The 72,089-nt window shown below is 38.5% G+C and overlaps 1 long non-coding RNA gene across 3 annotated transcripts; it reads right to left on the bottom strand.

Moving 5' to 3' along the window:
* Window positions 1–14,023: 14,023 nt before the first annotated feature.
* On the bottom strand, window positions 14,024–67,573 carry LOC109498582. 3 transcript variants are annotated; one of them, XR_006594928.1, is made up of 7 exons: window positions 67,502–67,573; window positions 60,278–60,393; window positions 29,969–30,030; window positions 24,639–24,728; window positions 18,238–18,331; window positions 17,920–18,069; window positions 14,024–14,242 (listed from the first exon to the last, which is right to left on the bottom strand). It is a non-coding gene; the product is annotated as an uncharacterized LOC109498582 (long non-coding RNA). The 3 variants fall into 3 exon arrangements; XR_002740823.2 differs by lacking the exon at window positions 17,920–18,069; XR_006594929.1 differs by lacking the exons at window positions 17,920–18,069; window positions 29,969–30,030.
* Between the last annotated feature and the right edge of the window lie 4,516 nt (window positions 67,574–72,089).

The raw sequence follows: 72,089 nt of genomic DNA, 5'->3' as shown, positions 1-72,089 counted from the left end.
AAGTAACCATTATAGTGTCAAAATTATTATTATTATTTTAAGTAGGCTCTACACCCAGCATAGAGCCCAATGCAAGGCTTCAATTCATGACCCTGAAATCAAGACCTGAGGTGAGATCAAGTCAGACGCTTAATTGGCTGAGACTCCCAGGCACCCCTCAAAGTTATTTTTTAAATACACGTGTTTTATCATCAATTTCCAGGCTCCATTTGATTGTTTTCTTGTACCTTTTTTACTTGGCTTACACCCTCTCTGCTGGAAAAATGTTCATTTGAACGTGTGTGTGTGTGTATGTGTGTGTGTGTGTGTGTGTGTACGTGTGCGTGCATGTGTGTGTAATCATCAGCACTTCCTACATAATTTGTCCTAGTACAGATGGGTCAGATTTCACAGAATAATTAAAAATGTGACATGGAAGTTAATACTCATGTCTCTCATTATAGAAGAAGTAAAAGAAGGAGAGGGAGAAGGAGCAGGGAGAGAAGAATGAGAGCAAGAAGATGGAGGAGAAAAAAGAGGAGGAGGAGGAGGAAGAAGTGGAGCAGCAAGAGGAAGGGAAGGGGAAAGGAGGAAAAGAAAGACAGAAGTCTCCTCTGATCCCACATATAACTGCATTAAGTGCTAACATTTATTAAGCCCTTGTAAGCCAGGCACTGTTTTAAGTACTTACCATGTACTCTCTTATGCAATCCTTACACTCTGTATGGCAAGTCCTACATTGTCCTATTACTACTCATGAGATAATGGAGTCATTAATAAATGGTAGTGTCAGAATTTAAACTTGGGCTCTTGGCTCCAGTGTCTATGTCACCCCTACTCTTTTGAAAGAGTCCTCCATACTTGCTCTCTCAATGTCCTCACTCCTATGCACCATTCACCAATTCCACACTCCCTCTGACCCTATTATTAAAATGAAACAACCCTTGGGATCAGTGGTAACCTCGAAGTCACAGGGGGTACTGCTCAGGCCTCATCAGAACCAATTTGTTGACCAAACTCAACACTGCTGACTTCTTTGTCCTGCTTCTATTTACTCTGGGTCATAGTTCTTTCTTGTTTTCCTCCTACTTCTCGGCCAGCTCTTTCTCTGCCTCCTTGCATACTCTTCTCAAAGCAGCCATTTAGGTGGTATAGTCCCAGGGGCTCCTTTTCCTCTTCTTACTCAATGTTATCACCCTAGAACCCAAGACTCAGACCATCTCATTTTCATCCAGTTTTAATTATCATGTACATGCACATAATGCACAAATGTATAGTCCCAACAGAGATGCCAGACCTACATCCTGAGCTCCCTATAATATATGTCCAAATGACTACCTGATATGTCCAAGAGGATGTCATGAAGATACTGAGAACTTGCTCATCAAATTATGTATTGCTGAATCTCTAGGGCCAGCAACAATGACTGATACATTGCACACAAGCAGCACATTTTGGCTGAATGAGTTAGTAAGTAAATGGATGAAACTCCACATGTCTAAAACTAAACTTGTAATCTCCTATCTCCCTGAATGGTACCACTTTGAAAATTCTGTTTTCTGTTATCATAACACTGACTTCTCTCAATTTTATTTCCTACAAATGTTTAAAATCAATCAATCCACTTTTGAGTTACCTGGGTGGCTCAGTCAGTTGGGGGCATCCAACTCAATTTTAGCTCAGGTCATGATCTCCAGGTTCATGGGATTGAGCCCCATGTTCTGCGTTGACAGAAGGGAGCCTGCTTGGGATTATCTCTCTCTCTCCCTCTCTGTCCCTTGCTCACTTGCACAATCTCACTCTGTCTCAAAATAAATAAATAAACTTAAAAAAATAAAATAAAACCAGTCCTTTCTCTACCTACACAACCATCTGTACATGCTATCTCCACTAAACCCACATCCACTCACACCCTTTCCAATCATCTTACCACAATGCTGTCAGAGTGGTCTCCTTAAAAGATAAATTTGATCATTTGCCAACATGTTTAGAACTCTTCAGAAGTTTTTGATTGCTCTTATAACCAGGATTAAAAATCATTAACATGAGCAACAGAACCCTGAGCTACCTGACTCTCCTGCCCAAGTCTCCAGATGCTTTTGTTACAAAAAAGTTTGTGATTCTCTATAGAAGCCAATGTTCCTTGTGCTTAAGGGTCTTTACACACAGAACTGCTGTAGCCTAACACCCTGAGCATCCCCCACTACCCTACTTCAATGAGTTGATTCCCACTCATTTTTCTTTGTTTTTCCAGACTGGTACCATCCCCCTATTAAAGCTGTAAGTGATCATATTACATTTATTTGTGTGATTATTTGATGAATATCTGTCTTTCCCACTTGACTGTAAACTCCGTGAAGGTAAGGAATGTCTTTATTCTGCTTAATTTTATCCTCATTTCCTATTACAGTGTTAGTTCAATAAATAATTATTGTACTATTGAAGGAATATGTTGATGAGTAAAACCAAAACATGAGTTGAAAAGTTACTGGAGCTTGAGAGATGTGGAGAGAATACAACGATCAAACAGAAGAGATCATATGTAAAGGGAAAAGCTTCCAGATTTGGCTCGTTAATGTATGGAAACAGTTTACACTAGAAGATATTATAATATTTTAAGCTTTGAGGAAAAAAAATTCACCCAAAGAGATACGGTGAAGATTCCACTACATTATTAAAATATAAAAACAATAGAAAGCCTTTCTTAAATATATGAAACAGAATCATGTTTATTATTGTTCACTTTTCATGATTTATTTTGTGCCTATAGTACCTAAGAGTTGGAAAAAAAAAGCAGAATGGCCAAGAAAACAGAAATATACAAAAAATAAAGTAACAAATAAAATTCAGCGTGTCTTTTATGATGGTAAGTTAAAAAATAAATTGATTTAGGCAAACAATTATTCTCAAGTTGAACACAGAAACAAACCCTATTTTTCAGTGCACAGATCAGTAGCATGAAGTACATGCCACTAAATGATTAGAAAAATTTGCAAGCAAAATAAAAGAAAAAAAAAGATGAAAGATCCAAATGTGAAAACTAAAGCCATAAAGCTCTTAGAAGAAAACACAGGAGAACAATTTCATAAAATTGTATTTAGCATTGGTTTCTTATATATGATACCAAAAGAACAGGCAACAAAAGAAAAAAAAACAGAAGTCAGACTACATCAAAATTGTACATCAAAGAACACAAAGAACAGATTGAAAAGGCAACCTATGGAATGGGAAAAATATATACAAATAATATGTATGGTAAGGGATTCATATACAGAATATATAAAGAATTCCTACAACTCAACAACAGAAAACAAACAATATCATTAAAAAGTGGGCAAAGGACTTGAATTGACACTTCTCCAAAGAAGATGTACAAGTGGCCAATAAAGCACAAGAGAAGATGCTCAGCATCACTAATTATTAAGGAAATACAATTATAAACCACAAGATACCATCTCAAACCCATTAAGATGTCTAGTATCAAATAAACAGAAAAGAGGAAGTATTCATAAGGATATGGGGAATTTGGAATCCTTGTGTATTATTGGTGAGAATGTATGGTGGTACAGAGACTATGGAAAATAGTATAATAGTTCTTCAAATAATTAAAAATAGAATTACTGTGTGATCCAGTATTTCCATTTCTGGGTATAAAACCAAAAGAATTGAAAGCAGAAACTCACAGGAGTTATTTTGTACACACATGTTCATAGCAGTATTGTTCAAAATAGTCAAAAGGTAGAAGCAACCCAAGTGTCTATTGAATGAGTAAACAAAATGTGGTATATACACACAAGGGAATATTATTTAGCTGTACAAAGAAAGGAAATCCTGACACCTACTACAATGGGGATGAACCTTGAGGACATTATGCTAAGTGAAATAAGTCAGTCACAAAAGGAAAAATACTGATTCCACTAATATGAAGTAACTAGAGTAGTCAAGTTCATAGAGACAGAAAGTAGAATAGTGGATGGATGGTGGTGATTCACAGAACAATGTGAATGTACTTTATTGCCTCATTTTAAAAAAAGTAAAAAGATATAACATGTAAATTGGAAGTAAAGAGAAAGTAAAGGTCATGAAATGAATATCAGATAAACCCAAGGAAAACTGATTTAAATTGGAGAGAAAGGCCTGTTTTGTAATCATGATAGTAGCAGTCCTCTGCAGTGAAGAGAGAACTTGGAAATTTCTATGCACCAAGTAACCTGACTTCAAAATATATATGTAAAAGCTGCAGGAATCACAAGGAGAAAAGAAAAGAAACAGAACTTTAAACCAACAATGGGAATCTTTTTTTTTTATTGTTCATTTGTTTCTGAGAGAGAGAGATACCATGAGCAGGGGAGGGGCAGAGAGAAAGGGAGACACAGGCTCCAGGCTCCAAGCTGTCAGCACAGAGCCCAATGCGGGGCTCGAACTCACAAACTGTGAGATCAAGATCTGAACCAAAATCGGACACTCAACTGACTGAGCCACCCAGGTGCCCCATAAACCAATAATGGGAATCTTAAACCTTTTCTTGTTCTTGGAAGACCAAGTAGATAGAATATAAGAAAGGATAGAGAACTTGAGATTTTTTTTAAGACAGACAGAGAAAGAGAGAGAGCAGGAGAAGGGCAGGGAGAGAGAAGAGAGAGACAGAAGCCCAAGCAGTCTCTGCACTATCAGCACAGAGCGCAACATGGACGCAAACTCATGAACCATGAGAACTTGACCTGAACCAAAACCAAGAGTTGGACACTTAACTGACTGACCCACTGAGGAGCCCCAGAGGACTTGTATTGTTTTGTTTTTAATTAAATTGAAGTATAGTTTGTGTACAGCAAGATACACAATAAATCATTACTGATTATATACATTTATGTAAACTCTACTCAGGTAGAGGTTACATGGAGACATTTTCACTTCCCATAATGTTTCCCTGTGTTCCTTACCAGTTTCCAAGGTAATTATATTGCGACCTTTATCACCAGAGAATAGTTTTGACTGCTATTCACTTTCATATAAATAGAATTATACAGTGTGTAGTCTTGTGTGTATTGCTTCTTCTAGTCAACATTGTTATGTATATAAACTATTCATTTTTATTGTTGTATAGTATCAGCTGTATGAAATATAAGATTGTTTTGTGCAAGGCTTTTGTGAATGTACGGTTTTTTTTTTTTTCATTTCTCTTTGTGTATACCTAAGAGCCAAATGGTTGGGTGTTCAGGTAAGTGTTTATTTGTCCTTATTAGAAATTGCCAAATAGTTTTTCAACATGTTTGTTCCATTTTAAACTCCCAAACATCAAGCTACGAGAATTCCATCTGCTTCACATTTTTGCAAACACGTGGTATTATCTGTCTTTTCCAGTAGATGCATATACTATTTCAGTGTGTTTTACTTTGCATTTCACTGATGAATATGACATTTGAACATCTTTTCATGAGTAAACTAACTATTTGGATGTTATAGTCCTTTATCCTTTTCTTAAAAATTGGGTTATTTGTCTTTTCCTTGGTTTATATTTCTCTATTCTAGAAAAAAAATTCTTTGGTAAATATATGTATTGAGAATACTTCTTTTGGTCTGTGGCTTGCCTTTCACTTTCTTAAAGGTGTCTTTTGATGGCCAAGTATTTTCAGTTTTGATAAAATCAAATTTACCAATTTGTGGGTTTTTTAATGGTTAATGCATTTGCTTCTGTTCCAAGTAATCTCTGCATATCCCAAGGTCTTAAAGATAATCTCCAGTATTTTCCTCCAGAAGCTTTATGGTTTAACCTTATATTTAGAACTATGATTCACTAATATTTTATTTATTATAAGCAAGTGAGCCAGGAGGTAAACATATAAAATTCTCTGCTTGAAAAAAGGGGAAATAAAGGTTTTTGTACATCAACAAAAATTTACAAAATGACCATAATTTAAACCACTAAAAATCCCTCAATGCTGAAACATGAATAACAAAACCACATTCTGCATCTTCAATGCAATAAAATAAGAAATAAGTTTTAAAATGTTTAAATCTACTTATAAATCTAAAACATGATCTCTTATTTACATTGGGTGAAAGAGAACATCAGTATTCCAAAAAGAAATATCTAAAACATAATGACTCAAATTTTTAAAAAATCCCTGGAACAAAGTCAATTTTGTACTCAGATGAAAGTTTGTCTGAACTAAAAAAAAAAAAAAAAAAAAAAAGGAAGGAAGGAAAGAAGGAAAGAAGGAAGGGAGAGAGAAAGGAAAGAAAAAGTGAAGGAATTACTAACAGTAACAAAAAAAAAAACCTGTGATTTTGAAACTAGAACAGCCCTCTCTAAACTTTTCTCTCACACTATGTATGAAATGTAGAGAGCTACCATAAAATACAGAGAGTTATCTGAGCATCCCTTGAAATTAGAGAGAGCCAGGAGACCCTACTTTGATTCATATGATGGGGTCAGAGCCTGCTAATGATGACCCTGCCCTCTTTCTTCCAGTTTCTTTTTTTTTTTTTTTTTTAATTTTTTTTTTCAACGTTTATTTATTTTTGGGACAGAGAAAGACAGAGCATGAACGGGGGAGGGGCAGAGAGAGAGGGAGACACAGAATCGGAAACAGGCTCCAGGCTCTGAGCCATCAGCCCAGAGCCCGACGCGGGGCTCGAACTCACGGACCGCGAGATCGTGACCTGGCTGAAGTCGGACGCTTAACCGACTGCGCCACCCAGGCGCCCCCAGTTTCTTGCCTTGAACAGGACACAATGGCTATCCTGTCACCATGTTGAAAAAGCGAAAAGATTCAAGGTAAAAAAAAAAAATGAACTAAAGAGAGGGCATGAAAAACCACCTTCTTCTTGACTCTGTACCTCTATAGTTGGCCAGAAAGCATTCTTAACTGACAAGAGTAAGCCATGAGATGAGAACTGGGGCCATATCCATGGGACAGAATGGGGTTAACAAATAGAGGCAAGTACAAATGGGGGTTTCTTTTATGATAAAGCAGTTGTTTCAAATCAATGGTGTTAAACTGGGACAACTTCCTAGCCAGGTGGTGTGAAGAAAATGCTAATAATGTCATATTTTGCTTCTTACCACAGAATATAATCTAATGGCTCTGCCTGGAATTTTGTCATGCAAACATTAGTAAATGTTATTTTCTCCTAAAACACATCTCTCACAACATTTAGAAGAAAATCCCTGGTTTAATGTCCATTGTTTAAACAATTGTAACTGCTTTCCAAGTATAGAAGAGGTCAATGGAGAGTATTATATTGGCTTATTATGCACTTAAAATCAGATGATTTTACTTAAACTCTATTAACCACAAAGATGACTCAGTAGTACTCTGAAGTGAAATCAGCAAGGAAATGTGTTGTTTTCTTTATATTTATAGTTTTGAAACAAAGGCATGCATACTTGTGTTTCTCTTTTCCAATTTTCATAAGAGCATACTTCAACCTTACAAAATGACTTCTGTGGCTTCAATTTTTTCTTTCAGAAACAGTTAAGATATAAGGAGAAATACATTTCTTGAATTTTTGCTAAAACGTTGCTAGAAAAACCATCATAGCCTGATGTTTTTGAGATGAGATATCATGCACCACCATTTTGATAAGTATTATTATTTACTGATCATGAGCCTTCTTTGTTGTCTCCAAGACCAATCTTGTTGGGGCGCCTGGGTGGCTCAGTCGGTTAAGCGTCCAACTTCAGCTCAGGCCATGATCTTGCAGTCCGTGGGTTCGAGCCCAGTCCATGGGTTTGAGCCCTGCGTTGGGCTCTGTGCTGACAGCTCAGAGCCTGGAGCCTGTTTCAGATTCTGTGTCTCCCTCTTTCTCTGACCCTCCCCTGTTCATGCTCTATCTCTGTCTCAAAAATAAATAAATGTTAAAAAAAATAAGACCAATTTTGAAATTTATACTTTCTTAGAAAATTGTTCATTTCATGAATTTTTAATTTATTAGTATAAAGTTGCTCATATTGACCCTGCGTTTAACAAAATACACGTCAGGCTCTGGGCTGATGGCTCAGAGCCTGGAGCCTGTTTCCGATTCTGTGTCTCCCTCTCTCTCTCTGCCCCTCCCCCGTTCATGCTCTGTCTCTCTCTGACCCAAAAATAAATAAACGTTGAAAAAAAATTTAAAAAAATACTTCTGCATATGTTTGTATCCATTTTTTATTACTAATATTATTTATTTGCTTACTCTCCCTTTCTCCTTCTTTTTTTCTTCCCTCTTTCTTTCTTTCTCTCTCTCTCTCTCTCTCTCTCTCTGTGTGTGTGTGTGTGTGTGTGTGTGTGTGTGTGTGTGTGTTTCATCTCTCTTTTAAATTAATATTTGGTCTTGGGCACCTGGGTAGCTCAGTCAGTTAAGTGTCTGACCCTTTGTCATGATCTTGTGGTTCATGAGTTCAAGTCCCACATCAGGCTCTGAGCAGACAGTGCTGAGCCTGCTTAGGATTCTCTGTCTCTCCCCCTCTCTGTCTCTCTCTGTCTCTCTCTCTCTCTCTCTCTCTCTCTCTCCCCATCACTCTCTCTCAGAATAAATACATAAACTTAAAAAATAAATAAAACATTATATGGTCTTATCAATCAACTGTACTTTTTGTTTATTTGCTATTTAATTAACTTCTGCTTTTATTCCCTTCTTGCTATTTGATTTAAATTTTTGTGTTTTTCCTTTTTCCACCTTTTGAGTTTGAGATCCTAGTTCAGTCATTGTAAATTTTTCCTCTAAGTCCAGCTTGGTGCATATCACTTGTTTTTATATAGGGTGCTTTTGTTTTAGATATTTTATAATGTTTCTTTACATTTACTCTAATGAAAGATTTTTTTTAGAAATACACCTTATAATTTCTCAAGGATATTTTTGCTATTCTTTGTTATATTCTAATTTTGTGTATTTTGTGGTCAATGTTCCCTCTCCAAAACCCCAGTCTAACCATGAGAAATGACCCCAGTCCCATCATGAGAAAACATCAGGCAAACCCAAATTGAAGGATATTATACAAAATTTTGACTCGTATGCCTTAGAACTGCCAAGGTCATCCAAAACAAGAAAAGCCTGAGAAACTGTTACAGTCCAAAGGAGGTTAAATTAAGGACACGTGACAACTATATATAATGCAGTCCTTAGATGGAATCCCAGAAAAAGGACATTAGGAGAAAACAACTGAAATTCAAAGTAAGGGTGGAGTTTGTTAGTATGACTACACTAGTGCTAGTTGCTTAGTTGTGACAAGCATACCATGGCCAGTGTAAGATGTCAACAATAAGGAAAACCAGATGAATGTTATATGGAGCTCTCTGTACTATCTTTATCACACTTGAATAGATTTAAAACTATTCTAAAATTTAAAATTTATTTTAAGAAAGCTAGACAAAACAAAACAAAACAAAAATCCTCTTGTAGTTTGCTTCCTCCATCAGTCTATAATACCCTTACATCATTAACATGGCTTAGGACCCCAAATGTCTTGTCCTTCTGTCTTTGACTGTATTGTCCTCCTCATACATTACCCATCCTTCAACTCATCCTACATCACCCCACCCACATGGTGGGTACCCCTTCTGCTTGTTCCTCCAGCATGCCGACTATGATCACTCTCCAGGGTGTTCACACATCCTGTCTCTTACTCCCTTGTCCACTTATAATTTTATAAAAATGTTGTCCTTGAAATGATGGCTTTCTGACCACTTTATTTAAAAATATAATTCCTTCAGGCTTCCCCCTCCTTATCTCTTTTCCCTTGTTTTTTCTCCATAATACTAATCACCTCCATCTAACACACACAAACACACACACACACACACACACACACACACACACACACACAAATTTCTTTATTGTCTGTCTCCACTCATTAGAATGCAGAGATCTTTTTGTGTTTTATCCACTGATGTATCCCCAATACTTATCACACATCTGGCACACAGTAAGAACTCAGAGTATTGACTGAATACAATTAATTAGGCAGGACCCTTTGGCAGTCGCCCAGTGAGAAATGGTGGTGGATTGCACTTGGTTTATAACCGTGGAGATGAAGGGGAGCGGTCTGCTTTAGCATGTATTTTGGATGTGGAGCAAACAGGACTTCTGGATGAGTTAGACACAGGTGTTTTGGAACTGAGAAGACTAAAAGATGACGGTTGAGTGTGATAAAGGTGGCACCATTTAATGAGAGAGAAGAAATTTCCAAGAAGTATTCAGAAGTACAGAATCCAGAGCCAAGTTTGAGACATGTTGGATTTAAGATGTATCTTATACATCCAAATGGGGATATTCAGGATGAGTTTGGGGTTTGAGGAGACTGGAGATAGAAATACTTCCATGGGAGTCATTAACATGTAGATTATGGTCTTTAAAGCCATGATTCCAGGTAATATAACATAGGGATAGAACATAAAAGAGTAGAGGACCAAAGTCAATGCCCCAGGCACAGCCCACCAATTTAATTATGAGATTAGAGGAAGAGTTAACTGCAAAAATACCAGGAGGTAAGACAATGAGAGTGGGGAAAAAAAAAAAACTAGATAGAAGTAGCACCATGAAGATTTTCAGATTTTTGAAGAATAAAGCAGTCAACCAGTCAAATGCAGCTAACAAGTCACTGGTATGAGGACTGGAACACTTCTCTTGGCTTGACAAGATGCAGATCACTGATGTGAATTATGAGGTTTGTTTCACTGATTGGATAAGAAACCTAACTGGCACAGATCAGAAAGAAAATGAGAAAGATGCAGAAGTGCTGGCAGGGATTATATCCAGGGAGGACAGAGAAACACAGCACACCTAGAGCTTCTATGTTCTCCTATTGAAGAGGCTGGCAGATGGTATGTTTTGTGACAATGCAGTGGTCAAGTAGAGAATAGAGTCTAGGGACACAGAAGCATAAAACTTGGGAGATGTTATGGCGGAAAGTTAAAAAGCTATATTCTTAGGGTGCCTGGGTGGCTCAGTCAGTTGAGAGGCCAACTTCGGCTCCGGTCATGATCTCACGGTCTGTGAGTTCGAGCCCCGCGATGGGCTCTGTGCTGACAGCTCAGAACCTGGAGCCTGCTTCTGATTCTGTGTCTCCCTCTCTCTCTGCCCCTCCCCTGCTCATGCTCTGTCTTTCTCTCTCTCTGTCAAAAATAAATAAATATTTTTAAAAAGCTATATTCTTTGTAGTAAGAGAAGAAACAGAGAGAAAGAAAACAAATGATTCATCAAAGAAACATTACAAAGAGATTTCAGATTAAATGAGAGACAAAATTAGTAATTTATATATAGGCCAAAGTGAGTTAAATACTTCCACTAATACAAAAGTTTCTTGGTTTGGATTTAAAAACGGCTCTACTCAATTTTGCTGTCTATAAAGGCAGTACTTTATACAAAATAATGAAGCTGTTATAAACAAAATGGTGGATAAACGATAGTCAATACAAAAGCAAAGTAACAGGAAGCTGGAATGTCAACAGTGTCCTCCCCAAAATTTTACTTCTTGGTTGGAGTTTGAGACAAAGGATAACTGAAAGAAAAGTACTAACCTTGTTGACTCCACCCCCTCAGATACAATGGAATCCACGTGGGTGGGGCATGCTAAGGCAGTGGGGTGGAAGGACATACCCAACTTAGCTCTTGCCAATGTCAGCCCCAGCCCTTTTTGATTTGAGGTGCTATAGAACCCAAAATCAAGGCACAAAGAACACTCCCTGGGGCTCTGGGGTTATAAAATATACACGGTAAGAAATAGAGTTGGGATGTGTTTGGGAGATAGAATTTGCAAGAAATATGGATATATTGGATATATATTTGTAATATCAAACCCAGGACAAACTTTTATTTCAGTGTCCATGAAACATTACTGAAAATTGAAAATTACAAAATTCCCAGGAAGAATGTTTATGGATTCCTAAAAATATCAACTTATAAGCACTTGTTTATAAATGCAACCGACTCAGAAATTGATACAATCAGTAATGACAACAAAATCTAACCCCTTGGAAATTGGAAAATCAAATATCCAAATTAAAGCAAGGGTCAAAAAAGAAGTTAAAAATTCAATTATAATCCCCTTAGAAATAATAATGTTTGGAAAACAATAAATCTCAAACCATGCCATGTGGTAAAATAGTACTCAAAATAAAATTTATAGCCTTAAGTATTTTTATTAATAAAAAATAAGAAGAAAGATAAATGACATGAAAATGTACCTTAAGAAACTAGAGATCAACAGCCAAATGGAAGTTAAATGAAGGAATCAATGAAGACAGATGCTGAACTTAGTGAATTTAAAGGACAATCAAGTTCATAAATGAGTTCAAATGTTTTGGGGAATTAGAAGAACCTGACACCAATTTAATGGGTACATGAAGATGTACGTGACTGTGGGAACCAGGGCACCCCAATGAGGGAGCTGGTGAGGTGAGCTGTATCTCATCATGGCTCCGAGACTGGCCCAGACCCCATGTGCCTCCCTACCCCTACCACAGTCCTGAGTCCATAATGGACCTCACCTCCAAGAATCTCAGGTACCATCCCAAGAAGAAAGAGGAAAGTGTAGAACTTGAGTAGAGAGAATTTCAAACAAGAATGGACCATGTTTACATTAGTGAATTGAAGGGAGAAATTCCTGGATTGGGCTGATTTTTAAGCCTGAAAATAAACAGAATCCTTCCATTGGGCAATAGGAACTAGGGAATTAAATTAAGCCCAGATATATATATATATATATATATATATATATATATATATATATATATATACTTGTTTTTCATAGCTGGGTTAAAAGATACATGAGCATCATACCCGCCACAGTTATGAGACTAAACGTTGAACTTCTATAGTAATGAAGGAAATCCAACTTACGGTTTATGAAAGTCACAATTGTCTTCCCCACTTGCCTGTGAGCTCCATCAGGGCAGGAGCCATATAACTGTTTTGTTCAACATGGTAGGTGAGGTGTGTGGAAGATAGTGGTGCTCAGTAAGCATATGTTGAAAGAAGCAAAGAAATCAGGTAATAAAGAGGGAGAGACAGAGAGGAGGAGGCAGGGAGGGGAAGCAGAAGGAAGAAAGGAAGAGAAGGAGGAAGGAAGAAATGGAGGAAGGAAAGGAGAAGAGAGGGAGGCAAGTGAGTTGGTTGGTTCTGTGGAATACCATTTGGAAAACATGGATTGTGTTTTCTGAAGTCCTTTGCCCTATAAATATTTATGTTGGAACTCTCGCATGTGTGTAACACCCAAGGGAATTTGGGGTGGGATACAGAACTGGAGTTCAGAGTACTGGAATTCTTACTTAAGCATCTGGGGTAATGGCAGGAGTTAAAGCTTTAAACCTTGACAACCGCAAATTATGGGTTGCACCCAGATGACATTTACAGTGGTGAGGCCGTCACAAGGCGTATGTATCTGCTTCTCCTAACTTCCATATTCTCAGCCCCTTTCACAAATTTTCTTCTCTCCTTTTAAGCTTATTCATCTCCACTTCTGAAAAAAAGATTCTCTAAATCATAACCACATGTCATCACTTTATGTGCTTTCCTCATTCCTTCCCTCTCTCCCGACCTCCTTTCTCCTCTAGTCATTCTGCTTCTCCCCCTTCTTTTCTTGAACAAATATTTATAGCAAATCAACTCTGTGTCCATTCCTGTTCTGTTCCCCCTCATCTGCACATTCTTTTACTTTGTCTCCAACCATCCTAAATATGGGACTTACGGAAGTACTACTCCAGACGTGGTCAACCAGCCCATACAGTGGGGTGGTCAGATTTCTGAATTTGACTGTTAGGTCTTTATTAATTCAGGCAAAAGCACACTTGCATTGGGGCAGACCATCACATTTTTGGCTCAAGACGTGCTCACAACCAACAGAACCCTCTTGGATGTTTCCGGGACACCAGTGTTTCCATTCTGGACTCACAGGACCAACTCACTATCGCCATTATGTTCTGACAGCCTATTGATCCCTGTTACAGTTCACCTTGTAGTTTTCTGTCTTTCTGAAGTCAATGAAACCCTTTGTAATATTACAAAGTTTATTATAGTTTATAATATTACAGTTTATTTTCCAGATGACAGAATGGTGTGAGAATTGAGTTTTGTAGCCTGATAAAACCAGAGCGTAGAGGGTTGGAATATTTTATTCATATCATTCCATCATGGATGCCATTAGTTTTCTAATGCATTTGTGGTAACTCCAGGCTTTCGAAGGGGAAGCATGGGCCACTTCAAGGCAGGAGAGGCTAAAGATGCATCTTCTACTCACCTTAACAGAAACAACCTGGATCCCATTTTTGTGTACTTCAGCATTCTGCAGGAGATATGATATAGAAAAAAACAAGGACTGCACCAAGTGAATTTTACAATGCACTCCCTTATTTACACTTAAAAGTCCAAATCCCTGCTCTCTTTTCTTGCAGGGCTGGGACGAGGGCATGTCTTTTCTTTTTGATTGTCCCCTGCTCCATGCCCTCCAGCCTCTTTTGCATCTGTGATTTCTTTCTCTAAGCATCTTCTTCTTAACTACTCTGTGTCTTCACCCAAGTGCACCATATCTATTTCCCAACACTTATTTTCCTAATCCCTCTGTAGGACCTCTTAAAATATGTAAGTAATGAATCACTAAATTCATCTCCTGAAACCAACATTACACTATATGTTAATTAATTCGAATTTAAATAAAAACTTGGGAAAAAATCCAGCCACCAGCCCTGCTGCCTGCTACTAGATCTTTCTTGAAACCTCTCCTCTCCCACAACCTACATGCACATGTATTACTACAGGAGTGGCCCATGTTTCAATGTCGTCACAGGTACCTGAATGCTTTACAAATTTAGGATATATCCACATAGCCTAAGCCAGGCAAACTTGTGATTTGGGGCATCTATCTATAATGTACTACATTGGACCATGTAAAAATTACCATTATGTAGATAAAAAATGCACTATAGTTTTGTAAGATGTACAGATAAAGGGTAAAGGTATGATTAAAGTATACATATAATCTTTATTAATTCTCACAATGGCATGTTTTATAAAAATGTATATTTTTTCAATAAACATTTTAATTAAAAATCATCAAATAATTTCACATGATCCAACCTAATAGCATCTTAAAATGTTCAAAACAAATGAATTTTTTTTCTCCTTGTGGATTGTTCCATGTGCTATAAAGTCCCAATTCAGACAGCCTGACTTTACGAACTCTAAATAATTTATAAAGATAGAGAATTTTTTAGGAATAAGTAAACTTGATCATACAGTAATTAAGTTTAAACATTTAGTAGAAGTATGGAATTTACTCAGTGCCAAATTCTTTTTACAAAGAGCTTCCCTTAAAGGATTTTCATTTTGTTTACAGATATGTTTTTCTCATGTGTTACATAATTTGTAGGACACAGGAATCAAATGTCAATTGCATGACCCTAGCTTGGTTTTGGATAAAAGAATCTAACCAATTTGTTTTTATTGACTTATTGTTTGTAAATTTAAAGATTAAAAAATTGACTGTGGATTGGGTCAAGCCATGGATCAAATGTTCAAGGCAATTACAGGTTCTCAGTGTAAATGGAACATTAAGGTCGTATAATCTGACCACACATACCTTTCCTACAACACCTCCAGAGCATCTCAAACCATCCTTGGACACTTTCAACTGCTAGAAGTGTGCTTTATTCCTCATAATAAGGGTAGTACCTATCACCATAAAACTTTAATTCGCTATTAACTACTCCTTGAGTCAAAGAAAGTTAAGTTCAGAACTCTCTCCCTATCAGGCTTGTGAATAATCCTGCACAGCCATCCTGTTCCCTTTATTTTAACTCTTGGCCAAGTCCAGGGCTTCCTAAGTTCCTAATCATTTCTAATATGGCAGGACATTCAGTTTCTTCTTGTTTTGCTCATTCTTCTGGGATCGGTTCCTGTCTGCGTTTGTTCAGTTAAATGCACAGCCTGGAGTCCCAGCTGTGGTCTAAGCAGTGCACTGGCCCCTCCATTTGCCTAGACACTATTTATAATTAATCAAGACTGAGATGATCATACCTGATATTCTTGGCTTTAGCACTCAAATTGCAAATTAACTCTTCCAAATATAACTTTAAAACCAAGATCACCTCCCCTTTTCCCTCCTCTCTTCCATTTTCAGGCCTGCTGTGAGCTCTTGATAGTTAAAAATGATCAATAACAAGAGGAAACAACTTGGTCCAAATTTGAATGTCACCAGTACATCTCATGCCCTTATACACTTCTAGGAATATTGCACACATAGGCAGTTACACAGAACATATCAGACCTGGACCCTCCCGTTTATCTTCTATGATTTTCAGGTTCAGATTTCTGATTAGTATAGAGGAGATCAAAAAACTCTTTGAAGAAAACAGTTTAGTCAGTGACCAGCATGATTGCAAGATGATAGAGATCATTCCTGAGCGTTTTCCATGGTGGGAGGGGAATGCCAGCCTTTCTCTCGAATTATATAGCGAGACAAACAGTTCTTATTATTTCCAGACAAACAATGAGGCAAACACTGGAACAAGTTAAGGTTCCTAAATAACTACGTTATAGAGATGAAAGGACACTAAGCAGCAAGATGACGGGCCAGGCAGTTCTGGTAGGGCCAGTGGGTGCCCGGTGCCCTGGGGCACTGCCCACCCTGACCTGCCCAGTGGGATGCTGGATGTTATGGTGGAGCCTGATCACAGCTCTGGTGCTTTCCATCCCTGAATTAGGAGTTCCAATCTCAGGTGTTCTTAGGGGTTGAACTCCTCGGACCCATGCAGCCCTGCTCTTCTTCAGGTGCTCCCTAAAGTCCTCACCCCAAGCTTCACTATCTAACCAACCCCATCTCTGGAAAGCTCAGATTTAACTTTCTGTTAAGTAACATTTGGAAGGCATCAACATACAAACCGTGTCTGGGGACTTGAATTCTAAGGAAAGCATTCCCTCTTTTTCAGCAGGTGGCACTGTTGCAGTAAGGCTGTTTTCCTTCTGGTTTCCTGAGAAACCAGGGGAAGCAGCAAGTCTTAACCATATAGCATATTTAATTCAAAGATCTGATTTAAAATAAAAGTAACTGCCTTAACCAAATGATGAAATTATTTGCACCCAAAATGGGACAAACCAACTTCACGTGCCTCTGGGTAGGATGTGCTGGGGCAAGCTACCTCATGTGGTATTGTCAAAAATGCATAACTTGAACCTAATCTTAAGGAAACAGACAAACCTAAAGTAAGGAACTTTCTACTCAATAACTGGCTAGAACTCTGTAGGACGATGAAGAATCGTTAAGGTATTGTTCCAGATAAATGGAACTAAAACACGTAATAACTAAATGTCATGAATGATCCCTGATTGGATCCTGGACAAAGAAAATAAAACCGCTGTGCAGGGCACTGCCAATTATTGGAACAAATGGCAAAATCTAAATGTGGGTTATTCTGATCATAGGACTGTGAGCAGTAAGAGAAAACCCCTGGTTCTTAAGAAATGCACACGGAAGTAAATGGAAGAATAAGTGTCATAAAATCATGTCCTCAACTTATTCTCAAATGTGTGGGAAAAAATATATGGTTTTGTATATTTTGTATGTATTAAGATTTTATCAAAATTTAAATTACAGGGGTGCCTGGTGATTCAGTCGGTTGGGCATCCAACTTTGGCTCAGGTCATGGCCTCAGAGTTCATGGGTTTGAGCCTTGCATCAGGCTCTGTGCTGTCAGCGTGGAACCTGGAGCCTGCTCAGATCATCTGTCCCCCTCTCTCTCCGCTCCCCCTCATTCATGTGTGCCCTCTCTCTCTCTTTCTCTCTCTCCCTCTCTCTCTAACATAAATAAACATTAAAAAATTTTAAATGACAAAAAAGTCACATTTTCCCACCTCCTTACTCACCTTCTCCAACCTACTGAAACATGCATCCCCAAAATCAGTCACACTGAGAATAACTGTCATGTCAGTCTTTCAGCAAGTGTGTGAATTGTTTTCCTTACTTACTGTTCCCCTTTGGTTCTCCAGGTTGTCAGTATCTTCAGAACCGGCCCCTGGGATGTGGTTTGCTCAATGATGTCATCCACTGCTAAATCTTTTACTCTCTTAAATACTTTTTGTCAATTCATTTCCAGTAATAGTTGTATGCTCAGTTTACTTAAACGTGAGAACATATTTGTAAAACATAAGCAGAGTATATCAAATCATACAAGTTATGATTAGAATGATTAGAAATTATCACTCAAATATTGTCCCATCCCACCCCACCCCCACCTTTTGGCTGATGAAGAAAAGGAATAAAATAGAATCACAATGAATACTTACTCAAATTCCCAAGGTTCCAAATGTGCAGACCAGGTAAAATGCCCCCAATTCGTGTCCTGGGTCCTCTACATTGTCCCTTACTTTGTTTCTCACACTTGGGAAATAAAATGATACAAGGTCAGTTGCCAAGGACATGAAGCCATAGAACAATATGATGTAAATCCTATTTAATGACATTTGAAATATTGTATTATACTAAAATTAACATACACAAAATTTACCTAAGTTTTCAAACATAAAAAGAACCGGCTTGAAAGACAGTTCAAACTTGTCAGGGTAACCTGAAATTGTATGTACCCTCAGTGCCCCAGGAGTAAAAGCTCATTGTCCTTCTCTGCCCTAAAAGTTCTCAGTTAGAAACACTAAAAGGCCCTGGGACCATATAACCAACAGAATGGGACTTCAACCGATGATTCAATCTGCAGAGCTCCTCTTTGGAGGGCAGCATGCTAAGCCCTCCTGAGTCTCCAGTGCACCAGCAAGAGCCCCCCATGCTACTAACAAAACCAGATTTTCAGTACTTAGAGGCACTGCCTGAGTGGCATTTTCAGGAGTTTGTGTGACCAGGAATGGAAGGAAGGGCCTTTTCCACGACAACTAGCTTTGTGTGTAAAATGCCTGCCATCACCACACACACACACACACACACACACACACACACCTGCGCTATATTTTCCCCTCTCTGGTCTGAGGTATTTGAAAACCTGGAGCTTGTCAGGCCCGGCATGTTGGAAATCCAGAGGGGCTTCCCCTGCTAATCTTTAGGCAAATATTTTCTCTGCTCCGCTGACTTCATGGTGAGTTACCAACCTTGTGCCTCCGTGACGAATTGAAGCAAGCCAACTTGGGCGGCAAGGGCACCAGTGCTTTCCATTAGCAGGGAGCCTTTCCATGGACTGTGGTGGGGTCTGCCCTGGTCTCCGTCTCCCTGCCCCAGCTTCCCAGATGGGAAAGGACAAAGAGCTCCTGCCACCTTCAGGGTAAACTAGGCAAAGACCATGGGAGAAGGGCAGTCCTGTAGAATGGATGATCTCCACTCATGCATCAGAGAAGGCTGGTGCTCGAGGCATGCTGTTCTTACTTGTTCCCTGCCTGCCTCTTAAATTTTGAATATAAGAAACAGGAAACTGCTGGCCCCTCATGGTTTCTGCAGTTACTCTTGGTCTTTATGGCTGGCCTACTCACTGAGTTAGACCAGCCAGGCTTCTGAACTGGAGAACCTCACACTTCGGCTTCTTGGGTGTTTTGACTTAGCTCTCTATTTGAAATGGTCTCTTATATTTCCACTATGAAGTGCTTCTATACACACAGACACACACACACACACACACACACACACACACCTGTCCTGCCTCCGCTCTCCCACCCCTGCCTGGGTTACTAACTGACAGAGACTCTCACTGCCTCCTCCACCCCCAAAATCATCCTACTTTCCAGCCATTAGGAAGCATATCTTACAATGCCAAACAAATTCTTTCAGGCGTTCTGGTAAGCAATTTTGTTGCCACCGTTACCAACACTTTGCTAAATCAAAGGCATGGTTTAATCTGACATTGGCAACCTCTGTTTCTACCATACCACTCCCACAGGTACCAGCCTGAATTCACGTTGTAATACCACAAATAGGGGTGGGGAGGGGGGTGTTGGTGGCATGTGTTTGTAAGACCCCAAAGTGGAAGAGACTGTGTCTCAAATTGGGTAATCCCCAAAGCAGTCCTAAAGCAGGGCTTGGGGGCAGGTATTGATTTGAGAAGTGATCCCAGTTACCTGGAGTGGAAGACTTGGGAAACATGACAAGGAAGGAGACAATGCCAGTAAAGAGGGTATTAATCATAGTGCTGCTGCTGTGAGCAGTTGGGGCTCAAGGCCCTCAGGATAGCACATACCTCAGAATAAGTAGAACACAATTCAGTTGTCCCACCAGGAGGCTTCAAGGAAGCTAGGGGTGTTATCCTCAACTACCATCTGTTAGTGCCTTAGTGTTGTTCCAGGGCTGAGGTGGGCCCTGCCTACAAACCAGTGGAGAACTTGCCGGTTGGCAGGGAAGAGAGATCAAGAAAGACAGAAGAGACAGAGGTCAAGAAAACAGAACAGCCTTGTCTTGGGGGCCTGAATAGGTGGCAAGACCCAGAGTTCTTCTGATTCTTTGGCATGATATGAAATTAGCAAAATTTAAAAAGGCTTCCAATGGTATTTAGATAGATGAGCTAGTGAGACCGCCCCCACCCCCCCGCCACAGAGCCTCGAAGCACCCCAGTGGTCCTGGTAAAGGCCAGTCACCACTTCTCCAGGCAGCTGAGGACATGTGGAAGTAACTGATAGAAATGAACTTTAAGAGTCCTTAAAGGCATGAAGACTAGAACAGAGCCAAACCTATGTGGCAGGAGGCTTGAAGTCATCATGAGGCCATAGGCATATTGTTGGATGCTGCTAGAAGGGATGCTGACAGTGAGGATACAAACAGGCACTGTTGCTCAGCAACTGCAGTGGACAGGCGCTTGCCATTGGCCAGGTCCTCACATCCCGCCCCTGGGAATTGGTGCCTTGTAAGTTTCCTGGAATTTAAACACTGCCCCAGAGAGACAAGCAGAGGTGGGAGAGGAGAGGACCAAATCAATGGAGATTACCTAAAATGGGTTGAGATTAAGCGCTTGTTACTTGATAAAATGAGGTGTCAAATCAAAGTTAAACTTAGTACTAGAAAAATAAAGTTCCCTTTTTTTCAGACCTGGATTTGGGGCCTGAAAAACTCATTCCTGGGGCACCTGAGTAGCTTAGTTGGTTGAGTGTCTGGTTCCTGATATCAGCTCAGGTTATGATGTCACAGTTTGTGGGATTGAGACCAGGGTCGGGCTCCGTACTGACTGTGCTGAGCCTGCTTGGGATTTTCCCCCTTTCTCTCTCTCAGTCTCTCATAATAAATAAATTAACATTTAAAAAGTTACAAAAAATTCATCCTTACTATACCTGAAATGGTACTACTTTCTCTCTTTGGTCGTGAATTTTACCAGCTCAACTACATTTGAGTTTTTTTGTTTGAATTTGGTTGGCAGTTAGGTTAGATTCCCCTACCTTGAGACAAGGTGGCAGTACTTAACTTGGGAGTGATCCCTGTAACCACTCATAAAGTAGTATGAAAATGAAACAGAAGGGAAGATAACAAATAAAGGGTGTAAATCAAACCTGTTTCTACATTAATCCTGCTGAAGACCTCTGAGAGACTGTGTCAAACATGCCTCAGCACTGCCATATCCACCAATCACATTGGCAAATCCACTTATTCCCAGAAGTTATTGTCTGAGGGCTGCTCCTGGCAGACAAACGTGAACTCCACAGCCTTTCTGGCCTGCCCCAAGCATGGGCTAAGAAGCTCTGGTGCAGTTCCAGCACTTGAGGTAAGAAGCCAGCAATGATGCAGAAGGAGCATGTGTCAAGGGGGTGTGGATGGAGCACTGGCAGTATCAACACTAGTAAGGCAAAGCATATCCTATTAAAATGGCAGAGCACATAGAGGTCATCCCCTGGATGTCATAGCATCAGTTTACTCTAGGTGTGTTTTCTCCCCACCTTCAGATTCAATGTGGAAAAATGAGAAAAAAAAAAAAAAAGAAATCACCAGGGTAACAAATCCCAATCCACTCTGCATAGTCTTATATGACATTTTATTCCACCAATGAACCGTGTGGCCACAGTGAGAAATGGTACTTGGAGCCTGATTCAGGGAACATGAGGAGGCCACTTTTGCATTCTAAGGGGTAATTCACTAGAGTTACAGAGCAAAACATTTGGAAATACACAAGGTTAATAATCCCCCACTTAAGGCTTCCCTTGACCTAGGGCACCTTCATGGCTCAGTCGGGTAAGCGTCAACTCTTGACATCAGCTCAGATCATGATCTCACAGTTCGTGAGTTTGAGCCTCACTTTAGGCTCTGCACTGACAGTACCTGCTCTCTTTTCCTCTCTGCTCCTCTCCTCTTCTCTTCTCTCTCTCTCTCTCTCTCTCTCTCTCTCTCTCTCTCTCTCAAAATAAATGAATAAATAAGCTTAAAAAAAAAAAGACTTCCCTTGGCTGGCAGGACACAATCCACTAGAGGTATCCCTCCAATGTAAATGGAAGATTCAAGAAGTCACACTCACTGAACTTGCCCAGCTTGAAGTCTCAGGAGAGACTTTATCTGATAATTTATCTTTTGTGCTTATGACACTAAACATAGCCTCCATAAGGTCTATGTAATGCAGGGCTGTTTATCATTGAGTCTCAAACCCAGCCCCTTTGAGGACTCCTTGTCTTGCTTGGCCAATCTGCAGAATATAAAACTGGCCCCATGTGTCTTAGAGCTTTCTCTGCTCTTGCATTTGGGACTTTATTCTCTGCTGGCTTTCCTCTCTATGTGCCACCCTCTGATGGCTTTCTGAGTTTCTCCACCACCTCAGCCTGATCTTAGTACTAAGACTTTGTCCCCAAGCCTTGTTTCTTTTCACTTGACTTTTTCTCTTTGGTCTGTTTCCGTCATCTATACTCCAGATTATAACCATTGCCCATAGACTAATGACCCCCCCCCACTTTATCCTCAGCTCAGAATTATGTTCCAAAGTGTCTGCCAACCTTCCTAGCATAGGCACACATCTCATTTTATTACCTTGCCCTCCACAGCTTCCCTTCCCTCTATCCTTGTCTGATCAGCAAGAATGGGGCATTGTCCCCCGTGCCTCCATCTCTCCACCCAACCACTCGGGCCCTGAGCCCCATGATTCTATTGCCATGAAGTTTTTCAGTGCATCTGCCCCAACTCACTTCTCACTGTGATTACTGTGATGACCTCCAAAGCCATCTCCCTCATCTGGCTTCATCTTTGCTCCACTCCATTGTCCACACATCTCCAGGTTCTTTCTAAAATGTAAGGATAGTATGCACCTCTTCTGCTTAAAACTGTTGGTGGCTTTGGCTTTCTGGCCCCAGTCTGTCTGCCTCCTCCCCATTTACTATATAAGATTGGGAACTACCTCTCTGCCATCTCTGTCTGTCTCTGCCTGTCTCTCTCACTCTCTCTCTTTTCCTGTGTCTGTCTCCTTCTCTCTCTCTCTGTCACACACACACACACACACATACACACACACACACACCTCCACACCATTGTCCCTGAGGTTTTCAGTCTAATGCGCTGGTCCTTCTCTTTGCCCTTATTCTATATCCAAACCTCAAGGCTGATCTCACTTGTTGCCTCCTGGGGAAAGCATTCCCAGACAAACTCTCTAACTCTTCCAGAGTTAATGAGATGCCTCTTTTTAGTGCTTCCATAAGATCCTTTACATATTTTAAGGAATCTCTATGACATGCTACTGCAATTGGCTGTTTAATTGTGGTCATGTTGTGATTCCATCTCAATTTTCCCAGCCTATAGCATAGCACTGGGCACAGGGTTGGAGCCTCAAAATGTTTGATGAATAAATGAAAAAAAATCAATGAATGAATGCCACCCGATAGTTCCATGCATGGACATGCAGAGACTGACAAGGGGCTACATGCATGTTCCTCACCCCTTTTCATTCCTGCTAGAACCTGCTCAAAACATCTAAGACTCAGGACTGACCCAGGCCTCTGGAGCGCCTCCCAAGCCTGCTCTGAGTAAGAATCAGCAGGAATGCTGTCTGCCTCGACTATGGAAGACTTCACAAGTTCCAGAAAATTGATTTTTCCAGGCCTGCATGGCTTGGCATAAAATCCAGACAGATTTTTATTGAATCTGGCCCTAGATGGCTAGATTTTTGACCTTAGCAATGTGGCCCATAGATTCAACCATGAATACTTTGTCTTTTCTCATTTTCACCACACGGGCTGGCTTTCACAGATTGGCCAGTAGGTTCAGCCATCATTGTTTTCTTCCCCGGGCATCTGTTTCCCTGTTCCTGTGGCATCTATAATTGTGAGTAAGCTGTGGGTGCATTTTTGAGGAATGGCACGGTGGCATGTGCTGCAGGAAACGAGTGCCCGCTGGTGCTGAGTTGCTGTTTATGTTTGCCAGTGGTCCCTGTAATTGGAAGGCTGCATTGCCTTGCAATTATGCAAAGGGTAATAAAAAGAAAATTAGGGAAAACATGTGAGTATAACATCAGATCTAGACCACTGATACTTTGTAATTTTACACAAATACAATACAGATTTCCACCCCCCCCCCCCCAAATCCACTCAACTGTAGTGAATACCAAACAGAGAGAGCTCAGAAAGCTTAAAACCAGGCACAAATGAATATCGAATCTTTCGGTCTTTGAACATGATACAGTCCACCATAAGCACCAATTCAATTAAAACAGAAACCATAGGTCATCATTTCTTTTGATGAAAAGCATTAATTAAGAGGACTCAGAAGGCAGCATGCTTTCTACAAGGAAAGCAGATACCTTTTAGTGCTGTAGGGATTCCACCACATCTTATGATTGTCTCTGCAGTATACCTCATGCGTTCAGCCTCCACTGCTCAGACACTACCTACTGTAGAAAGGAAAGAAAAGAAACTCTCTCATTCTGAGAAGATGCAAGGCTCAACTTTTTAAAAAGGAGAGAACAATCTGAACATCCATCTTATCAAAATAAAAACTGAAAATTAAGGTTTTAGCTGACAGTCTGTCCCCTGTGGATTCAGCAAAATAATATCATTGAAAGAGGTTATTTCTTGGCAAGGGCCTGAATCTTATTAGCAAATAAGATGAATTATAAATTACCTAGCATTTCTTACAGTAGGTATTTTGTGAAAATTTATTTGTTTAATTTAACTTAGCTCTCTTTTATATTATACTTTATGATATGAAATCCCATTGGAGGAAAAAGATATACCTATAAGTGTTCTATTAAAAAAAGTTGTTTGTTAGACAGCATCTCACTGCCTGCTTGTATGCTTACATACATTTCCAACATTCCTACAGAATTTTTTTTTCTCTTGCTGTACAATTGTATGATTTTCAGGATAGTTCCATAGCTAAGCATAAAAAACAAAAGCTATTCATTACGGTCCTTTTCAGTGATACTGGTCAAGGTTTTAATGTTCTCATTTATTATGCTGATGGGGCAAGAAGTGCCTCTGTCATTATCTATGCATTTGTTTATACTTAAAATATTTATTTTTACAAAAATAGCAAATATTTATTTGTACTGATTTATTGCTCTGGTGGCTTTCTCTCCTCAACACTGTCTTCAAGAGTAACACATGGAACTCTGAAGAATGGCTCTGTCCTGAGATGGTGGGCTGCTTCCTCTGGCTGTGATGCTCTCCTTTCTGGAGGAGGCATTCTTGACCTCTTTAACTCCCACCCACATCTTTTCCAGAATTTTCCTTCTATGAACCAGAATAAGGAGAAGAGGCCAGCCTCACTGGGCTCAAGCCTAGTTCTTGAACTCTACAAGCAAGTTAGTTGCCTGCCCCTAGAACCAACTGGAAACTAACCTAGATGAAGTGCGACCCTAACATTTTCTTGGCAGTCTGTAGGGCTTCTGAACTCCTTTAGACTTAACGTTCTTAGCATCTGGACTGGTTTAACTTTCCCTCAGCAATGTTTGGATACTTTAATGGATAGGAAGTGCCTTCTCATTTTCTCTCCTTTGGGGAACCAAGACTCACACACAGATTTTCCTCTCAGGTTTGAGTGAGAGGCCTCAAGTCAAAGCCAGGGTTTCTCTTCCTCTGAAGCATGCACGTTGCCCAAAGTCCAGGAATGTGTCTCTGGTGAAGGTGGAGGGCAGCACTCAGCTCTGATGTATGTACAGCATTTAGGGAAATGGGCGCCCACCTTCCACTCACAAGGCCCCTGATACAGGTGTCAAGGGGAGAGGGGAGCATGAGATTAGACTTCCTGCTTCATTATAATTATTTTTAAATTTATGATTCTTGTCCCTTTCAGTTTTGAAGGGGTGTTCTTAAAAGTATTTTTCTTGGCTACCAGCTAAGGTTTGTTGAAAACCAAAGCCAAAGTTAGGGAAAAATTTAGAGGATAGGGAAGTATATGTCCTCTTGGGGCCAGTAATACTCATTTCCCGCTCTTGTGTAGAGGCTAAAGACAGAGGACGTTTCAGAGTTGATCGTCTTCAGCCATCAAAGATGGCCAGCGTTGGCAGATGGATTAAAACATCTAACAATGATTTCAAAAATGGACAGAGGACCTGAACAGACATTTTTTCAAAGAATAGATACAAATAAATGGCCAACAGTGACTTAAAAAGATGCTTAACATCACTCATCATCAGAGGAATGCAAACAAAAACCATAATGAGCTATCACCTTACATCTATCAGAATGGCTAAAACCCAAAACACAAGAAACAACAGGTTTTGGCAATGTTGTGGGGCAAAATGAACCTCATGCACTGTTGGTGGGAATGCAAACTGGTGCAGCCACTCTGGGGAACAGTATGGAGGTTCCTCAAAAAGTTAAAAATAGAACTATCCTACTATCCAGCAATTGTACTACTGCTATTTACCCCAAAAAAATGAAAACACTAATTCAAAACCATATTTGCACTCCTATGTTTATTGCAGCACTAATTACAATAGCCAAGTTATGAAAGTAACCCGTGTCCATTGATAAATAAATGTATATAAATGATGTAGTATAAATGTATACATAATGGAATAATATATAACATAATATAAATGTAATATATAACATATAGTGAATATTACTCAACCACAAAAAAAGAATAAAATCTTGCCATTTACACCAACATGGATGGACCTAGAGAGCATAATGCTAAGTGAAACAAGAGAAAGATGAATACCATATGATCTCACTCATATGTAGAACTTAAGATACAAAACAAACAGACAAACAAAGAAAAACATGCAAACAAAAAACAAACTCTTAAAGACAGAAGAAACTGGAGGTTGCCAGAGGGAGGGTAAGTGGGGGGATCGCTGAGATTAAGAGTACACTTATTGTGATGAGCACTGAGAAATCCATAGAATTGTTGGGTCACTATATTGTACACCTGAAACTAATATACCATTGTATGTATGTTAATTATACTTCAATAAAAAATAAATAATAAAACTCAAAAAAAGAAAGAAATCTCACAATGAAATCAACTTCAACCAAAGCAAAGAGGATTCTCTCCCCTATTTTATGTGGAAATAACCCCAGAATGAGAAAGAAAGGCCGCTCAATAAGGAACATGAAATCTAGTCTCTTGAAGGAAAACAAAATCCTGAAACCCCAGGACCAATGGTCAGTGTATGTTGGTGGGGCCTCTGATGTGGTGAGCTGACCCACAGCAAGGTCCCTTCCAGGGGAGAGCTTCAGCCTTCTGAAGCTTCTTTAACCACTTTTTTGCATAGCAGATACAGCTCAGAAACCCAACGGGACTTTTTTTCGGAAAATGACTTCAGCTTTGTTCCTTAATTTGTCTGCTTCAACATCAGTAACAGAGCCAGAGAGCCCAGTGTGACAAATGCCACTGAAAGTTTCTCTCCCCAGGGGGCCACCTGCTCTACCAGATGAAAGCAAGGTCTAGTGACAAAGGGCATCCCCACTCTGGAGGATACTCAAGAAATTCAAAATACCCGGGGATTTTGACAGAGGACAGAGAAAAAAAAAGGAGCAGAGTGGTGGGAAATTCATTTCCAGAGTAAGTAGAATTGAATGGAAGTCATTTCAAAAAAGAATGACACATGCCTATACATTGTATAAAACAAACATAGACTGACAGAAACATGTTTCGCTTGCTTGCTGGAACACCTTTTATTAGACTCTCATGTAATAATTAATGGTCGCATACAAATTTAGTCAAACAACTCATATCAATTCCCATTTCTGTTATTTTAAAGGTACAGTCTTGACCATATCCATCTAATTTTTAAAAACATTTTTCTTTGAAAAATAGATGAAATGAGTTTCATAGTTGTATTTTTAGATGAATTATGGGTCAACAAAATTCCATACCTGAGAAACTTCTCAATGCATGGTTATGAAATTTTATGTTTACTTTTATACAGATAAATATCTAATTTTAAAAGTATATTTAGATTAATGGAGGATGAGTTCAATTATTTGAAATTCATAGATTTTTGTAAGCTTAAGAAATACCTCCTATCTAGAGGTTGCAACTTCATTGTAACTGAAATAGAAGAGAAAGAAAAAGTGCAAAGTAGGAAAAAGAAATCTTATACTGGGGGTTGGGAGGATTTGAGGGAATTGTCTAGGTACAGGACGTGATTTGCTCCAACACAGACATACTCTGAACTCAGACTTTGTCCAACACATTGATGAACTTAGGTGTCAAATCTTTTTGTTTTGTTTTGTTTTTTGTTTTGGGGTTTTGAGGGGGGTTCTGTTTATTTATTTGTTTGTTTGTTTATTTAAATTCAAATTAGTTAACACACACTGTACTATTGGTTTCAGTGATTCATCACTTACATATAACACCCAGTACTCATCCCAAGTGACCTCCTCAATGCCCATCACCCATTTAGCCTATCCCCTCACCCACCTCCACTTCAGCAGCCCTCAGTTTGTTCTCTGTATTTAAGAGTCTCTAATGGTTTGTCTCCCTCTCTGTTTTCATCTTGTTTTTCCTTCCCTTCCCCTGTTCACCTGCTGTGTTTCTTAAATTCCACGTATGAGTGAAAAGATATATCTTTCTCTGCCTGACTTATTTCACTTAGCATAATACACTCTAGTTCCATCCACATTGTTGCAAATGGCAAGATTTAATTCTTTTTGATCGCTGAGTAATAATCCATTGTATATATTTGCCATGTGTTATTTATCCATTCATCAGTCTATGATGGACATTTGGGATTTTTCCATAATTTTGCTATTGTTGTTAGCATTGCTATAAGCATTCGGGTGTCCAATCATGAACTGACTTTTAAATATTAAGTGAGTAGCTCATGAAAGTGTAAAAATTTGCCATAATGGCAGTTAATGATTACAACAAAGATTTATTGATCTCAAATTCTAAATTTCAATAATACTAAATTAACTGGCAAAGGAAAATAAAAATTCTAAAGATAAAATTTCCAAATAAACAAAGATGGACGTTATTGCTAAAAATTTCCCTTTAAAGAGGAAAAGTTATTTGGCAATATTAGCTATATTTCATCCTCGTGATGCAGTGCTTTCTTTTTAAATATATTGTTAAATTGGTTTCCATAAAACACCCAGTGCTCATCTCAACAAGTGTCCCTTCCTTGATTGGAATACTGTAAGGTGTCCAACACATGAAAGAAATTAATGTGAACTGCTGTGGCTGCAGCAAGATCCCAGAGACCAGAGTCCACACCTCAATGGCTGAGGTCCCCAAGGGACTGTATTCCAGTCACCCCCACCCCAGGAGTCAATTATGCAGGCACATCTCATTTTATTGCACTTCGCCTTATTGCACTTCACAGATACTGCATTTTCCTACCAATTGAAGGTTTGTGGCAACCTTGAATCAAGTAGGTCTTTTGGCACCTTTTTTCCAACAACATTCACTCACTTGTATCTCTGTGTCATATTTTGGTGATTCTTGCAATATTTCAAACTTTTTCATTATTATTTTACTTGTTATGGTGACCTGCGTTCAACGATTATGATTCACTAACAGCTCAGATGATGGTTAGCAATTTTTAATCAGTAAAGTATTTTTAATTAGAGTATATACTTATTTTTAGACATAGAACTATTACATACTTAATAGACTATGGTGTAATATCAACATAACTTTGGTATAAACTGGGGAAACCAAAAAGTTTTGACTCACTTTTTTGAGATATTCACTTTATGGCAGTGTTCTGGTACCAAACCCACATCTCCGAGGTATTCCTGTATTCAAAATTATTCATGAATATGGAAGGAAAAATCAATTCCAGCAAATAAGCCATAATAAATGAAGGTTATTTCTATATATTACTATAGACTGTATTCTAGGATGTATTATTAAAAAGGAAAAAGGCAAAGTAGAGAAAAAAATGTATTTCATTCTCATGATACCCAGAAAAGTAATATGAATACATGTGTATGTGGGCTTTCTTTTTTAAGAAGCACTAGAAAAATAAAATGAAATAAGTTAAATGTCAATCTATGAAGAAGGAAGAGAATAAGGTGGAGGATACAGGGTTACCAATTAAACTATTCGAGGGGCGCCTGGGTGGCTCAGTCGGTTAAGCCTCCGACTTCAGCTCAGGTCACGATCTCACGGTCTGTGAGTTCGAGCCCCGCGTGGGGCTCTGGGCTGATGGCTCGGAGCCTGGAGCCTGGAGCCTGCTTCCGGTTCTGTGTCTCCCTCTCTATCTGCCCCTCCCCCGTTCATGCTCTGTCTCTCTCTGTCCCAAAAATAAATAAACGTTGAAAAAATAAATAAATAAACTATTTGAATCCTTTTTATGTAGATTTGATTTTGAAACCATTTAAATATTTGTATATAATTTGAATAAAGAAATAAATTAAATGATCCCTAAAAATCAAAGGCAATTGTGTAATTAGTGGTATAAACACTCTAAGAGGAGGTATTGCTACGTTAACACATTATTTGACTGTACATCAGTAGTTGGATATCACCTAAGGACAAAAAGAACTAAAAAACAATATTAAAGAGATTTATTTCTATTCTGGTATTATTGGTGAAAACGATGGTGTTGTGTGTGTGTGTTGAGGGATAAAATACATTGTTGTGTTAGTCTTGTTGAGAATAAGTCTTTCCAATATGGCCTCATGATGTATTTTACCTTAAAAAAAAAAAGCATTTCCTAGTTGTATAAACTGCAAAGAATAATATGCCTAAGAAAAATTAGCAAATCTGTCAACCAAACCATGATCTTTAGATACTGTTTCTAATTAAAACGAACAAGGACTCCTTTGGAAAATGAGTGCAGGTCTCGTAAAAGAACTGTACCAAATGAACCTGAGATACGCTATTATATTAAAAAGTAAGAATGTAATCAGAGCTTCTGGAATGACTATATGAGGACTTCTACACATTCTCCCCAGAGTGAAACTATTTAACTTGTAAAAATCATAAATCACAATCATTTAGAGTCTCTGGAAATTGACCTAAGGTCATACAGCAAATTGAAAAGCACTTATTCAATAAAAAATACTAAACCTTGGAAAGAAGACTGGGTGTCTATGGTGTTTGAGTCAGGACCTATTTCCACCAGCCACCCCCAACCCCACTTGTGTTACTGAAGCTCTACTCCTGGTAGGTGTGACCAAGAGGACGGGGTCTCCTTTTATCCTTGTCCAGCTCCCAAGTATATAGCTATGATTTCACCCCAACAGGGGTTGACAGGATCTTCCACCTCTCTATTCTAGGAGGGGGCAGCCAAGAAGACTGAGGTTCCCTTACCCCAGCCAACTCCCAATCCTCTGATGGAGAATGGATCCAAGCTTTTGTAGACCAAGAATACTGAAGCCCTCATCACTGCCCCTCTTCAGTTTCTGCTTGTAAGACCTAGGTTCCACTTGAGAAGGGCAAGCTGAGAATACTACTTGTCCCTCCCAACTCTCATTCCTAAAGTGAAGGTATCGTTCTGCAAGAAGTGGGACACTACCTATATATCCAGTTCTGATGCAATAATGCACCAGAGGTTCTGCCCAGGGACAGAGGCAAGATAGCTGTTGCTGGTAGTTCCACAGATCTGTTAAGGAAATTATTTTATTAGGTACAAGATCTGGAGAAACAAGTGGAGGGAAATGAGCTGTGAAATCACAGGCAGCCTACATTGGAAGAAGTATGTTTCAAGAATTCGTCCAGGCAAACACTATACAAATAAAATAACAAAACCCAGAAACATCAACAAGCCTCTGGTGAGAAGAGGGCAGTAATCGGAATCCAGAATTGCTACCGTATATTATTTTAAATGTCCACTTTTCAGAATAAAAAGAGACATGCAAATAAACAGCATAGTGTGACCCTTATAAAGGAAAATGGTGGGTAATAGAAACTGTCTTTGAGAGGGTCAAAGATGTTTAGTGGAGCAAAATTTTTTAAAGTAGCTATTATAATAAGTTGAAAGAATGAAAGGAAACTATGTTTAGAGAATTAAGGGAAGTTGTGACACTGATGACTTATCAAGTAGAGAATGTCAATAAAGAGGAACTATTTTAAAAACAAATGGAAATTCTGACATTGGAAAGAATAATATCTGATATTGAAAATTCATAGAAGATATCAAATGATTTGAGCTGCTAGAGGAAAATAAAAGAATCAGAATACTAGAAGACTTATCATTTGAGATTATTAAGTTTGAGTAATAGAAAGAGAAAAGAATGGTTAACAAGGAATCAGTCTCCTGAGAGTAATGGGAAACCTGTCAGCACACCAATACACATGTATTGAGAGCATCAGAAGAAGAAAGGTAAAAAGGGACAGAAAAAATATTTGAAGAAATAATGCCTGAAAACTTCCACATACAAAGAAAACCATTAATCTGTACAAACAAAAAGCTCAACAAATTCCAAGGAGGATGAACACAAAAGGATCCACATTCAGATATATCACAGTCAAAATGTTTCAGGACAAAGACAAAGATAAAATCTTGAAAGCAATAGGGTAAAAACATAGCTTCACTATAAGCGAACCCTAAAAATATTAGTAAGTGACTTCTAATTAGAAATTATGGAGGTATAAGGCAGTGGGGCAACATACTCAAAGTGCCGTGGTCAGGGTGCGGTGGGGAAAATTTGTCATCCAAAAATCCTACATCCAGCAAAATTATCTTTAGAAAAATAAAGGCCAGGGGAAATCAAGTTGTGGCATGACAACATAGGGAACTCTTGTGACCTGCTCCCCCAGAGAAAGTGATGAAAATTATTTTTTAAAAAAACATATAGAGTTTCTAGAAATGGCCCTAAAGGCAAATAACAAAAGAAGAAAATCTATGAAAATTCAGTAAGATATGTGAGAGTGTGTGGTGGATGAACCCTCTTTGCCCCATTCCCATTTCGGGAAGGCCAAGAATATAGAATTTCCTCTCCCCCAGCTCCCAGTCACAGGGCTTTCTTCCCAGAAGGAGCAGGACTTCATTTCTCAGCCCGCCTCCAGCTTCTGATGACTGAGGCTAAGGCCCATGCAAATGTAGTGGAGAAGTGGGGGCTCCCTTTTTGCACCCACACCCCACTTATAGAAAGAAGGCTCTGTCATAGGCACTTCATGCTGAGAATACAGGGAACCCATTCACACTTTATCTGGCTCATGAAGTGGTGGCTCCATGACAGGAGGGGCAAACTCAGAAGCTGCTGTCCCCCTCTACCTAGTGCCAACTTGCTGTAATGAAGGTATCACTCAGAAGGAAGATTTCCATTTCTGCCTACCATCAACTTCAGACCACTGGCACAGAGAACTTGCATGGGGAGACAAGCAAACTATAAAACAGGTAGCTCCTAATCTCTTCCCAAAGAAAATGACTTCATTGGCTACAGAACATGGAGAAGCTCAAACCTAAGATCACCTACTCTCAGAACAGTGGAGGCTGTGGTGAAAACAATTAAGAGAACAATCTTGGATTTAATGTAAATACAGCCTAGACTTCAGGCCAGTTAGTTTGCTAGATAGAAACATAGAATAAGACAACTGAGGTCAGAAGTGGGGTCAGAACAAAGATCACACATGGGCACTGGAAAACATTCCTTCAAAGGAACCACAGTTGATTGGATCACTCCAATCTGTAGAGTGATTGCTCCAAGGCATTATTGAAAACAATAAAGAAATCAGCCAGCATTAGTGGAACATAACAGAGAAAGAGGGAAAGAAAACCCAATTAATACCACTGTCATCCCAGATGACTGTATACATACCCCCAAATGACACCTTCCTGAGAAGAAACAGCATTTACAGTGTGAGTAGTAAATAGACTTTCACAAAAATAGCCAGTCACTAAAACATGAACAAGTAAATAACAATAACAGGCCTGGGGTTGGGAGAGAATTACTATCCAGATTTCTTAAAATATATTATCTAAAGTGTACAGTTTCCAACAACAACAAACTGAGACAAGCAAACAGGAAAGGATGGTTCATGTACAAGAAAAAAGCAGTCAACATAAAAACTTTAAACAACAAAAAACTTTAAAACAGCCATTATAAATATATCAAAGAATGAAGTAAAGAATGAAAAAAGAATTAAAGGAAGATATGATGAGAATGTTGTATTAAAGAGAATACCAATAAAGAAGAAAAAATTCTGAAAGAGAACCAAAAGGAAATTCTGGAGTTGGAAGTACAGTTAGCTGGAAATTTTAAAATTCATTGGAGGTTTCAATGGTAGATTTGAACTGGCGAAAGAAAGCATCAGCAAACTCAAAAACACACTGAGAGAGATGGAACAAACTGAAAAACAGAAAGAGGAAAGAATGAAGAAAAATGAACAGAGCCTGAGAAAAATGTGGGACAACATCCATTGCACCAACATAGATAGGTGCACCTGAAGAAGAGGAGAGACAAAAAGGGGCAGAAAAATATTCATACAAATAATGGCAAAAGATTCCCAAAATTTATTGAAAATCAATAATCCACATATTTAGGATGTCAGCTAGGATCAACAAAAAGATCCACAAAATAATATAGTATAAATGCTGAAAGTCAAGGGCAAGGAGAAAATCTTGAACACAGCAAGAAAAAAATCTCATCACTTATGATGAAACCCCAATAATATTAATGGATGACTTTTCAGCAAAAATAATGGGACACAGAAGGCAGTGGCATAATATACTCAAAGTGTTTTGAAAAAAGAAGTCAACCAAGAATCCCGTATCCAGCAAAGCAAATGATATCCTATATCATTCAAAAATGAAGGTGAGGTAAAGACTCCCCCTGTTTTAAAAAACAAACTAATAAAACAAAATTGGGAGAAGTTGTTGCTATCAGACAGACATACAGGAAATGCTAAAGGAAACCCTTTATAATGAAAACAAGTGACACTCAACATGAATTTCAATTGATATGCACACACACAAAAGAGCAGTAGTAAAGGTAATTTTGTCATTATATGAAACAGAATAAATGCATATTTTTCTAATTTCTTTTTACATGGGATTTAAAAAGCAATTATATGAAGTAATATGTATATAATATAATAATGGACTTATCACATATAGAAATGTGACATGTGTATAATATATTTGCCAGTAAAACACAAAGGAGATGAGAGGGAGCAAAGCTGTACTGTGCCTAAGGAAGTGACCACAGATGATAAAGGAATAACTATAGTGTATTTTTTTACTTTTAAAATTAAACATATAATACACATAAAATATCACAAAAAGAGGAGATTGAATCTATACAGACTACAATAATGCAACTGTAATCTAAAGATAATTCCAATACATTAAGATGTATAAACTGAACCTAATATAAAGTTTAGTTTTTAAAAAAAACTCCAAAAATATAATGAAAATATCACTTACTGAAACTGAAATGCTATATCAGAAAATATTCACTTAACAAATCAGTGAAGGAGAAATAGAAGAATAAAAAAATATGAGACAGAAAACAAAAACTAAGGTGGCAGATATAAACCCAACTGTATAAATCATAGAATTAAATATGAATGGGTTACATAGTCCAACAAAAAGTCAGAGCCTGTCAAACTGGATTTAAAAAAATGACCCAGCTCTATGCTGGCTACAAGAGACATAGGTTCAAAGATAAAAATAGATTTTAAAAAAAGAATAGAAAAAAGATATAAAGAGGTATAGAAGAAGATTAAAAAAATTCTTGTGTACCTTATGGGATTAAATATTATATACTTATTATTACCAATTATTATCATTAAATATTAAATAGTAAACAGTACTACCCTTTGGTTGAGCAAGAGAGATCACACTTTAGAGGTCCTAAATATCACAAACAAACCAGGGCAAGCGAACATATGCCACACATTGATCCTTCCATCTTGAGATGAACAAAGTTCAGGCCCCAGGCAAATGCTTCTCTACATTCCTTGCCTTACACCCCCAAAACAAAGAATGACTGATGTAAAAGTCATGAAGGTTTGTGGGTCGTGCCATTGCCAACATCTGAGGTTGAATAGACTTCAAAGTATAAGGCGGATTTAATCAGTGGAAGCACAGAGCCAATATAAGTAAGTAAATAAGGACCAATTAATTTTCTCTCAGAAAGCATGAACGCAATAAATTCTCACATAGCAAAGCATTATCTCCCAATGATGCCAAACACTCACTTTCTTCCTTCTGTCTGTGTTCCATTTGTTTCCAGAAGTATCCATGAATTTTCATGCTATTTGCCACACTTGCATTTTTGTTGAGGATGAGTTATAATATTAAAGAATTCATGACTTTTAAATTTATATATATAAAATGTGTATGCATAAAACATGTATGTATAAAATATATATTACACACATCTATACATATATACATGTATGTATATATGTATACATTTGTATATGTACATATTTATGTATGGATGTAGCACATATGATTCTTTATATTTAGGAATTATGTGAACATTGAATGTATCTATTCTAGGAACTGAAAATAACATAATCAAAGTGGTCCAAGGATGCATATGTAATCTGCCTTTTTGCTTAATATGCTAGAATGAACATTATCTCTTACAACATGACTATTATATAACTAATTCCCTATTTCTGGACATCTATGTTTTTTTTTTTTTCCAATTTTTGCTTCCATAATCAGGGTTCTGATAAATAGCATTACTGTCAAAACTTTGCAAACATTCTTGGGATAATTTTCTAAAAATTACTTGCTGAGTTAAACACAAAATTTTTAATATGGACTATGATACTTTACAGTGATTAGTACTTATTTTAGTTAAGTAAGTTTAATAGACATTTGAGTAATAGTGTCTTCATTATAAAAAGTCTTGTGTATGACTCTCCATCATCTTTTTTGGATTTTTCACATAAATAACCATATTTAATTCATCACAGAAAAAATCACAAAAGCCAGAGAATCAAATTATATCCCCCCAAAAATGTCTCTCCCAGACAATCCTAGATTCCTGGCATGGCTCAGTTGGTTCAGTGTCTGACTTTTGATCTCAGCTGAGGTCATGGTTCCAGAGATCATGCCCCAAATCAGGCTCTGCATTGATGGCTCAGAGCCTGCTTGGAATTCTGTCTCTCCTTCTCTCTGACACTCCTCTCCTTGTGCTCTCTCTCTCTCTCTCTCAAAATAAATAAACTTAAAAACACATACACAAAATTATGGGGCATCTTGGTGGCTCATTCAGTTGGTTAAGTGTCTGACTTCAGTTCAGGTTATGATCTCAACATTTGTGACTTCGGATCCTGCATTGGGCTCTGTGTTGACAGCTCAGAGCCTAGAGCTTGCTTTGGATCCTGTGTCTCCCTCTCTCTCTGCCTGCCCCTCCCCTGCTCATGCTTGCTCTCTCTCTCTCTCTCTCTCCCTCTCTCTCTCAATAATAAACATTAATTTAAAAAAAACACAAAATTTAAAAAAAAGATTCTCTCTCCTACTCCTTCTGCCCTTCCCTTTTCCTCTCTCTCCCTCTCCCCCATCGCCCAAAAAAAGAAAAAGTAAAAATAAACAAATAAATAACAATGGACAATCCTAATAAACTTGGAATCTTTTAAAAGATGTCACATACACTTGGACAGAATAAGTGTGCATATATCACATGTGCATGTATTTATATTTGATATTGCACTGATATATTTTATCTATTCATTTAAATGACCATTACAATACATATGTCTTATAAAGACATTTGAGTGGGCAGCTACACACAGAAATGAGCTGTGACTTGGAGCATTTCTCTCATGTGAAGCTTCTGTAGTTCAAAGAGAAATTTTCTGCTTTGGGTAAATATTTATTTACGAAAGGAAACTAACAGCAACAAAACTTCTTACCACTTCTTTTTAAAATCAAGCTTACTTTAAGTGAAAACACAATAAATATTCAGTAATGGAGAACAGAACCTAAATTCCTGAATAAAAACTATTTAATACCAGATAACAAAACAGTCATTCAAAGGAAAGCTCATCTTAAACTATTTATAGCATAACCATCTTGGGTTGTAGGAAGGCTTTTATGTGTTATTTGGTTCTTCGGGTTATTTCCACCAACATATGTATAATCCTTTTGTGTGATTTTGAAGGGAACTATACAACGAAATAAATATATTGGCTAATTCATCTATTAAACTTTAAAGTTCATTTACACAAAAATATTATTGCCATATTGGCCAAAATATGGCTCATCATCTATAAGCATCATCTGTATTTTGCTACTATGTTTTTTAACAAGAAAACAATTAATACTTGTCTTTATGTAACACCATACTAAAAACTAGTGAGCATTTGCTCATTAATTAGGAGTTTCAAACAAAAGCATACCTGATACAAAACTGCATTAAATAGAATTCCTGCAAAAAATGGGCACCTTTTGGGATGAGCACTGGGTGTTGTATGGAAACCAATTTGACAATAAATTTCATATATTGGAAAAAAAAATGTGCTGATTTACAGGTCATATAGTTTAAATATTTGCATACGAATTTGGCACTCATCCTTCTGACTTAAGTATGATAAACATGCAGAAATGATGCATAGTAGACAAAATGAAGATGTCATTTTTCCTCATGCCCCCACAGCTCACTCTGCTACCTCTTTTCTTCAAAAATCTCTCTGCTAAGGTCTGAATGTATGTGTCCCACTAAAATTCCTCTGTTTAAATCCCATGATGGTATTCAGAGGTAGGGCCCTTGGGAGGTGCCTTAAGCCATGAGGGTGGAGCCTTCATTAATGGGATTAGTGCTTTAGAAAAGAGACTCCCCTTCTACCATGTAAAGACACAGCAAGAAGGCACCTTCTATGAACCAGAAAAAAGGGCTCCCATCAGAATTTGACATGTTGTTGCCTTGATTGTGAACTTCTCAGCCTCTGTAACTGTGAGAAATAAAACCGTTGCTCATAAGCCACTATCAGTCGGTAGTGTTTTCTTAGTGACCCAACCACACTGAGAGACTGACCCTATGCTGCTCACTGAGAAATCCTCTGGTTAAATGAAGTGGTAGTAAGTTATTGAAAGGGGACTTCCATTTGCCAGACCATGTCGTGACTTTTAGCCTCATCTTGGACTGTTTCAAAACAATGCTCATGGTGAATCTAGTCCAGGTTAGGCCACACCTCACACATCAGTAAAACCCCATGAGCTGTAACTTCAGTCAGGAAACCCTATAATCAGAACCTAACAACTAATCTAATGCAGGCACACTTGGGGGTAATAATTATCAGAGTGAGGGTGAGTATGTGAGTGTGTGGCAGGGCAGGAGTCTTGATTTTAGTAAGAAAAGCTATCTGTGAATATTCTGTTCTCAGATTATTCAGGATTTTCTCTGAATTCTAAGACATTTCTCTGCTAAAGCTTTGGCTTCCCAAAACAGTAGTTGTCCTGAAAATAAAGACGCTTTATATCCTGGCTTCACTGTGACCAGAGCTACTTACACTTGTCCTTGGCCTTTTTTTTTTTTTTTTTTTTTTTACTCCAAGTTAATTTCATACTACACTAAAATCAGAAAAGCACACTGAGTCTAGATGCCTTCCGCCCGCATTAGTGGTAGCTGGACAGAAATGTCACCACCTCAAAGAAATGGCTCTGCCAGAGCATCTAGCAAGGTTTCATATAATGTTTTAACTAGGCAGAACTGTACAAAAAAGTATTTTTTTAAAAAGCAGAGCATTAATATGAAAAGCAATATTTTTAGGAACTATAATTATTTTTTGATTAACTTCATACTATTGCATTTGAAGTAAAATGGTCCAATAATTACATCCCTAGACATTTCTAATCTATATTTTCATAAAGCACATAGTGCTTTTGTTCCCCTCCTAAAGTAAGGAAATCATACTGCAGAAAAAGTACAGATTAAAAAAAAATGGACACATTTAGCTTCAACTTGTTACAAACTGAAAACATTTGATGCATTATAAACTTGTCTATTAGGAAGCAAAGGTTTTTATGGCCCTCTTGACATGCTTTGAGTTTCTCTTTAGACGTGTCCTCTCATAGCTAAGAGAAGAAAACGTGTTTAAAATTTAAATGGCTATTTATTTGTTGAAACTAAAATGTGCTGTCCAGTTTCAGCAAGGATGGCAGACTGAGAATAGAAGCTGAAACACTGACTTGGTTTCATGGGGTGACTCAATCCATTTTCCTTTGCCTTGCTTTGGATTCTCTATGAAATATGGAAATAATTACATTGATCAATGTGAAAATAGTATGAGATCACATTGTCTCATCAGAAGATCAGTAGAATAAGAATGGTGATAAAAGCCTAAACTGTCCTTCCTTCCACATGACTGTAGATGGATGAGCCACTTTACAGTGAGGCATCCCTATTTTTTTCTCAGTAAAATAAACAAGTGGAACTTAACATTGACCTTCACCCCACATTTTTCAACTGCTGGCAAAGTGTGGCAATTATGAGGTCCTGGGACAAGTCAACTTTCTTGTACTTGACCTTTACAGTCCTTCCCAGCCTAATAATTGTATAGTGTTTATGACAGCCAGCCTCTGAGATGATCCTCAGTGATCTCTCCCTCTTGGAATTCATGCCCTTGTGTAGTTTCCTTCCATCTCATCCCAGGATTGGTCTGTGTCAATAATGCATATGACAGAAATGATTGCCTATTATTTCTGAAATAAATAAGGTTATGAAGGATTATCCCTTCTCTCTCTTCTCTCTCTCTCTCTCTCTCTCTCTCTCTCTCTGTCTCTCTCTCTCTCTCCCTGTCTTTCATGGATCTCTTGCTCTGGAAAAAGTGAATGCAGCTACCAGAGCAGAGACTCACAAGTGGAAACTACCATGGGAACTACCATGGGAAACTACTGGGGATGGAGAACCTGAATTGTAACTGAAGAATTGCTGAAAGTTTAGCGCAGACAACTCTGAGAGTTAAAAACTCCAGGGGAGGAGAGGCTCACTCAGTTAAGTGTGCAACTCTTGATTTTGGCTCAGGTCATGATTTCACAATTTGTCACGCTCTGCACTGACTGTGTGGAGTGTGTTTGGGATTCTCTCTCTTTGCCCCTCTCCCCCCCCCCCAAAATAAATAAATAAACTTAAAAAAAAAAGCTTCAGGGGACCTAGTCATAGAGGTGACTCACATATTATAGGATTTAACTCCACGAGTTAAACCAGGCTCCCACAGAAAATATCAGAGAAAAATCACTTGGGATTCTGGCAGGAAAAGTGAAGGAGAAAGAAATCCCTTCTCAGATAAACAAAAATTGAGGGAATTTTTTTCCAGTAGACCTGCCTTGAAAGAAATGTTAAGAGAAATTCTTTAGAGAAAAGGAAAATTATATAGAATGGAAATTTGCATCTAAAGAAAGGAAGAACGTCAGAAAAGAAATAAGTGAAAGTAAAATAAAAACTTTCATTTTTCTTATTCTTAATTGAGCTAACAGATAAGTTTCTTCAAAATAATAATAGCAACAAAGCATTCAATTATGTATGCTTTTGCATATATCAGATATACACAAGATATATGTATAAGTATATATATGTGTGTGTGTATATATATATTCACATATACCTAATACACAAATATACACATATGTCATATATACACAAGATATATATAATATTTATATATTAGAAGTATATATATACACTTAATACAGAAATATACATATGTATGCTTATATATAAGTAAAATGAATGACAGCAATGATACAAGGGATGGGAGGGAGGAATTAGGATTATTTTGTTATTATAGGGTACTCCCACTTCCTATGAACTGATATAGTGTTATTTCAAAGTGAACTTGAATTTGTTATCAATGTATGTTGCAAACACTAAAAAAAAACTATTAAAAGTGTTTTTAAAAGAAGTATAACTGATAAGCTAAGAAAGGATAACACTATATGTGTCAAAGAAGAAATATCAAGAGTAATTTTAAAATAAAGAAAATATGAGGCGCCTGGGTGGCTCAGTCGGTTAAGGGTCCAACTTCAGCTCAGGTCACGATCTCGCGGTCCGTGAGTTCGAGCCCCGGGTGGGGCTCTGGGCTGATGGTTCAGAGCCCAGAGCCTGCTTCCGATTCTGTGTCTCCCTCTCTGCCCCTCCCCATTCATGCTCTGTCTCTCTCTGTCTCAAAAATAAAACGTTAGAAAAAAAATTTTTTAAATAAAGAAAATAAAAACAGAACATCAAAATTTGTGTGATGTAGTGAAAGCAGTGCTTAGAGGGAAATTTATAGCATCGAATAAATATATTAGAAAAAAAGAAAGATCTAAAATCAATCATTAAGAAGTTTCTACCTTAGGAAACTAGAACAAGAAGAGTAAGTTAAATACAAAATAAGTGGAAGAAAAAATAATTAGAGCGGAAATTAATGAAATTAATTTTGAAATTGAAAACAGGAACTCCATAAAGATAATAAACAAAATCAAAAGCTGTCTTTTTAATTTTTTAAATGTTTATTTATTTTTGAGAGAGACAGAACACGAGCAGGGGAGGGGCAGAGAGAGAGAGGGAGAAACAGAATCTGAAGCAGATTCCAGGCTCTGTGCTGTCAGCACAGAGCTCGACACGGGGCTCGAACTCACAGACAGCAAGATCATGAACCTGAACCGAAGTCAGCCGCTGAACTGACTGAGCCACCCAGGCACCCCAAAATCTGTCTTTTTAAAAGATCAATAAAATTTATAAACATCAGCCAGGTTAACTAAGGAAAAAAGGGAAAGGACAGAAATGTTATGAATGAAAGAGGGGATGTTACTACAAATTCTAAAGACAATAAGAGGATAATAAAGAAATACTACAAACAACTCTATGCCCATATATTTAATAATCTACATGAGATGGACTAATTCCCTAAAAGATGCAATTTGCCAAAATTCACAGAATAGAGTATCATTCAGATATATTTATTAAACATATTGATATATTAAATATATTGATATATTAATATATTAATTAATTAATTAATTATATTAATTAATATATTAGTATATTAATATATTAAACATATATTAAGCATATATCTATTAAACAAATTGGATCAATAATTAATAATCTTCCAAACAGAAGGCAGTAAGCCCAGATGGATTTACTGGTAAATTCTACCAAACATTTAGGAAACAAATTATATACATCCTCTACAATCTGTTTTATAGAAGAGAAGCAGAATAAATAGTTACTAATTCATTATATAAGGCCAAGATTATCCCCAAACCAATACCAAAGACATTACAACAAAAGAAAACTACACGCTAATATCTCTCATAAACATAGATGCAAATATCATCAGCAAAACAGTAGCAAATTTAATACAACAATATATAAAAGTAGTTATATACCACAATCAAGTGGAATTATCCCAGATATGGAAGGGTAGTTCAACATTCAAAAATTAATAATATGTAATCCATTACACCAGTAGGCTAAAAAAGAAAGCTCATGGTCATATCAATAGATGCAGAAAGAGCATTTGACAAACCCAATACTCATTAATGATACATACTCTTGGCAAAATAAAAATAGATGGGAACTTCCTCAACTTGATAAAGAATATGTACAAAAACCTATAGCTAACATCATATTAATGATGACTAACTTGAAGCTTTCCTGCTAAGATCAGGAACAAAGCAAGGATATCCCCTGTCACCACTCCTTTTCAATATCATACTGGAATTCGTAGCTAATGTAATAAGATGAGGAAACAAAAAGTATACAGATAGAGAAGGAAGAAATAAAACTCTCTTTATTCACAAATGAGAGAATTGTTAATGTAGAAAATCTGAATCAACAAAAAAGCCTGCTTCAACTAAGTGATAATAGCAAGGTTTCTGCATATAAAATTAATATATAAACGTCAAAAGCTTCCCTAAATACCAGCAGTGAACAAGTGGAATTTGAAATAAAAAAAACAGCATCACTTGTATTAGCATCTCCCCAAAATGATATACTTAAGTTTAAATCTTGTACAAAATATGTACAAGATCTATATGAGAAAAACTGCAAAACTCTGATGAATGAAATCAAAGAATAAATAAATAGTTACTCTATGTTCATGGAAAAGAAAATGTCGTGTGGCGCCTGGGTGGCTCAGTCAGTTAAGTGTCCAACTTCAGCTCAGGTCATGATCACATGGTTCATGGGATCGAGTCCCGTGTCAGGCTCTGTGCTGACAGCTCCAAGCCTGGAGCCTATCTCAGACTCTGTGTCTCCTCTCTCTGCCGCTCCCACTCATTCTCTCTCTCTCTCTCTCTCTCTCTCTCTCTCTCTCTCAAAAAATGAATTAACATTAATTTTTTAAATAAAAAAAGAAAAAGAAAGAAAGGAAGGAAGAAAAAAGGATGTCAAGATGTCAATTCTTTCCAACTTGACCTATATATTGTGTTAAATTTCAGTCAAAATCCCAAAAAACTATTTTATGGATATCAACAAAATGACTAAAGTTTATATAAGCCAACACAATGCTGAAGAACAAAACTGGAGGACTGACATGATCTGACATCAAGTCTTATAATAACGCTACAATAATCAAGACAGTGTGATACTGGTGAAAGAATAAACAAATAAATCAATGGAACACAATAGAGGGCCCAGAAATAGACACATCTAAATATAGTCAGATCTTTGACAAGAGAACAAGGGCAATACAATGGAAGAAAGATAGTCTTTTCAAGACTATCTTTAAAGGTCTTGAAGCAACTGAACATCCACAAGGAAAGAAAGAAAGAAAGAAAGAAAGAAAGAAAGAAAGAAAGAAAGAAAGAAAGAAAGAGAAAAGAAATAAAAGAAAAGAAAAAAACCCAGAAATCTAAAGACAGATTTTACCCCTTCACAAAAGTTAATTCAAACTGAATCATAGACCTAAATGTAAAACACAAAACTATAAAACTTCTAAAAGATAACATAGAAGACCTAGATAACATACCTATAGCACCTATATAGGTGTTTAGATACAACACCAAAAGCATAATCTATGAAAGAAATAGTTGATAAACTGGACTTTATTAAAATTAAAAACCTTTACTCTGTAAAGGACAATGTGAAGAGAATGAGGGAAAAAAGCCACAAACAGGGAGAAAATATCTGCAAAAGACACATCTGATAGAAGATTGTTAGTCATAATATGCAAAGAACTCTTAAAAGCCAACAATCTGATTGAAAATGGGCCTATGATATTAATAGACACCTTATCAAAGAAGATATACAAATGGAAAGTAAGCATATTAAAAGATCCTCCAGACCAAATGTCATCAGGAAAGTGAAAATTGAAATGACTATAAAGTACACTAATACCCTGAGAATAGCCAAATTCTAGAACACTGATAATATCAAATACTGGTGAGGATATGGAGCAGCTATTTCTGAATGTTGGTTCAGTCATGCTTAAATTCTTCTGTCATTTTTATCAAGTCTAATCTTAAAGACAACCCCTCCAGGTAGGTAGTCCTTTATTATTTTTCAAACTGAACCATCATTCATTAAGTGCTTATAGTATGCCCTGGACAGTTCTCAGTGTCTATGTGCATTTTATAATTTAATTGTAAGCACTCAATGAAGTATATGTTCTTACTGTTCTTATTTTACAATTAACTTTATGAGAAGTAACTCTGAAAGTCACATAACTAAGAGGTGCCAGAGCTAAGTGGGCTTGTGGCCAGAGCCCATACTATTTAGTTGTATGCTAAGAAGCAACCCTCAGTGAATGTAGCCACAGAAAGGATTATGTCACTCTATGCAATGCCCAACAGTTTTGCAGAACATATGACTTTGAGTGGAAGAACTCTATCACAAGTATATAAACAACTTACAAAGGTCAACACCCAAAAAACAAATAATCCAATTAATAAATGGGCAGAAGACATGAACAGACATTTCTCCAAAGAAGAAATCCAGATGGCCGGCAGACACATGAAAAGAGGTTCATCGTCACTTGCCATCAGGGAAATGCAAATCAAAACTACAATGAGATATCACTTACATCTGTCAGAATAGCTAAACTCAACAACACAAGAAACAACGGGTGTTGGCAAGGATGTGGAGAAAAAGGAACACCTGTGCACTATTGGTGGGAATGCTAACTGGTGCAGTCGCTGTGGAAAACAGTGTGGAGATTCCTCAAAAGGTTAAAAATAGAACTGCCTACAATCTAGCAATTGCACTACTGGGTATTTACCCATAGATTACAAAAACACTAATTCAAAGGTATTCAGCATTATTTGTAATATCCAAATTATGGAACTAACACAAGTGTCCATACATTGATGAATGGATAAAGAAGATGTGGTATATATACACACAATGGAATATTATTCAGTCATAAAAAAGAATGAAATCTTGTCATTTTCAACAATATGGATGGAGCTAGAGAGTATAATGCTAAGTGAAATAAGTCAGAGAAAAAAATACCATATTATTTCACTCATATGTGGAATTTAAGAAACAAAACAAATGAACAAAGGGAGGGGGTAGGGAGAGAGAGCGAGACAGAGACAGAGACACAGAGAAATCAAGAAGCAGACTTTTAACTACAGAAAACAAATTGATGGTTACCAGAGGGGAGGTAGTTGGGGGGGCGTGAAATAGGTGATGGGGATTAAGGAGTGCACTTGTGATGAGCACCAGGTAATGTATGGAATTGTTGAATCACTATATTGTACATCTGAAACTAATATAGCACTGTATGTTAACTACAATTTAAGTAAGAACTTTAAAAAATAAGCCCTACCATGATCAAGCAATAAAGAGGCTTTAGTGGTGAGATTATTGAGTAGGAAGGAGGGGCACCCTGACTGGGCAGTTTTTTCTCCACTAGAATCTCAGCTAGTGATACAATAAAGCTGACTGAGGATTGGAGATTTTCTGATAAATACGATCCTTCTGGTTGAAGTCCCTGCCTAAAAAAACAAACAAACAAACAAACAAAAAACTAGTTAACACATAAGTAGTGACTTCAATTTATAAAAAAAGGAATTAATTTTTAATTTTTTAATTTTTATTTTTTATTTGAGTTTAATAAATAATATTACTTTAGTTTGGGTGTACAACAGAGTGATTCAACTTCTCTGTAAGTTATGCTATGCTCACCACAAGTGTAACTACCATCTGTCACCATACAAGACTATTAGAATATTATTGACTGCATTCCTTATGCTGTGCCGTTCATCCTTATAACTTATTCTGTAACTGGAGGCCTGTATCTCCCACTCTCCATCCATGTTGCTAATGCCCCCATCCCCCACTTCTCTGGCTACCATCAGGTTGTCTTCTGTATTTACAGATCTTATTCTGCTTTTTGTTTGTTTGCTTCATTTGCTTTGTTTGTTTTTAAGATTCCACATGTGACTGAAACAATATGCTGTTTGTCTTTCACAGTCCAACTTATTTCAGCATAATACCTCCTAGGTCCGTTCATGTCACAAATGACATAATCACATTCTTTTGTGGCTGCATAATATTCCATTTTATTTCTATTTATGTGGTATATATAACATATCTTTCTTACCTACTTGTCTATTTATTGATGGGCACTTTGTTTTTTTTTTCAATATATGAAATTTATTGTCAGATTGGTTTCCATACAACACCCAGTTGATGGGCACTTTGTTTCCAAATCTTGGCTGTCGTCAATAATGCTGCACCAACACAGCAGTGCATATATCTTTTTGAATTAGTGTTTTTTTTTCAATAATTGCCCAGTGGGGAATTATTGGATCATATGGTATTTCTATTTTTATTTTTTTTGAGGAATTTCCATACTGTTTTCTATAGTGGCTGCACCAGTTTGCATTCCTAGCAACGCTGCGCGAGAGTTCCTTTCTCTCCACATCCATGTCAATGCTTATTATTTCTTGTCTTTCTTATTTTAGCCATCCTGGAATTAATTTTTTTAAACAAAAACTGCCATGAAACCCAAGATCAAAAAAAGATAAAGCAAACCTACTCTGCTCTGTTGAAACAGATATGGGAGGCTTGGAGCTTCATCTGTTAGTTTCTTCATCTCCAGTTTCCAGAAATCCTTGGGGGACTTTAACACATAAGAGAATACACAAGTTTTTATAAAGCAGGAGTGCTCCAAGCTGGCTACACGTTAAAATCTCTTGGTGAATTTGTTAAAATACAATTCAATGAGTTAAAGAAAACCAGGAGTACAATGTTGAGCAAATAGGAAATATCAATAAACAGAGATAAATTATTAAAAGGAATCAGAAATTCTGGAGCTGAAGACATGGTAACAGAAATGAAAAACTCATTAGAGGATTTCAATAGAAAGTTTGAGGAAGCAGGGGAGCCTGGGTGGCTCACTTGGTTAAGTATCTGACTCTTGGTTTTGGCTCAGGTCATGATTTCGTGGTTCATGGGTTTGAGTGAGGAGCCTGCTTGAGATTCTTTCTTTTCCTCTCTCTCTCCCCTCCTCTGCTCTCTCACTTTCTCTCAAAAACAAATAAACTTTAAAAAAAAGAAAATTTGAGTAAGCAGAAAAATGAATCCACTAACTTGAAGATAGATCAATTGAAATTATCCAGTTTGAAAGGAGAAAGAAAAAATGAAGAAACATTAAGAGTCTAAGAGACTTGTGAGACACAAGTATATACCATATACATGATGGCAATCATGGAGATGAGAGAGAAAAGCGGGTAGAGAGAATATCTGAAAACTAATTGCTGAAATTTTCCAAATTTTATTTAAAAAAAAACCTGAATCTACCATTACAAAGCTCAATGAAACTCAAGAATGACAAATGAAAGAGATCTGCACCAAGGCACATTCTAATCAAATTATGAAAACGCAAGGACAAAGAGAAAATATTAAAAGTAGCAAGAGAAAAATAACTCTTTACATAAACATAATCCTCAATGCGATAATCAGCAGATTTCTCATCAGAAATCAATATGATGAGAGGGGAGGGTAATGATATTTTTTAAATGCAAGGAAAAAACAGGGGCGCCTGGGTGGCTCAGTCAGTTGAGCAGCTGACTTCAGCTCAGGTCATGATCTCGTGGTTTGTGGGTTCAAGCCCCATGCCAGACTCTGTGCTAACAGCTCAGAGCCTGGAGCCTGCTTCAGTTCTGTGTCTCCCCCTCTCTCTGCCCCTCCCCTGCTTGCACTCTGTCTCTCTCTAAAATAAATAAACATTATTTTTTTTTAATGCAAGGGAAAAACAAAACCCTGTCAACAAAGAATTCTATATCTGTGAAAACTGTCCTTCAAAAGTGAAGGAGAAATGATAAGTGAGTAGCAAAAGAATAACTGAATGAAGGAATCATGTATCCTTTACAAAAGTTCCATTACCTTCACTGACAAATATATCAAAGTCCGAAAAGCATTTTTGATGGAAATTGGCAAACTGATTCTCAAAGTCATTTGGAAATACGAAGGACTAGAAGAGTCAAAATAACTTTGAAAAGGAAGAAAATGTTTAGTGGACTAAAATTCACTAATTTTAAGACTTGTTTAAAAACTACAGGACCCAGCAGTAGCACTGCTAGGAATTTACCCCAGGGATACAGGAGTGCTGATCCATAGGGACACTTGTACCCCAATGTTTATAGCAGCACTCTCAACAATAGCCAAATTATGGAAAGAGCCTAAATGTCCATCAACTGATGAATGGATAAAGAAATTGTGGTTTATATACACAATGGAGTACTACATGGCAATGAGAAAGAATGAAATATGGCCCTTTGTAGCAACGTGGATGGAACTGGATAGTGTTATGCTAAGTGAAATAAGTCATACAGAGAAAGACAGATACCATATGTTTTCACTCTTATGTGGATCCTGAGAAACTTAACAGAAACCCATGGGGGAGGGGAAGGGAAAAAAAAGAGGTTAGAGTGGGAGAGCCAAAGCATAAGAGACTCTTAAAAACTGAGAACAAACTGAGGGTTGATGGGGGGTGGGAGGGAGGGGAGGGTAGGTGATGGGCATTGAAGAAGGCATCTTTTGGGATGAGCACTGGGTGTTGTATGGAAACCAATTTGACAATAAATTTCATATATTAACAAAATAAATTAATTTAAAAAAGTAAAATAAAATAAATAAAAAATAAAAAATAAACTACAGGAATTGGGGTACCTGAGTGGGTCAGTTGGTTAAGTATCCAACTTCAGCTCAGGTCATGATCTCACAGTTTGTGAGTTTGAGCCCTGCATCAAGCTCTGTGCTGATAGCTCAAAGCCTGTAGCCTGCTTTGGATTCTGTATCTCCTTCTCTCTCTTCCCCTCCCCCACTTCCACTCTCTTGCTCTCAAATAAATATTAAAAATAAATAAATAAAAATAAAAGCTACAGTGATCAACATAGCATAGTTGGTACAAAGACAGACAAGTAGGTCAATGAAAGAGAATAGAGAATCCAGAAATAGAGCATACATTGGACAATTGATTGTCTACAAAGGTTCAAAGGCAATTCAGTGGAGAACAAATAGGTTTTCAACAAGTGGTATGGAGCAAGTGGATAACCACACGCCAAAAAAAAAAAAAAAAAAAGGAACTTCAAATCCATATACAAAAATTAATTAAAAATGGATTGTAGACCTAAATGTAAAACCTAAAACTATAAACCCTCTAGAAGAAAATATCGAATAAAACCTTCATGGCCTTGAGTTACGCAAAAATTTCTTAGGTATGGCAGCAAAAGTATGGTCCATGAAGAACAAATTGGTCATTGTATTTCATCGAAAATAAAACTTTTGTTTTCTGATCCACATTGTGGTATTCATAAAAGAATGAAAAGGCAAGCCACAGATTGGGAAAACATGTTTACAAAGCATGTATCTGATAATGGAGTTGTACAGAATATAGAACCTTCAAAACTCGATAACTTTAAAAAAAACTAACAAATGGACAAAACAGACACTTGACCAAAGAAGATATATGAGTGGTAATCACATGAAAAGTTTATCAACATTATTAGTCTCTAGAGAAATGCAAATTAAAACCACAGTGACATATCACTAGACATATGTTAGAATGGCTAAAATTAAAAAGGCTGATCATATCAAATGTTGGCAAGAATATGGCCCCATTCACCACTGGTGGGGATGTAAAATGATACAATCACTTTGGAAAATAGTTTGGTAGTTTCTTCAAAAGTTAAATTTACACATTCCATTTAATGCAGTAAAGATGAAACCATATATCCGTTAAAGACTTGTAATAAATGTTCATGGTCACTTTATTTGTGTTAGCCTAAAACTGGAAATAAACCAAATGTCCATAAACTGGTGAATGCATAAACAAATTATGGTCTATCTATACAACAGAATATTACTCATTAATCAAAAGGAAAAAGGAATATTGATAAATGCAACAGCATGGATAAATCTCAGAACAATTATGGTGAGTGAAAGAACCCTTATCAAAAAGAGAGAGAGAGAGAGAATACCCTATATGGTTCTATATGTATAAAATTCTAGAAAATGCTAATTAATTTACAGATCTATAGTGTCATAATGCAGAAGGGTGGTTGCCTCTTGTGGAGTGGTGGAGAGGGGAGCAGTTGCAGGAAAAGGCAGATGGAGGAGTATACAATGGTGCACAAAAAAACTTTTGGAGATAATAGATTTGCTCATGATCTTAATTGTGATGATGGTTTCATATGACAAAAAGAATCATTTTACACACTTTAAATAAGTATGGCTTATTATATGTCTACTAAACCTCAAGGATGCTCTTAGAAACATGTCAGAAAGAAGAATGCAAGTCTTCATTGTTCATCATACATTTACTAAATTTCTGTTCATTTGTTTCTGGTCCGAATCTTCTCTTTGTTTCCTATTGATGCCTTGAGGGTGACAGGTTTAATACTTTATATTTTAATCCTTAATTTTGATATTTAGTTCTATTTACAAACTTAGGTTTCACTATAATATGAAGCAATAAGTAGACATATCTAAGCCTCTAAAGATTGTTAGGACCATGTCCAGCCAACATCAAGGCCAATATTCTTGATGCCTAGATCTGTATACTAAAGTGTTACTGAAAATGTATATTTCTGGACCTCAGCCTGACCTACTAAGTCAGGATCTACAAGGGTTGGCCTCAGGGTGGGTATTTTTAAGTAAGCACCCGAGATGATCCTTAGATACAGTGAGGCTTGAGAGCATTTGACTCCCTTTTCCTTTCACTGTGAAACTACTTAATCCAGATACTTTTCTGACCTCTACACCACAGGTAAATAAACTTCCTCTATAAAGGGCTACATAATTGCTTTAGACTGTCACACCTCCTCAACTATGCCATAGAAGCAAGAGAGCAACCAAAAGCTAAAGTAAAAGAATATCATGCTTTCAGCCAATAAAATTTTATTTACAAAATAGCTACCTGGGTAGCTCAGTCAGTTAAGCTTCCAACTCTTGATTTCAGCTCAGGTCATGATCTCACAGTTTGTGAGTTTGAGCCTCATGTCAGGCTCTGAACTTCCTTCCAGTTAAGTCAGAACTGCTGCCAAAACCAGTAGCCGCTCCTCTTCATATTGGGACTGCACCCGCAGTCACTGCAGGGGGGATTTCTTTTTAATATTTGTTGCCTGAAATCCAGGGGAACGGGAAAGCTCCTCTAGGGCCGACCTGGACACTAACCCTTGGGAAAAAAAAAGGGCTGCAGGAGCCTCCCCAGGAAACTTCCATGTCTCTGGAGGTCAGATACAGAGCTTCTGAGTTCCTGCCCTCCCTAACCCCCCAGTCCCTTCCCATTTTCTCCAACCTCTGCCCCATCTCTTGAGGTCATGTTTCTGGAGACCAGACGGACACCTGAAATAAATGTGTGCTTTAGAGTGAGGCAGACAAGGGTTCAAATTGCAGGCCTGCCACTTTAAGCCAGGGAATTTTAATGAAAATATAAGAGATTATTCTCTCTGAACCCCAGTTTCTGCATTTTAAAAACTATGAATTGAGGATAATAATAAATATATCAAAGAATTGTCCTAAGATTTGAACAAAATGATAAAGGTGAAAGCCTGACAGAACAAGACACCCACTTGATATCAGTTTTTATAATTATATTTCAATAACAAAGAGCATCAGAGACTAAATGGATATGATCTCTATACTTTTTAATACACTTTTTTATTGCAGAACAGTTCTAGATTTATACAACACTGGTGAAGATAATATAGAAAGCTCACGTATACCCCCAAACCCAGTTTCCCCTATTGGCAATATCATACAGTTGTATGACACATTTGTCACAATTAACGAGCCCATATTGGCACATCCTTATGGACTAAAGTCCACACTTGATTCAGGTTTCCTTAAGTTTCTTACTTGTGCTCCCTTTCTGTTCCAGGACCCAATCCAGGCACCACGTTCCATTCAGCTGTCATGCTGTCACCTTCACCTTCTCCAGACTGTGACCACTTCTCAGATTGTCCTTGTTTTTCATGACCTCATAGTCTTTGGGGAGGGCTGACAAGGACTTAGTAGGAATATCCTTCATATGGGTTTGTGGGGGTGTTTTCTTCATCACCAGACTGGGGTTACATAGAGTATTTTCATTTGTCTTCTCTCTGTAACTTCTATCTTCTATCATCCAGGTCTTCAATGATAGGTCCACACTGATTTGCATAACTGCCTTAAATTACTCAGAATAATAGGATGGGGGATGGGAAAATGAGCCATCATTTAGAGAACTAGAGTAGCAACAAGAAGGCATAAGGCAAATAGCATAGTATCATTCCATGGAGCATTCATTTGCAAACAAAAATGTGGTTCTCACTTGTTACACATGTGCTTGTAGTAAAGTTAATTGGGGATTTTTGTCCTAGGAATGGGTACAACATAACAGTTCTTACTAATTCCTTAACTGGAGGCAATCAATATTAATAAAAAGTTCTAACATTCATTGTTCATCGCCATTGTGTTGCATAATTTGCAGGCAGTTTACGTCTCTGTGTCATAAAATTTAAACAACAAGCTACTCCTTCAAGGTCAGTTAGCACAAACTTGAAAGATCTGAGTCAGGCCATCAATAAAATGTGGTAAAATGAAATCCAGGTGGACAATCTGTCACATTCAAAAGTCTGAAATGAAATATGATCACCAAAATGATACAGAAAATTTCAGCAGCTAAAATCCAGCTACATTACTTAGAAGAAGTTGCCTAAACTGGGATAACATCTGTTATAAATGCCAGAGATGCAGTCGCCATTAAACTGTATAAAATGTCCTTTAAGTGAAAACATCACACTTCTTTTCCAACTAATGTCAGGAGCCAAGGCATTTGCATATTATTGCAAAAGGCACACTGTCCAAAGGGTATATATGACAGACTTTGATGAAGCTAAAGCCAATATCAAGGATGACTAAAGAGGAAAAATCTATTCTTGGCTTCTTTCATCCACACACGTAACTCCCTATATGGGAATAGCAACTAAACATGCATCTCAAAATCTGGGTATCTGCTCAAGTTCTCAAGAGTGAAAAAAGATACAGTTTCCTCATTTGTAAAGTGAGCAAGCAATGCTAAATGATCTCCAGGGTCTCTTCCAGATTGAAAATCCTAATGTTCTGTAATTCTATTATCCCAGGCTTTGATATGGAATACTCAATGAGAAATAAGCTCAAATCAGACTTGACAGCCAAAACATAATGGGAAGAATCAGTCTTCCTACTTTTAATGCATTGAGTTAATGGTTTAGTAGTATTTGACTTTCCCTGAAAATTTCCATTCTGCATCTGGCATCAATGCCCAGTCAGAGAGAGAGGAGGCCTTCTGGAAAATAAGTGTATGTGTCCACAATGATAATGCCATTGAGCACAGTTTAGACAGTACTAAGTTTAAGATCAACCCATATATATATATTTTTTAAAACAAAAATACACATCAGGAGATTTTCCAGGAGATTAGGTGGCTTTTTCCACACTTGAACTTAGGGAACCTGGACATCAGCCCAAGAGCTCATAACGTGCCAACAGAGGCAACAGGGAGCCAGGGGCTGAGGAGTCAGGGGCAGAGGGGATTTGGATCAACTTTACTTCCCTGTTTCTAACATTTTTTTCAATATCCAACATTGTTCCACTTCCTTTAACAAATCAATACACCCAAGTTCACAAACCCCAGAAAACCCACCAGTCTGTAATTCATTCTGGCCTGCTGCAGTTACTACAATGAAATGATGCCTTTAACTAGGCCCTGTCCTGTCCCACTTGGCACTGAGATTTCAAATCTCATACAGCTGCCCATCAACCTGGAGACTACAGCCTGGGCATCCCACTTGGGCTTGAGAGATACCTCCTGCTTGACTCAGAAGGTCCCGAAGATGGTCACTCAGCTTCCTTGCTTCCTGCTACTGGAATGGAGCTGAGCCTGGCATCAGCAGCTTCAGTATCTCCAGGGAGCTGGCTAGAAATGCAGAATCACATCCCACCCAGACGGCTGACTCAGGAGCTTCCTGCTAACAAGCTCCCCAAGTGATTCCCCAGAACACTGAAATTTGACAAGTACCAGCTCAGAACCCCCACTTTTCTCTCCTATTTGGGAGAAAAAGCAATGAGCCAGCTTTAGGTAGTCAGAGCCTTCAGCTTTCTGGAAGAGTGCTGGGTTCTGAATATCATGACAGTGGCCTACTGAAAGAGTATGGAACCTTCTTTCTGATTCTTCTCCACGTAGGTAGATTAGTTTGAGATAGCCTTTTATTTTTCATTTCTCAGCCATACAGAAGCAGATGTAGAATCATCCTTTGGGGGATATAAAGACAAAGGACATCCCCTTCTCCCCAGAGAGCTGGGCTCCCACATGTGTCCCATGCACCACATGATCCTGGGAATGATTCTTGTCCATCAGACTAGGTCAGGGTGCGAGAGCATCACTGTCTCTGCTATAGCATTCAGCCTACCTGAGTGCTGATCCTGCACAGCAGGGGAGTCCAGCAGGTCCCCAGGACCTGAAGTGGAGCCAGATTCGATGTCAGAGGCAGCCCCTGGAGATAGACCTGCCCTTGCTTCTTCCTGGAGGGATCTGGTTCTACCTCCCGGCTACCACACACCTGACATCCAATCACTGGTTATGCAGTTTCTTCAGTGAATGGACCCTTACTTTCATACTGCCCCTTCTAATATACTACATTGTATGTAACTCTTGCTATTCATATTGTGGTCTCAGGATGGAGAAGCATCAGCATGCCTGGGAGCTTATTGGCCACCCAGAAGCTCAGGTCCACCTGGACCCACTGAATCGGAATGTAAATTTCAAACATTCCTAGAGGATTCATGTGCACATTAAAGTGTGAGAAACACTGATGTAAACATATCTTGAAAGCCTGTTGGACTGGGACTCAGAGGAGCCCTCCTCATCCTCATCTAGCTGCTCCCCAACTCAGAGCTGGCCATGGAAAGACATCAGTTCATGGGTGTGTCTGTTTGCTCATTTCCCAAATTTCTGTTCCTCTGACATTGTTTTGGGGGACTATTTATTGTTTGGGGTCTGTCTTTAATCATGGGCCACAGGTTAAGTAGTTGTTCATATTGTAGACTATACTCAGCTGAATTCCAGGGCACTTTTTACAAAATATCAGTCTAACTAAATATGGAATGTTATATGTAACTTGATAGTTTCTAGTAATATATCAAATTTGGTCCAAATCAGATTGTTCCTTTGGAAGATCTAGAGCTAAAAGCAAAATGCTAAGGAGAGTTAAAACAGAAACCTCACTTCTCCAGTTAGTCATACCCAGACAGTGACACACTCAATACTTGCTAAATTCTGAAATCTGAAAAAATACAGAATTGACGTGCCTGAAAATTAGAAGCAATTAATAGCACCACAATCATTTACCAGGAGCTCCTTTTATCTTTTTAAATCTTTGTATGTGGATGTTAGCCTTCCAACAATATGACTAGTTTCTTGAAGGCAGGAGTCATGACTCAAAGTTATTTACCTTCCCAGTGCCAAGGAGTACCCCATATTCAGCAATGATGGTTATGCTGGAAATAACGTGACTATGATTATCGTGATGGAGGTTTTATTGTTCCCACAACCAGCTAGACTCCTCTAGGGTGTAGATTTCTCCTTGCAGTTACTCTCTTTCTCAGGAAGAATAAAATTTAAAGACAACTATGAAGATAGAGACATAACAAAAAGGTTTCTAGGTCCTTTAGGAATGAATCTTCTACTGCAAAAAGGTTCTTCCCCTTCAGAGAGGAAAGAATCCAAGAACTTAAATTAGGCCTAATATAATCTCACCAATCATCATTTGAGAAAAGGAACCAGGTACTCCAAAAATAGAAAAAAAAAATCATTCACCAACTTGTCGCAAACTCCTGACTTTCCTTTCTCCTTTTACTTTAAAGGTCATATTTCCCTATAGACGTTTTCACATTTATGTTATCTATTTGGAAAATGAATTTTTAACTAGAAGAAGGAGACTATGCAGTGGTCACTTCAAAATAAAGCCAGAAGAAAAGGAGTTAGGGATGGAAGGAATAACACATCCATGACGAGGAAATGAGGCAAAGCATCATAAAAGGACATGAGCAATGTGGAGGAAAGAAAGAAGAGTCAACAGGAGAGAGAAAGAACCCTGAACCTACCCAGTTACTTAGCTGCAGGTAGGCATAGTTTATTCCATGATCCACCATCCTCTCCCACCAACAAAAAGAAAAGCCTTTTAAGAAATGGAATCTGTTCTGAACCAATGTGTTAAAATAAATTCAAAAGGTAACTCTCTTTTTCCCTTCCAGCTTCAATTCTAACTGCCAGTCATAAAAAAAACTATTAAAGTTTTATGAACTTACCTGTTTGAGTCTGTCTCTGCTGCAGAGTCTGAAAAGAATAGCCTGTTTTTCTGATCCAATCTCCACTAGTGCTTGGGGCCATTCCTATCCACAGGGGATCTTTGCTGATCCTGGCATCCTGCATGACTGCACTTCTGTCATGGTACCCTGTGTTCATCCCTCTTGAAACTCATAAAACCACCTGCTTATTTGTCATCTGCCCATCTCCACTGGAAGGCCCTTAAATGTGGAGATAATCTCACTATGGTTTGGTTTTCTGGTGCTTCACACGCTGCTGGAATGTATTAGGGCACCCAACACATGTATATTGAGTGAATTAATCAATGCTCTGTGATACTCATTGATTACCCTCCTTGAATACAATTAGGCTGTCATTAAATGGCTCTTATGTAAAAATATATTATTTCCTTTTTTTTCAATATATGAAGTTTATTGTCAAATTGGTTTCCATACAACACCCAGTGCTCATCCCCAAAGGTGCCCTCCTCAATACCCATCACCCACCCTCCTCTCCCTCCCACCCCCCATCAACCCTCAGGTTTTTTTTTTCCAAAAATAAATTATTTCCTAAATTACTGTTATGTATTTTTCTTTACCTCCATCACTTATTCTTCCAACAAAGTAAAGGGAGGAGAAAAAAAAAACCCTGTTATGGCCACAGTTTCCTGTTCACACTCATAAAATGGCCATTATACATTGCTGGTGGGACATAGGTAGTTTGTGCCAGCACTTGGAGTGAAACAGAAAAGACAGACCCAAGAAGTTTTCTCTCCTTCCCACTTCAGAAGATTCCTTCAGTACTTATTTTTTCCCTTTCTTTTCAATTTTAAGAGGGATCTCCTAGATGCTGACATAATCCATTTCTTCTCTAACAACTCTTGAGCTCTGGACATAGCCTATCAGAACTTCTCTTGGCTGCATGCCCAGAAGATCTATCGGGGAAGTACAGAATGCAACAGTGGAAGGGGTTGGTAAACACTCTTTGTGTAGCAAAGAGGTTTTTTTTTTTTTTTGTAAAAAAAACTTTGAGGAGTTTCTCTCTCCTTCCCCTAAGCTCTTACTGTCCCCACTACTGTGTCTCCCCAGCCCTGTCTACTCTTCCTTGCTGTTGAGAAAGTACTGGGCTGGTGTGGCCTCAATTCTAGAACTAGTGCCTAATAAATGAAGACATTATTATAAAACAGTACAACCTCCAGATTAAAAATGTTGTTTAGGGCGCCTGGGTAACTCAGTTGGTTAAGCATTTGATTTCGGCTCAGGTCACAATCTCGCAGTTTGTGAGTTCGAGCCTGGAACCTGCTTCAGATCCCCTCTTCCTGCTTGTTCTCTCTCTCTCTCTCTCTCTCTCTCTCTCTCTCTCTCTCTCTGTCTAAAATAAATCAAAACATTAAAGAATTTTTAAAATAAAAATGTTGCTTAATGTCAGATCAGTTTCTTCAAATTCATAGCATCTAAAATATACCGCAGTCTATTGCTGCTCTCTGGCCGTGTCTACTCTTTCTGCAGAAATTAGATATTGTCTTTTTAAACAACAGCTGTCTTGAAGAAGAAGAAGAAGAAGAAGAAGAAGAAGAAGAAGAAGAAGAAGAAGAAGAAGAAGAAGGAGGAGGAGGAGGAGGAGGGGGAAAAAGAAGCCTCCTCATGACAGTACAGTCCTCCCAAATAGAACTTGATGATCTATTGGTAGACTTAGAGCATTTTAAAGGAAAGTTAAAGATCCTTTAGATCAAACCTGCCATTTTACATATGGTTAAAGGGAGGCCCACAGAGGCTTGGTGAACTGCCCTAGGTGCCAAGACCTAAGTCACTCAACATTCCTTCTAATTTGACACTCATTACAGCAACCTCATTACCTCATTCTAGCCTAGAAACTTGGTAGAAATGAAGACTTCTCACCCTAACCAGATTGATTGGATCAGAATCTCTAAGGGTCATCCCCAGCAATCTGCGTTTTCATGGGCTCCATGGGGGGTTGAGAAGCACCACAGATGCACTACACATCATCGAACTGTTGCTTCAAACTAACAGGCAAGTCTCACGGATCCAAGACTGTGATGACGAGGGAGTGGGGTAATGAGGAACGTTCTGGTAGTCAAGGGATCCCTGACAGTGATAAATTTTAAGGAGCAGTCAGCCCGCACACAGATCCTGGATATAAAACAGAGACTTTTCTCCTTCAGAAAGTAAAACTTGAGAAGACAGAGGCAGAAAAAGGACAACTGTCCCTTTTCAATCCAATTCTTCCTTAAATCCCATGGTCTTTGGTTCCTATGAGATTTTACCAAGAAATAAGACATTAGGAACTGTAGTAAGTTCTACCCTCCTAACACTTATCTGACAGTGTCCAAAGCCATTAATTAACATTTCTTACCAATTCTGCCCCTCCCCGTGTGTGTGCCTTAATCTCATCTTCCTTCATGAGGTGGACAGCATGATGTCTTTCTTATGATGGAGAATTACCAGGTTTATATCCTCATGGCTCGTTTCCTAGGAGATTAAGAGAAGCTTGTGTCATAACTATTGACAATCAAAGCTTAAGGAAGAACTCTTATTGGTCCCACTTGGTCCTACAGCCACAGCTTGGGCTATGTTCTATTGACAGACGGATACACCATGATAGACCAGGCCTAATTCACTGTAAGCAAACTAGGGTTCCCCAGCAGTGTTACATAATTGAAATAAGTAGAAGGATAGTGCCTCCAAAAGAAATAATGATGGAGATGGCTACCATGCTCCTCCTCTCTGAAATGGTGCTGTAGACAAATAACACCCTGATCAACTATGTATGGGTGACGGACTAACTTTTATTGTTAAGTATTTTGAAATCACAGAACCTACCTGTGTGATGAATGGATTAGAGGAGGTATGACTTGGGGGATCAAGTGGGGTTGGGAGAGTTGGAGTTCTTCATTAAATTAAAACAGCAAATTATGGTAACACAAAGTCCAAAGACAAGTATGGTTCATGCTGATCCAGAATAGAGATTTCAAGAACTGCAGAGCCACTGTATCCTGTCTTGTTTGTATATCATCTATTGTTCTAAACTGTGAGATGATTATAAAAAGAGTATTATCATTTCCACTTTTCCAGGCAGAAATCTAACATTCAGAGGGCTTTACCAACACTATTACAAGTAACAGAGCTGGAACTTGACCACAGGACAAGATCCTAGTTCAATGCCCTTTTGACTATATCATGCTGCTTTTACAAAAGAAGAAGAGAAAGATAATCAGATTATTGAGGTAAGGCCATTCTGGGTACACATAAGCATGATGATGACCTAAGAAATAAGAAAGATGGTTGCATCTTCTTGCATCTTCTAGGAACCTTTTTCATTCACGTGATGAGACTGGAGGTGGTGTGTGCCTCACACTTTCTTCCTCCAAGTGAATTTCCCATTAAGAGTTCAAGCCTGGTTCGATTGGGGGTGGAAGGCTAAAATATGGAACTTTTATGGATCTGTTGCTGTGTCTTATATTAAATTCTTGACCATATTCACAATTTTAGATCTGATTTATGGTGACTTAGGAAATTACATATAGATCTATCATTGCTAAAATATGTGGCCATGTAAAACCAAAGGTGGGGAAAGAACCTGAATTCACTCAAGGAGGTCATTTAAAATTTGCGGGGGTAAAATTCTCCTCCTCTCCATGGAGAAGACTAGCAGTGAAATGAAACCCAGCAATGTGGGTCCTGAGTGGGAAACCAGGGGCAGAGAAGCAGCAGCTGTGCACAGTTGGAAAATTCAGTGAGTGCTCATTTCGGTGGCCAGTTTTTGAACATGTCAGTTTAATTATGATGCATCACAGTTGACAGCAATGCATATGGAACCAATTACAGCACATGTTAAAATCAATTATTGCATATTTCAGCTATCCTAAACACTGTAGCAAGCGATCTGTGCATTGCTGCAGATTTCAACTCCACTAATCATTTTTACTATCATGGTTCAACTAGAAAAGATATATATATATATATATATATATATATATATATATATATATTCTGAGAAAAGCACATTTCATAACCAATATCTAATGTAAAGCCCAGAAACAGTAGCATCAGATAAGCAAAACTTGAAATATTTGCTCAGACAAAAGTCTAACCTAACATCATACCCTTTTTCAAGAGAAATAACAAAAAATTAAATTGTTTGCTATCGCTAAACCCTGTTTTCCTCAATTTAATCTGCTTCAGCCTCCTCACCAGCATTGAGGTCTGTATCCCAGCTGCAATATACTGGCTATTTTGGTCGAAAGTAAGTCTAAAATTTGCCTTGACTGTTTACCCTGCTTTTGTGGCCTTTTTCCCCTTTCAGATTTCTGGCTTAGAAAATTCTCCTCCAAATTCCACAGCATATTCATTTTCTGTTTACTTGTTTATAAACCAGCAAATAATTGGCATATTGAAAAGAAGGAGGAGGGGGAGGAAGGAGAAGGATATGAAGAAGGGGAAGGGGAAGAGGAAGAAGGAGGAGGAGGACTAGGTGGAAAAGGAGGAGGAGGAGAAGAAGAAGAAGAAGAAGAAGAAGAAGAAGAAGAAGAAGAAGAAGAAGAAGGAGACAGTAAAAAAGTGAACTCGGGTGGCATTTGGCTCTCCTTGGAGATTTGAATGTTTTCCGGTTGCATTAAATCAGCAGTGGCCAGTATGCCTTGGTTAACTCTAAAATAGGTTTACTATGAAAAAGGGTTATATTCTACAAACTTGGATTTTTACTTCCTGTCAACTGTGCACAGAGTAAACCAGTTGCAGAAAACCCACAGTCTCTGACTGGTGTTGAGGGTTTGGAGACTCACACTGGTCCCTCATGGTGGGAATTATCTACGCAAATCCTCCTGCCTTGGGATGAGGGGCCAGAGCTCCAAAGTGACTGAGCATTCCAAGAAAAGCCACATGCCTAACAAAACTTGGCTCTGGGGAACAGGTGGGTGTGTATCCTGGGAAAGGGATCAGTGGTATCTGAGTCAAGAAGAGCTGAGTGGTCCAAGGCAGGGCATAGGAAAACAGCCCATGTGGTTTAGTCAAGAGAGCATTGGGTTGGATGTCGGGAACCCTGACTTCTCTGCTCAGCAGCTTTCCAGGCTGGGATGAGGTTCTCAATGCCCCATTGTACTCCAAACATGGCACAAAGGGAAGCTAACCAAAAGGAGAATCAGACCTCTGAATCTGTTGCAGTATACCACTGGGACTACAGGAAGGAAAGCTGCTCCATTTTAAAATTTAGAAGATCAGAGTAGGGAACCATTACCTTTGTTTGTCTTGCAGCCACAAGATGGACCCCAACTCATGCCAGCATCTATTTAAAACAAGTCCTAAAGATACCCATTCTTCTGCAGAGTAGCTAATAGATTTCCAGGGAAGAACAGCACATCAACAAGCAGCACATCAATAATTAAGGGAAGAAAAGTAACCTACAACCCCTGAGCTGTGGAAGAATATGCATTATACTCTAACATGTACCTGAGACCTACCACAAAGACTAGAAAGGGGAAACAGAAGAAGTCTAATACCATACCTTTCCAAAAAGTTGTTGGGTGCTTAAGTCTACGTTACAATTCCAATTCATTTAAGGACGACTTGTGTTCCTATAAGCCAAGACTTGCACTATGTGAGTAGTGACCATTTGTGAGTTAGAAGACAAGGCCCAGAAATAGTTTTGGGAGAAGGAGTTCCAGGGGCCCAAATCCCAACAGGATATAGAATTCACCCTTAAGGCTCAAATATGCAGGTTTTGATGAAGGAGGAGCAGTGTTATGAGCAGAGTGACCCAAGAGGGCTGGAGAAAAACCTCCAGAGACAAGCACAGTGGGGTGTTGGTATTCCCACTGAAGACCTGGAGCCAAGGAGGAGGGGTTGCCAGGTGATGGCCTAGCTTGGGAGGGAGGGACAAGAGACAGCTGTTACCAGTGCTGTGGCACCAAGTCTGGGAAGAAGTGGAAGAAGAAATACCTCCACCTCTCACTGCTGATCTTGTTCAAGGGAGTCTAGTTTGGAAGTCCATACAGATCAGCTCCTTGGTCACAGAGCAGCTCAGAGAAAGGCAAAGAGAAAGGTAATCTTTATATGGCACACTGAAATAAACAGGTATGGCTGGAAATGACCAGAATACAGGCTCCAGCATCCCTGAACCATTCCCAATTAAGTGTTCAAGGACCATTATCTCAACATATTAACAACCACATGAGGCACTAAACTGGGAATCTCCACAGGGAATTTACCCAAGTTAAAGGTGTACAAACAGGGCATGGAATGGAAGGCCAGTACAAAGTGAGGAGATGTTATAAGCAAAGATATGGAGTATGGATGCCTCTGGCATGCTTGGGGTAGTCCTATGTGTCTGGGAAGGGAGGCTGGGGAGGTAACCTAGGAAGGTCACATTAATGTGTTTGTATTTGATTCTTAAACAATGGAAAGAGATGAGAGGTTTTAAAGGAGGGCTCCCTCCCTTCACCTGTCTGTCCGGAAACACGCAAGTGCTTTTGATTCCAGTGGATTCAGTAACAAGTTTGCAAGCAGCTTCTGCCAATCAAATCTCATCAGCAAAACAATCAGTAGTTTTGTGTAGTAGTTAAGAGCATGGGGTCTGATGTGGAATACCTGGCTTCTAGTCCTGGCTACCCCTTGCTATGTGACCTGTAACTTTACAGACTCTTTCAGTTTCCTCATCTGTGAAATGGGAATAGAAATGGCACTGACTTCATTAAATTGTTTGAATTAATGAGTTAATATTTTAAAAGATCTTAGAGGGGCGCCTGGGTGGCGCAGTCGGTTAAGCGTCCGACTTCAGCCAGGTCACGATCTGCGGTCCGGGAGTTCGAGCCCCGCGTCAGGCTCTGGGCTGATGGCTCGGAGCCTGGAGCCTGTTTCCGATTCTGTGTCTCCCTCTCTCTCTGCCCCTCCCCTGTTCATGCTCTGTCTCTCTCTGTCCCAAAAATAAATAAAAAACGTTGAAAAAAATTATAAAAAAAAAGATCTTAGAATAAGTATTAGCATTCATCTTTATAACAGCCACATGTAATGAGAAATAGTTACATATTCAAAAGGGATTATTACTGTAACACTTACCAACTTCTTTCAAAAAACCTTGAAAAGGTACCCCTGGAGAGCACCTATAGAGAGCTCTGAGTTACAATGAATCACCATGAGTGAATATATCCCCCAATGTCTTGAAGAAATATAATACAAGGAAACATTGCTGAGCATGGACTGCACGGTTCATCAAAACTACCCAGTTCTGATAACAGAGTAAAACAAAGACCTCTGAGGGGTTTCAGATGCACTCGGTTATGAACAAGAGAATGGCCACATGCTCTCTAATGGGCAATGTCCACATGTGGTGACTATTTCCAGACCTACAAAGCCTCCTAGGGGCAGGTCACAGCATTCTAAAGGCAAGCTCTCAATGTTACGATACAGCTGTTTTCCTGAGAACAGCTCAGACCCAGGAGGAGTAGGCAGCTGACACCTGCCCTCAAGTTGCCTGTAACCCCCACTGTCAGGAATCACCAACAGCTTCTTTCATGGTGTCACTGACATACATCCATTCCAACAAATTATCCTTTCCATCCAATCTGACTCACTTGGCATAACCAGCAAGTGCAAGCACTGTGTGGTCTGATCCCTCGAATGAAATACATCAAATAAGTCATAGTGTTTTCATGACCCTCTGCCAAAATTGCAAAATCTTTTCTCTTTTCCATTTTTCTAGTCACATCCATAGCCCTACAGTTGACATTTGGTCTTCTAAAATGTCTTATGTCAAGGAACCAGAGGACAGAGGCAGCAGAGGGAATAGAGGCATGGGAGAGGTGCTTTGCAGTTTATCAAACTGTGAGTACTGATACCTCATTAATTCTTAATACTTCCTCAGTTCAAGATGAGGCAGCCATTTCCCTCTGGTAATCTTAATGACGCAAGCCCTGCCACTCATCACAGGTGTTAATGGCAAAGTAATTTTGAGGTTTCTGGAGAGAGCAAGCATTCCAAGTTTGTAGAATAAACATTGAGTGGGGTTCCAATGTCAATGTTTCCTAAGGATTTTTATTTAATGACTCAGCTGCCTGGGCTCACAGGGATGCTCTGAGGAGAAGGGCATTACTGTACTGTCAGGCCTCACTGAGCCCCCCATGCTAAATACATCTCAGACACCCACAATTGTCCTCTCTCCTTTCCAAACTCTGGTGTCAATATCTTCCCTCCACATGCTGTCCAAAAACCAACACAACAAAAGAGGAGCCACAAGATACCAGGATGGACCACAGAAGTCCCAGAGCACAACAAAGGCATAAAGGCTTTATTAGGGCAAGTGTGCTCTAGAACAATTCTCAAAATGTGATCCTGCGGTTCACCCAGGAACTTGTTAGAGATGCACATTCTCAGGCACCATCTTAGACCTGCTGAAACTCGGGAAAGAGACCCAGCGATCTGTGTATTAACAAGGCTACCAGTTCAAAACATAACCACCACAGACAACAAAGTAAAAATTGCACACATCAAAATGTGGTTTTGAGTAAGCAGGAAAAATAAATTATCCCCACTGTGGAACTCAACAAAACATAAGTCACATAGGTTGCTCAAACTAGAGGAAAAGGAGTTGAGAGTTAGTTGAAATAGCAGTAGAAACTCCACAGCAGGATGGTGAGGAACTGTCCCCACCACCAGATGGAGAAAGATCAAGAAAGGACTAACACTTCTTCCTTGTCTAGAAAAACCAGAAGGTATGACCTGGCCTATGATTTAGGCAGAGAAGTTTAATGATTAGAAAGAGGCTGCCCTCGTGGACTAAGAAGGAATGGAAAGGGTACATGCTCTGTTATGGGGGAGAAGAGAGCCACTTCGGCAGTGTGAGGCCAGATAGAGTATGGTTGTGGAGATTCTGGACAGCAGCTCTGGGACCCCCATCTTTGGAATGATGGGGCACCCCCTTAGCAGCCTGGCAGAGCACAGGGGCACAGAGGATGGAAACATATAATACTGGACCAATTATTTGGATTCCATGACTTGCGTGGGAGGACTTAGATAAAAGCTGGAACTCCAGCCACCATCTTGTGCAGGAGAAACCATGGAAAACCAGTTTATTATTATTTTTGATTCCTGGCTGGGGAGGTGTATGACCTATTTTAGCACCATGTAAACAAAGTTTATCCTGTATATGGTCTTAGGGATGGATCTTAGACATACCTGGAATTTTATAGTCTAACGTTTTATCACAACTCCAAGAAGGGGATCTGCATGAGAACAAGAAGTTTGGAATCTGTTTCACAGACCTGCATTATGTGCCAAAGAAATAAAGTCCTCTGTATATGGTAGCCCATACTTGTCTTTACCTTTCCAGGGCCTTTTTCTTCCACTTCTCATGTGATCTCTTGGCTCAGACAGGCCAATTGCCCTCACTGTCATAGTCTCCACTGTCTGACGCTCTTTCCTGTCTTTGTGCCTTGCCTATAATGCTCCCTGGGTTAGATGCCTTCCTTTTCTCCCCTCTCAGGTTGCTTGCTCCCCAGGACTCTCTGATTCTTCTATATCTTCAATGTCCTATCTCCTGGTCTCTGGCTTTCCCCTTGTGTTTGTATGGTGTTCATAGTGTTCTTACCTGTGCTGTTTACTTGGACGTGCACATTGAGTAAGCCTCCTGGGGTCCATGCAAATCACCACGTACTCAGCTATAACCCAAAAGAGTCACAGCCAGTTACTAACATTTCAATTCCCAAATTTTATCAAAGTAAATTGATGAAAAAATAAAGTAAATATCTCTGTACAGTGACTTTTTAGAGACTTTTTCTTCAAGTATCTTCTAGGTTAGAAACTTACATCTGTGTTTCAGGAAAACTAAAAATCTACTGGTATGCCAAGAGCCTAGCAGTGCCCTGCATCTGCTCAGACTGAGAAGAGAAGTGTGCTGTTCCTGCAAGGGAATGGAGGAAGGGAGAAGGAGAGAAAAGGCAGCAGAAGGGGATCTACTCACTATATAATATTATTACATATTATAAAATTATACCACTATACTATGCTATTATTAATTATGACAGTGGTCGTAATTTCAGTTGCTATAAGAGCAACCAAAAAAATCCCACAAACGATGACTTAAACAACATAAAAGATTGTTTCTCTCTTACATCTGTGCTCATGCATAGGCAACTCAGGACCAATATGGTGGTTCAACAGCTTCAAGGTCCCAACCACCTTAGTTCTTTTTGCATGGATTACATCTCAGTGTGTAAGAGATCACTTCAGCTCCCAGTACCATATGCAGAATGAAGGGACAGAGAAAAGAGAAAGGCATGACTACTCAGAGGTGGCTCTTACCACTGCCATTCACACACCTGACCAGAATTCCCTTAGATGGCCATGCCCCACCTCAAGAGTGGTTGGCACCTAGACCTGTAGATGAGGAGACATACTCTGCTTAAATGCTGAGAAAGTTATTAAGAGAAAGGGAAGAGGAGCGACATTTGATAACTAATATCTCTGCTACAATGGTTACCCTGATTTCATACCTGAAGAATTCCTGAATTATGATTGAATATATGTACAAAATCCTTTCCCTAAAAAGGCACTGAGTGTGTATGGGCTATTCACGCTTTTGTGACATCTGTGTCATGCTAGCCTTACATTGCCATGGTTACCTTGATTGTGCTGTACCCTGACACTCAATTTCAGTGTATACATTAAGTTTGTATAATGTTAGGCTTTCATTAATGTTTTTAAACTTACCTTATAAGGGTGTTTTATTAGAAATGTAACACAAGTCCATTGTGAAATAATTCAAAAACCCAAATAAGTACAGAGAAGGAGACAGGGAGTTGGAAAGAAAGAAGAATGTTCACCAATTCCATCCCAAGGAAATTATGGCTGTTAACTATTTCGTGCTATATCAGTGTATTCATGCACACATTTATTATTTTACCAAAGTAGATATGACTTTGTTACTAGCCATTCCCACCTCCACTTCATAGTATTGTGTAGATTTGATTCTATTTACATACAACAAGATTTCTACAGGTACATGCTAATATGTACTATGGTGTACCACTTTAAGGGTTTGTTTTGTTTTTTGTTTTTTGTTTTTTTACTTACTCTCTTATTATCAAACATGAAAGTTTTACCTTTGAAAACAATAAACTTTATTGACATCCATGACTGTTTCTTAAGGACAAAGTTTTGGAGGTAGAGTGGGGACATGGAGCTAAAGGAAATGGGAAAAACTATGTTATCAGCATTTACACTTTGATTTATGCTTTGAAATTTTAGATCCTCTTGGTATTCAGTGAGTAAAAATAGAACGAGAGGACTGGAATAAATCTTTTATCAACATGATCGTGTTCACAAAACTGGTTTTATGGGGGCTGGAAAATAGCTGCACGTGGGGCTCATTCCATTCAAGAGAGGATTCAAGACAACGTTCCACTACCAATATTTGGGCCTAGGTGGAGATGACCAAAAATATGTGAATTTAAAAAAAGAGAGAAAGAAAAGATTGCACTGGTGTCCCCAAACAGGGCAGACGGCTCTATTGTAGCTGATGTTTTCCCTTCTCCTATAATCAAGCTTCAAAGGCCCCAACAGACAATGGCTAAGTTGTCCCAGATGGCGGCGCACACATGGGGAAGGAACGACCAGCTAGGCACTGTGCTAATATGAATAGGGAGCACTTTCTAACTGTCCATCCCAGAGCCGGACAGTCCTGTCCACACCAGGGCTACAGACACATAGAAGGTACTGGAAGCCTGACAATGAACAATTGAGCTATTGGAGCACCGGTCATGTAACCGGCATGTGCAGACTGCCTCTCGTCTACAGCTGCATCTCGTATTCATTAGCTCACTGGAGCCTGGTGCTGCTGAGGCACAATGTGAAATAAATTAAACCAATGGGGCCTTACTTTTCAAGAATTTATGTTGTGTATCTTTTTCTTCATGGTCACATCGGCCCCCAAAGGTTTGCATTGGAGTCTTCCCCCCAGACTGCATCATGGCCAGGTAACCTAACATTTGTGAAATGCCTCGCTCTCCACATCTAGTTGGGTAGACAGACATTGAGAGCATTAGGGATGTGCTTTGCTTAGAAGCAAATCCCCATATATAAGATGTAAGCATGGTTGATTGTTCATTCTACAAAAGGTTCTGAACTTTGCAGAAGAATTTCTCAGAGAATGTTTAACTGAGTTTTCTGAATAAGAGGCAGTTTACAAAGCTCCTATTCATACTGAGCTTTTTTTCTAAGAACTCTTCCATTGTGTACAATTAAGTACAAGCACATTGTTATAGTCAACCTAATTATATCAGTTAGTTCATATAATAAAAACCACTATTACATTGAGCCTTGTGGATGGCAAAGACTTTCATAACTGTGATCCTACAACAGTCTCCAGTGAGGTAACACTTGCTGTCCTTTCCAATTCATTAATGGGGAACTCTGAGGCTTAGATCAGAGAGGTTAAGTCCACTTGTGGAGGATCCCACAGCTGATAGATGGTAGAAATGGTGCTGGAACCAATGTGTTCTGACTTTACTATATTTTGTTCTCCTTTCAACTATTACCATATAGAACCAGAGTGAGTGTGTATCCCAATTTTACCTGGAGTTGTCTCTAAGTCTTTTTCACCAGAATAAGTTTATTATGGATATCCTCTTTTATTCTCTAAAATGACCTAGTTTGGGCAATAAATTATAGAACAATGTTTTATACACTCTGTTTGACAGGGACATAGGAGCAGAGGATGGGACAGAAAGACCAAGCTGACCCAAGGCTACTTGATTGCACTTCCATAGAAGTGCCTCTACTGGTGCCGCTACTAGTGTATCTTTGCTCCATTTAAATAGGCACTACTCTCTAAAAAGTTTGTGAAAATGGAAGTCAGTCACCATAGTGAACAATTTGTTAGTATATTCAAACCACTGAAGGTATAAAATAATGAATTCCCATACCAGCCTTGAGAGATTTATATATTCAACAAAATCTAACAAACATATACCACCACATCACTCTGGTGGTTATTTACTGAAAATCCAATTCAAACAGGTTTAAGGGGAGAGGGGGAACAAAGAAGATGAAAGAAAGTGAAGGAAACAGGAAGTTCTGTATTGACTCATAACTGAACAGCTGGGAGATAGATCCAAATGTTTCAAATTGATGTCAGGACATGGTGATTCTCTATCTTTCATCTCTGCCTTATGCTGTGTTGGGCTTATTCCAGGACTCTCAGCTGCTCCCTGGGTACAGGGTTCCTATCATACCAACCTCCTCCCTGATTCTGATGCCCCTTTCCAACTCCCCTCAAATGAGCCATGACAGCCAGGTGAAAGCAATGCTCAGATCATCCCAAACTGAGCCGAAGCCCATGTTCTGGACTAGGAGATGGGATCCACCCAAAACATGTGGCAGGAGAATTGGGGGGAATTTGTTATCCAGAGAGAATCTGGGACATGGGTTCCAAAAGAAGAAGTCATGGGATCTCCACATCCAGAGCCAAATTTCACCCTGTTCTAAGATGTCTAATTTATGTACCTAGGATTATCCATACAATCCATTTATTCTCCTTTTCATATCTGTGTGATCTGTAATGACACCCCTCTTCAGTTCCCAGAGTTGCTAATCTGTGTCTTTTCTCTTTTTTCCTTGTCCATCTCCCTGGAAGTTTATCAGTGTGTTTGTATTTTCAAAGAACCAGTTTTTGTTTTCACATATTTTCTCTACTGCATTCTCTTTTCCATTTCATTGAGTTCTAGTCTTAAGTTTTATCTTTTCTCTGCTTATGGATTTGAGACTTTTATTTTCTAATTTAAACATTCAATGCTACCAGTTTCACTGTAAGCACCAATTTACCTGTGTCCTACAAATTTCAGTACATTGCATTATCATTTTCAGTCAGCTTAAAATATTTTTTTTACATTTTCCTGAAAATCTCTCTTTGACCCCTGGGTCTATTTAGGAGTGTGCTGTTTAATTTCCAAGGTTGGGAATATTTTCTCCATATCTTTAGGTTACTGATTTCTAATTTAATTTCATTGTGGTCACAGACATACTTTGTAAGATTTCAATCCTTTTTATTTTACTGAGGTTTGTTTTCTAGTCCAGTACATGATCTAGCTTGGTAAATGTTCCCTTAATGTCCATTTGAGAAGAACATATATCCTGCTATTTTTGGGTGGCATGCTCTATAAGTAGCAATCAGATTAAAT

Source organism: Felis catus, chromosome A3 (assembly GCF_018350175.1).
Source record: "Felis catus isolate Fca126 chromosome A3, F.catus_Fca126_mat1.0, whole genome shotgun sequence".
In the NCBI taxonomy this organism is placed as follows: Eukaryota; Metazoa; Chordata; class Mammalia; order Carnivora; family Felidae; genus Felis; species Felis catus.
This window is presented reverse-complemented; position numbering and strand designations above follow the sequence as displayed.